Source organism: Physcomitrium patens, chromosome 21 (genome assembly GCF_059467195.1).
Source record: "Physcomitrium patens ecotype Gransden chromosome 21, ASM5946719v1, whole genome shotgun sequence".
Classification (NCBI taxonomy): Eukaryota; Viridiplantae; Streptophyta; class Bryopsida; order Funariales; family Funariaceae; genus Physcomitrium; species Physcomitrium patens.
This window is the reverse complement of record NC_143430.1, coordinates 12,254,061-12,321,406: the sequence shown is the minus strand read 5'-3', so window position 1 is coordinate 12,321,406 and position 67,346 is coordinate 12,254,061. Positions and strand designations below refer to the sequence as shown.

General features: G+C 31.3%; 2 protein-coding genes across 4 annotated transcripts; one reads left to right on the top strand and one right to left on the bottom strand.

The window, feature by feature from the left end:
- Nucleotides 1-30,090: 30,090 nt before the first annotated feature.
- On the bottom strand, nt 30,091-32,418 carry LOC112274175 (putative secreted lipase phiG). The gene is made up of 2 exons (XM_090245814.1): nt 32,047-32,418; nt 30,091-31,915 (listed from the first exon to the last, which is right to left on the bottom strand). Exon 2 carries the CDS (start codon nt 31,504-31,506, stop codon nt 30,346-30,348), a length of 1,161 nt encoding a protein of 386 aa, XP_090101940.1. The 5' UTR covers nt 31,507-31,915; nt 32,047-32,418; the 3' UTR covers nt 30,091-30,345.
- Nucleotides 32,419-36,135: 3,717 nt separating this feature from the next.
- Nucleotides 36,136-44,159, top strand: LOC112273941 (protein ENHANCED DISEASE RESISTANCE 2). 3 transcript variants are annotated; one of them, XM_024503019.3, is made up of 22 exons: nt 36,136-36,493; nt 37,258-37,332; nt 37,663-37,716; nt 37,959-38,024; nt 38,202-38,275; nt 38,513-38,619; nt 38,796-38,894; nt 39,095-39,141; nt 39,296-39,384; nt 39,568-39,657; nt 39,928-39,992; nt 40,300-40,365; nt 40,554-40,721; nt 40,981-41,189; nt 41,429-41,504; nt 41,825-41,964; nt 42,067-42,168; nt 42,351-42,398; nt 42,848-42,991; nt 43,188-43,283; nt 43,482-43,583; nt 43,822-44,159. In XM_024503019.3, the coding sequence occupies exons 1-22, from the start codon at nt 36,365-36,367 to the stop codon at nt 43,915-43,917; spliced, it is 2,142 nt and encodes a 713-aa protein (XP_024358787.1). In that variant the 5' UTR covers nt 36,136-36,364; the 3' UTR covers nt 43,918-44,159. The 3 variants fall into 3 exon arrangements, 2 of the variants coding, with proteins under 2 accessions (XP_024358787.1, XP_090101932.1); XR_002967255.3 differs by having other exon boundaries at nt 36,178-36,493; nt 42,848-42,963; XM_090245806.1 differs by having other exon boundaries at nt 36,178-36,493; nt 43,482-43,528.
- Nucleotides 44,160-67,346: the final 23,187 nt, after the last annotated feature.

Here is a 67,346-nt window from a genome sequence, read left to right as displayed (position 1 = left end):
CATTTATTTTTTGTAGATGTAGACTTGCTTATGCTTTTGGTAGAGTTTGTTTGAGCATTCTAAGACTTTTTTAAAGAACATGATTTGTGTTCCTATGCATTTCAAATTTGGATGCATTGATTGAAACTTGCTAGACAATAGATAAGAAGATGACAAAAATTAAGTTCAATACTTCTTGTGCCACTAAAACTTGATCGCTCATGATGACTATCCACAATGCTTGTGCTTCAACCTTGCAAAAAATTTGTAGTTGCCACTATTAAGATTGTTATGTAGCATTTTAAATACTCAATTTCATTCTCTAAATTTTTGTTTATTTGACAAGGTAAGAACTTAAAGGTATTTAATAAGTAGATTATGCATAATAAGAATAAATTTTTATAGATATAAACTATAATTGTAATTAACATCATATAAAATTAATAATTTATGGATGTTCTTTTACTTAGGTTGAACCCTCCAATTAATACATAAGAGACTTTCGTCTTCTATTATAATTTCTATTACATCTTCTAACAAAAAATGATCTCTTGTATAGCAAGCCATTTTGACTTTTGTTAGTCTTAGAAGCTCAATTGGTTACTATTTTTGTCTTCTTATACAACAATTGAGTAAATATATATATATATATATATATATATATATATAACTTAATAAAAAATATAATATCAAAATACTTAAAAAAAAAGTTGATAAAAGATAGAGAGGTAATAAAATATTTAGTATTGATGCTATTTTTTTTATAAAAAGTACTTCTACTTACTTTGTAGAGCAAAAAATAAAATGAAAAATATATATATTAAATAATAATAATATTACATAAATATGTAAGTAAAAATAAAGAAATTATTTTAACAAATATTAATTAAAAAAAACCTTACAATGATACTTTAAAAAGACCAATTGTGAATTAGGATTAAAACCAAGTTTGAAGATACCTAGTTGTTGTTATATTATAAGAAAATTATTAAATAAATGAAAAAAATAAAGATTATATTATAAAAGATCTTAATTAAAAATTTGTACTAACAAATTATTTTTTTAAAAAAATGGATGAAAGGTAGGAAGATAATAAAAATCTAATATAAATATGGTTTTTTTTTACAAAAAATTATCTACTTACTTATAGAACCATAAACAAGATGAAACAAGGTAAATTTTACTATAAATAATATCATAGACATCATTAGATGAAATTAAATATTATATTTTAACAAAAATCACCCAAAAAAATCTTTAAATTGATATCCACAAAAGATTAGTTATGAACCATAATTGAAAGTGAATCTCAAGGCAAAAATCATGTACCTACTACAATTGAAGAATTGTTTTGTTAAGTAGGATTGAAGAGCAAACTTGATAGTATTTCTTTGAGCATTTAGTAAAAAAACTTAAGTAGATAATGACTTTGTGAAAGCATTATAAAGTTGGAATTATTTTAGATAACTCTAGGTTTTGTGAAATATAAAATAAATTTTAACTTAAAAAAATTATAATTTTTATAATAAATATTTAAATAATCATTTTTAAATTTGTAAAAATAATGTTCTTGGATGTGTATTATAAACTTGAACTTAATTAGATGGCTACATCATAGGTAATGAAATTCGAGTGGTTAGGATCTTAGAATATGGATTTTGAAATTTAGTGAGACTTTCTATGATTTTAAGCAGTGTACAAGTTAGATTAAAATTATATTTTTGAATTAATAGTTGACTTTGTTTTTAATATCTAAGAAAAACTTAAAAGAAATTAAATAGGAAAAAAATAAACTATTGATGATAGAAGATTGACAATAAGATTGAAGAAGGAGGATAATCAATACTTAAGCAAATTAATAGTTTTTATTTATTTATTTTTAATATATAAGTTAAATTTTCTTCAAATTTTATATTCTTATTTTTTTATTAGTAGATTTAGTAGTAGAATATTTTTAAATTGAGATATATAGTTAAATTAATAATTATTGAGGTTTTTCATTTGCTATAGAATTTAGTGAACATTGGTTATGATTTAATTAGAATTTATCAAAATTTATTTAAAATTTGATTAGATTTATTTGGAATTTATTTAATATTTTTTAAAATATTCTTTGAAAATTATTTTAGAATTATTTAAGATTATTTATAATTTCTTCAAGATTTCTTTAGCATTGTCTCATTAGTTCTTTAAGATTTTTTTATAATTCTGTTGCAATTTCTTTTAGATTTTTTTATGATTTGATTTAATTTAGATTTTTTTTAGATTTTTAAGTTTTGATTGGAGTTAATTAAGGAATTTTTTGAATATAATAGATTCTTATTTAGTTGTAAGATATAAATTTAGCTTTAATAGCCAAGTGATAGAGACATTGTCAAACAAGACAACGTGTAAAATAAAACCAATACTTACAACAATCGTAAATTTTTTTGTTGATTGAAAAGCAAGATTAGTGAGAAGAATTGATGGAGTTTCTTTGAGCATTTTATTTAAGTAATTTGAATGGATGATAATTTTGTTAGTATTGTACAAAATCAAGGTTGATTTGAGTAATTTTATTTTTTTTTGAATTAAGAAGAATTTATATTTAATAGAAATTATGAGTATTATAGCAAATCAATGAGTGAAAAAATGTAGATTTTATATTTTTAGATTTTTGTAAATTTGAGTTTAAAAAAAGAATAAGATTAAGACTTTTTAAAATTCAAGTGGATTAAAATCTCAGAAATTAGATTTTTGAGGGTGAAAGAGGATTTTTATGTTTTTGAGCAATTTACCCATTGAATAGAGATGATTTTTTTTGACCTAATAATTGAATTTATTCTTAGTATTTTAAAAAATTAAGAATAAGTAAATGGTGCAAAAGTGAGTTATTGATGCTGGAAAATTGACATCAAGGTTAGAAAAAGAAGACAACAAATAAACACGTGAATTAGTTTCTTTTACTCTCAATTGGAATATAAGACTTATTAACAATATTGGAGGCAAAAGTGACATCCATCCAAATATTATTACTACTATTTTTGGAATTACATAGAAAATACTTGTTTTTTTATATATAAATATTTTTCTATAACAAATGAGGTATTTTACCTATTACATCAACTATGATTAAGTTGATATAATTTGCACTACCTAACATAGTATGAGCTTACAAAAAGCAAAAAATTGTGCTAAATGGGCCTTAGTTTAGTGTTACTTGTATACTCCTTGTAAACTTAGTTTCTCATGAAAAACAATTTGAAAAGATGATAAATAGTTATCTAATTGTAGAGCTATGCTACAACCAATAATGTAAATTCTATTAAATAGTATATTAATTGAAAACAGTGTTACAACTTGTATTATTATAACGAAATACATTTTAAGAACTTGATGCATTCTACACAAGGATTGGAGGCAAGTAAATTATTACAAGTATCTACGCTTTATACAAGTATTCAATTTGGCAAAAACATGACTATCATTTCGAAACCACCAAGGAGAATTGGCAATTTGAATCGTTTTAATTGATATTCAATAACAAGATACTTATCTTCAGAGTTAGGTTGTTATGCATTATTCAACAATAGGATTAATTTTTTTTAAAATGTACTAGAAAGAACATACTTTAGCTAATTGTCTCAACAATCAATCCTACTTAAATTGTAAAAACATACATACATTATAAAACTTCTATCCATTAATATTATAAATTATTTGAGATATAATTATATATAGTATTTATAGTAATAAACATAAAGAGATTAATTTAATTTTAAAAGACATATTTTATAAAAATTAAAATACAGAAAATTAGGAATTAAATATTTAAAATTAACAGCACAATAATTATGATATATAATATAAAAATCATAAATTATGTATGTATGTAAATATATATATATAAAATTTCAATAATTAATTTTAGCTTTTTATAAAAAATAAACTACATGCTAAAATATTTAATCATAATTTTAATTTTAATTATTTAAGATAAAAAATAAACACCTTTTTCTATGTTTATGTAATTAAAAATATGTTTCCTAAAATCAAAATTATATAAATCTTTTAAATTATGCTTTATCATTGAAAAAATAAACTTTTACTTTTTAATATTTTTTGTTTCAAATATAAATTTTATAACATAAATATCACATCTATACTAATATATATATATATATATATATATATATATACACACACACACACACACACACATATACTAGAATAAATAGTTATTATTTTGAGAAGTTAAAATATATTTTTTAAAAAATAAAAAATAAAAATATAAATTATACTTATCTTATTTGGTTATTTTAAAATTAAAATAAAATTTATAAGAATATATGTAATTTGATCTGTTTCCAAAAATTCATGTAAATTTGTAAGTTTTTTAAGTGACAAGAATTTAAATATAAATAGATAATTAAATATAATTTTTTGGAATGTACAATGATTTGTTTCAATGTTTTATTTTACTTTATTATTTTACTTTATTATTTTATTACTTTATTATATATATATATATATATATATATATATATTATGGTTTATTTTTGTAATAAAATGAATAGGTAGAATAAATAATTATTCATTATATTGCCTAATACATCTCTTAAAAATTTAAAGCTATCTATGTTTATTAAAAATTAATGTAGTTAGAGTTAAAGTTTACAACCGATGGTTTTCATATACTTGTAAAAAGAAAAAAAAAAAAAAAAAAAAAAAGTGGCCTTGTGTGACCTTCTACATAAGTGTTTTATAATGTTTTTGCACTTAAATAGTTCATTATCAAGCATGAGTAAAATATAAAAATATTACCTAATATTCTGAAAATCTTGTGCTTTGAAATAATGCACATACAAAGACAATACTGAAGACCTTAAAAGACCTTGAGGCAATACTTAAAGATATGAGAGATTTAAAGGTGAACTGATTCAAATATAAAATTTTGTTATGATTTTTTTATAATTACTGAAATTCTAATATTTAATATTTTAATAAATGTATTTTTTTAAAGAAAATTCTAAGGAAATGATTGAAATGGTATATTTAATTTATTTTTATTTTTATTAGACACAAACACGATCCATTCCTTACACTTAAATACATGATGAACAGAAGGTTCCATAATTTATTTTATAAATTTATTTTAATACTAAATTTAAAATATTTATTATAATGTAGATGCAATCTATTGTGTATGCAGAAAAAATAATAAGGTAGATCATATTATATATTACTTATTGACTTTTCTACATTTCAAATAAAACCATGTTAAATTTTAGTAAAACCATTTTTATTATTAAAATTATGTAAAAATAAGATTTAAATTTTAAAAAAATTGGATATTATTAGATACAAATATGATTTATTTCTTACACTTTAATACTCATAAAACTATAATCTTAGATAGATTTTATAGATGAAAATCAAATATATTCTTTAGCTTAATTTTAGGATTCTTAGATAGATATATATTTTTTATTATTATCATATTTTAATCACCACACAATATATTATAATCTATTTTAGTAATGTCCAAATTTATTTATATTTATTTTTTAAATATTTAATTATAATTTATTTTAACAAGAAGTAGTGGTAATTTCTTTTTTCTATGCATATGAATTATTTTATAAGGTTTGATAAAAAATTAAAAAACATCAATGAGTTATTAATAATTTTTTTAATTACAACCAACAAGAAATTAGATCGATTCATTTTTATTTATAAAAAATGCATACTTCTTATTATCTAACTTGTTATTAGACACCAAAGACATAATTCAAGATAAAAATCTAATAAGACAATACACTCTTGTATCATTAAAAGAAAGAAAGTCAAATAATAAGAGATAAATATTAAAAAGCCTCTATTTATATACTTACTACCAAGAAGGTCTTGTAAAAGCTTCTTAAGCACTATGATCTTTATAATTAAAGCATTAAGTTGTAAGTTGTTTCCAACATAACTTCTTGAAAGAAAAAAAATAGTAGAAAAATTTTAATAGCCAGATAAGATAACAATAAGAGCCTAAATATCTAATCTGCATCTATCAAACTTCTTCAATTATTTATAAAGAAGATATTGTTTATCTAATATATTATAACTTATTATTTTTAATCTCTATTTATTTCTATTTATTTATATAATATAGACATTCATTTTATAATACAAACATCCATATTTGCTCTAATAATTCTCTAAATAATATAAGTAGATAGAAGCAGATTAATGTACAAAAATATGATAATACATTAAAAAAAAGCTTCTTAGAAGTTTTATACATGTAGCATTGCTTTCATGCATGTCCATAGGTGATTGATAGATTGAAAACTTGGCCAAGAAGTTTGTCATGTATCACATATGTTGGCCACTTGTGATATAAATTAGACATGTGGTGCACTTATATGAAGCTTGTCTTATAAGTTAGATATGTGATACACATATATAAAGCTTAACTTGCAAGTTAGACACGTGTCATATAAGATGCAAATGTATTGAAGGTCCTATAGAATGTTGTCTTGTAGCTCTTAATAAGATAGTATATTTAGAGCTTCTAGTCTAATTTCAAGTATTTTTAATTTTTTCTTAAATATGCATATTAATTATTATTATTTTTTTCATCTTACTTTAAAAATTATTTCACTTATTTATTTATATTTATTGGATTTATTTTGTTGATATAAGTTTAATATATATATATATATATATATATATATATATATATATTACAAAATAATCATATCTTATCACCACTTTTAATAATATATTATTCTTTCTTAAATATAATAATATTATTATTACAATCAAAATTAATTTTTAATTTATTATGGTGGCATCTATATTTATTGAAGAAAGAGAAGTTAGAAGCCACAATACTTAGCATTAGCAAAGTTGCATACAAAAAAAATTTTAGAATAAGATTACTCTCACTTCCAACACTCTTTACTTATAGCTAGAGTTTACATCGATTGTAAATGAGCTTCATCATTTTCATCATTCTTTCTTACATCCAATTAAACCTTAGATTCTTTTTATCCTAGTCGCTACCTAAAAATCCTAGTTGTCGCCATAATAAAATCTTCTAATCCTTTGTTATCTTTTGACTATTGGCAACTTACTATGGATTAACTCTATGTGGTGGCAACTATGTAAGATCTTAGTGATCTTCAATACTCCTTTTTTACTAATTGTCAAAAGGCTTGCAAGCTTAATGCCTCTATCAACTCATGGTGTCTATCATTTACCAATGATTTTGTAAGCATATTAGCAAGCATGTCTTTTGTAGCATAATACTTCATTCCAATTACTCTATCTTCAATTTTATGTCATATGAAATGATGTTGAATATCAATGTGTTTGGTTCTTGAATGGTGCTTTGTATTTTTAGCAAATGTAAGATATCCTTGATTATCACATATTATTGGAGTTACTTCTAATTGTACTAGTCCAATATCTTTTAAGAGTTGTCATATCTAACATGCTTCTATTACACAATGACATGCTGCAATGTATTCAACCTCTATGGTTGATCTTACAATGGTAGGTTCTCTCTTGCAATTCCATGAAATAACTCCAACTCTAATAAAGAACACATATCTCATTGTGGAACTTCTATCATTTACATCTCCAGCCCAATTTCCATCACAATATCCTTGTAAATCAATGTTATTACCACTAAAGCACAATTTGAAGTTCTTTATATCTTTCAAGTATCTTAATATAATTTTTATTATTGTCCAATGCAAAGGTCTTATCTTAGATATGTTTTGGCTCATAAGACTCACACTAAATATAAGATCCACTCTTGTGGCCACCATTGTATACATAAGTGAATTTACTACTATCTTATATAGAATACTTTACATCTCACCTTCAATTTATGCATATTCTTCATTTGTGAGCTTCATTAACTTTAAGCTCGCCTCTAAAGGTGTTCCAATGGCCTTTCACTCCTCCATGTTAAATCATTTCAACATTTCTCCAATATACTTGGTTTGGCACATTGTAATGGTTTTATTGCTATGATCTAATATAAATTCTACTTCCAAGTAATAGTAGAGTTCTCTCAAATCACTCATCTCATATTCCTTTTCTAATATGGCCTTCATCCAATCCATCTTTTCAATATTGTTAGTCAAGATGATCAAATCATCAACATAGAAGATTATAATTAGTAAGAATTCTTTAAATTGTATCATATATAGTAAATGATCAATCTCATTCGTTACAAATCTTTTATTGACAAAAAATATGTCAATACATTGGTACCATGTTCTTGGTAATTGTTTCAATCCATACAAGAATTTTTTCAACTTGCATATAAGGTATTATTTGCCTTGTTGTACAAATTCTTGATGTTGGTCCATATAGATGTCTTCTTACAATTCTCCATTCAAAAAGGCCATTTTTATATTTATTTGTTGCATTTCCAAGTCCATTGCTATCTTAATTGCTATAATGGTCCTAATCGTAGTGAATTTGGTAATGTGTGCATAAGTCTCATTGAAGTCAATTCCAATAACTTATAAATACTCTTTGGCAATTAATCTTGCCTTGTGCCTCACCACTATATCTATTGCATCTTTTTTAGTCCTAAACACCCACTTGCAATTAATACTAGATCGATTTTGTAGAAGAGGTGTGAATTTTCATATACCATTCTTCATAAGAAATTGATATTCTTCTTTTATAACCTTTTCTCACTTCATTACATCTTAAAACTTTATAACATTACATAAAGACAATGGATTAGCAAGGAGAGCAACATTTTCATATTCTTCAATTACTTAAAAAAAGATGTAATTCTTCCATTATTTGCCACGAAGTCTTCTTTCTCTCAAGGGATATCTTCTTTCATTTGAAGAAGATTCAACTTCTTGTACTCTAACCTTCTTTTCTCTTAAAACTTTTTTATTTTTATTTAAAAGTTGATACTCTTCATTATCATCATCATCATTATAATCTTTGACATCTTCATTGCTAGTCTTTGGAATTTGCAAGGCATTTTTTTTCATCTTTTTTGCCTCTTTATCTTCATTCACACTTTTATCATCTTCATTTTCTTCATCTTCTTCTTTTGTTGCCGAAATTGGAGATGTATCCACAAACACATCATTACTTCTACTTAGACACATCTCCAAGTACTCACAAGCACTCTTATGCTCTAAAAATTCAACATCATGACTTTTGATGATCTTTTTGGTATCCAAACATATTAGCCTATATACCTTAGTACCTTCACAATATCCTAAGAAAATACACTTTGTACCTTTTGCATCAAGTTTGGACCTCATACAATCTGGTGTCTTTGCATATGCAATGCATCCAAAGGTTCTTATATGTAAAATGCAAGGTTGTTTCTCACTCCAAGCTTCTAATAGTGTCATTCATCCAAGAGTACTTGTTGGACACCTATTCTTTGTATATACTACATTCACCTTAGTTTTCATCCAAAATTCATAACCAAGATTTTGAGCATGAAGCATACTTCTTGCCATCTCCATAATGGTTTGATTTGTCTTTTCAGCAACATCATTTTTGTTGTAGAATATATGGAATTGTTATTTGTCTAATAATTCCTTCATTCTTCAAATAAACATCAAATTGCTTAGACATGTACTCACCTCTATTTTTTGTATATAGCACCTTGATCTTGCACTCACTTTATTTTTCAGCAAGTGCTTTAAGTCCTTAAACTTCCAAAAGCACTCACTCTTAGCTTTAAGAATATAAATCTAAATTTTTCTTGAAAAAACATCAATAAAAATGAAGAAATATCTTGCTCTTCTAATACTTATGTTCTTCATAGGTCTATATACATCAAAATAGACAATCTCTAATAACTTTATAGTATATATTACTATACCATCTAGAAATGAGGTCCTTTATTGTTTGATTTGTATGCATCTTTCACATGCAAGTTGTATTGCATTTTGGCTTGTTTTGCAAAGATCTAAGCTACTTACTATATCTTTAAGTTTTGTCACGGTTTTCATGTTCAAATGGCCAAGGCAATGATGCCATATATTCAACTTATCTTGGTTTGATGTAAACTCAGCAAATACAGCTACCTCCACTCCATTGACCTTTTTACACTTGAGGAAGTACAAATTCCTCTCTCTAGAGCCTTTGGCAACCATGTTTCCATACAATATTTTTACAAAATATCCATTCTTGTCAAATTGAACCATAAAATCTTCTATTATAAGTTTACTCATCAAAAGTAGGTTTTGTTTTATCTAAGGCACATGGAGGACATTTTTGAATCTCATCCTATTTGTTTGTCCATTCACAACAACCTCCACCATAATAGAATTCATTTAAATGGCTTCACATGTATTGTTATCCGCTGTCGTATTACATGCTTTTCTGCTCGAGAACGCGCCGGGCGTCTGGCTGTAGAAGGTAGTATGGAGATTCGCCGATAGTCAAGCAGTCTATCAGTTTTTGACTGCTGGAATATAAACGACTGCAACAATGTACCGTAAATCTATACGGATGCTCTTCGACTGCTTGTCGAAGTCTTTCTTTTGCCCCAGCCGGTAGGTCTCTAGACGTTACAGAGAACCCCGAACAACCCAAACTGTTAATCTTCAATACCCTTTTGTACTTACGATCTTGTATCCAATGACTGTCCTGTTAGATTAACCCAATAAATTTCATTCACTCTGCATACTCAATCCTATAGACACCCTTTTAATCCTTCAATCACAGGCGTAACTCGATTTTACAAAACAGTCAAGAGTATTCAAACCCACTTCATTTAAAAATCTCGATTCACCATTATAACACTGACTTCAGCAGCGATTGCCTCAGTCTTCTCAAACTCTACGAAGAAGAAAAATCCAAATTCTATGTCTTTCCTTCCCCGACCCAAAGCATGAAGCTCCTCTCTCTAATTCCCTTGATCTTCAAAAACCTCCAATGAAAACCAAACTAGTAACCTTGCAAAAGCTTGAAAACTAGCTCCCCCCGATTCCCCGAAAAAAAACCCCCCCCCCGTTCAAAACTATATCCCTCCTAACCTTATCCTCTGAATTTCTTCAATCTTCCATCTTAGATCCGGAATTGGCTCCCGCTATCAGAGCTTAGATCCGAAATTGGCTCACGTCATCAAGGCCTTCTCATCCGTTTTTACCTTTAAGAGATTCATTTACCGTAAACAAAGTTCCCTGAAACGGCACAAAGAACAAGACAGCCCAAAACAGAATCGAACCCCGTAATCGGGACCACATTGAGTCGCCCGACCAATTCAGGTCCTATATTGGGAAAGATGCCCGTAGTAACCTGGATGTTCCCGTAATTGGGTCAAATTGGTCCTCGCGTCAGATTGGCTAAGACCCGTAGTAAGACCTGGATTTCCCGTAATTAGACTGCATTGGGTTGACCGGCCAATTCAGGTCTCATATTGGATAAGAGGACCCGGATTGGATTATCGAAATTGGATCCAATTGGCTCCTCGAACCCGTCGTATGAATTGGTCTTTCTCATCCTGCTGACTCCCGTTATTGGAATCGAACGGAGCATTTCAGTATGTCCCGGTTGACTGTAACGGAGTGACTGAACCTGACCACTCAGTATTTGTACTGGAGTTGGTCGATGCTCTCAATATTCGAGGTAACTGAATATTAATAAAATTCCCCTTTCTTTTTATTTTCACTGTATACTCATGTTACAACACGACATCCACCCCCTCTGAACCTGTGCATCCTCCGGTATGCACCAATTTACCCAATTGCGGTTTGATTCAGAATATATCCCCTATGTCTTTGTCCAGTTCGTCTTCGTCACCTTCATTATCCAAATCACTTTCATCTTCTTGCTGCGGAATCTTTGTACCTTCATTAAGGTCTTCTATATTCATCTCTGCGTGTTTTCGTTTAAATATTTTTACTCGCTTCCCTGCAATTGGTATTTTCAATTTTGTACCATCTAACTCCCGTAATGAGTAAGTCGCATTATCATGAACAGTTGTTACAACATATGGTCCAAACCAACGTTTTGAAAATTTCCGCAAAGTACTATGTTGATTATCCAGACTATTGTCATAAACAAGTACCCAGTCACCTTCCTCGATTGCTTTTGGTCTCAATCGATGTTGCTTATCGAATCGCGCCTTATTTTGTAACCTTGCTCTTTTTAACCTTTCCAATGCTATCTGGATATCTTCCGTTCTTTGCTCCAATTGTCGAATCCTAATAGCCAGAAGTTCTTCTCTTGTCAATCCATCTTCCCATGGTAGCATACTCCAAGTAAGTACCTTTTCTTCAATCGGCATAATTGGTTTTTGACCTGTCATAAGTTCTACTGGCATATATCCTGTCACCGAACTATGTATTGTTCGATCAGCCCATAATGCAAATGACAAAAGCCGTGGCCACTCTTTAACTTTCCCATTACAAGCTTTAACCAATGCTTTCACAATCGGCGGGTGACCGCGTTCGCTTTTCACATTCCCTTCCGGATTATAAGCAGTAGTCAGTGATAGTTTAACTCCACATTTTTCAAAGAACTTACGAGCTTCTTGTGCATTTAATTCTCCATGATCTGCAGTGATTTTTCCTACGCACCCGTAATGGCAAATGACATCTTCAAGCAAAAACCTACAAATCCCCTCTGTAGATTTTGTCCTCAATGCTCTTCCTTCTACTTGATTTGATAAATCTTCACGAGCTAAAACCAAATATCTCATCTGCCATAACCCAACCGGCATAATAACCAAATCAACAACCCATTTAAAATGAATAGCCAGAGGATACGTAGGATGAAGACCATCTCGATGTCGGATATTAGAATACGATTGACAGATTTCACATGACTCTACAAATGAGAGCACATCTCGATACATATTTTTCTACCAATATCGTTCCTTGAGTTTAGCAAAAGTAGCCCAGATTCCTCTATGCCCTGCCCATAAACTATCATGAAACTCCTTTAATAATTTTAGTTTTTCTTCCCTTTTGCCTATCACTCCTTGTGGCATCCCAATTCCTTTCTTCGGTCTCTTCCATAAGAATCCATCTCAAAGTAAAAATCCATATGCTTTTTTTCTTATTTGTTTGAATTTTTCTATAGACCAATTCCCCTGTTTAGACAAGGTATTCAAATAATGACCAATATCCAATAATTCTCCTTCATAAGATTCTTCAAGAAATAGCTTGTCTTCTCTGTTGAGATTTGATATTGAATAGAATTTCAATCCGACATCATCAATGTCTTCAACCATTTCGTCCTCCCTCTCGTATCTTGCTCGAGATAGCATGTCTGCTACTAAATTGTCCTTTCCAGTGATATGCTTAAATTCTGGATTTAGTGACTTAATATAAGCAATCCATCTCAACATTGCAATATCTGGCTTTGAACAGTTAATAATCATTCGAAGCAATGGCAAGCAATCTGTTTCAATTACTACTACTGCCCCAATCAAATAGTCCTTTTCAGCTTTCATAGCCGAAACGACTCCCCAAAGTTCTCTTTTGACTTGCGAATATGCACGCTGACGAATACTTAAAACTTTAGTACCAAATCGAACTGCAAATCTACTCTCATTCGAATCATCTTGACCCACAGCCCATCCAACGGCAATTGGACTAGCGTCTACAGTAAGGATCACTGGTCTATTGCACTTATAATCAACCTTCCTCAATATTGGAGGTGACATCAATAATTTCTTCAATCTTTGCATTGCCTAAATATGCCTTTCTTTCCATCCAAATTGGTAACCCTTGTGTAACAGTTCATATAATGGATCCGCTATGTGAGCAAAATGAGGGATCCAGATTCGATAAAATACACATGCACCCAAAAACCTGCGAACCTCTGTTAAAGAACCACAATCCTCTTTCATCCTTCCAATTGCATCAATTTTAGTCGGATCTGGTTTTCTTCCGTAAGATCCGCATAAATGTCCAACAATTACAACCTCTCGCACTCAAAATACGGACTTCATATCCGATAATGTAAGATGAACTTCTCCAAGCCGAGTTAAAATCTTTTCACAATCTTGTATATGATCAACAACATATCTGCGACACCCCCTCGTATCTAAAGTTTCATCCTTGTCTCCTTCTCTGCACCCTTTTATAGGAACATCATCCAGAAAAGGCATAGTCTTTTCCAGAATAAAATCTCTCAATACCTTATTCATCCCATTCATCATATGCGCAACTGAGTTGGTCGCGCCTTGAGGAAGAGTGCACATTCTAACCAATCCAAGCAGTGTCCTCATCATTGTCATATCTCTACTTCCTTCGGCAAGTTGAAATTGATCATAACCTGAATACAAATCACCCATTGAATAGATCGCCCTTCCAGCAAATGCCTCAGCAAATTCATCCACAATAGGTCCAATTCCTGCATTCCTGACAGTTACAGCATATCTTGAATAAACCGTAGTGACCCATTCTTCTAAGGTACCGTTGTCGTGTTGTAACACGAGTATACAGTGAAAATAAAAAGAAAGGGGAATTTTATTAATATTCAGTTACCTCGAATATTGAGAGCATCGACCAACTCCAGTACAAATACTGAGTGGTCAGGTTCAGTCACTCCGTTACAGTCAACCGGGACATACTGAAATGCTCCGTTCGATTCCAATAACGGGAGTCAGCAGGATGAGAAAGACCAATTCACACGACGGGTTTGAGGAGCCAATTGGATCCAATTTCGATAATCCAATCCGGGTCCTCTTATCCAATATGAGACCTGAATTGGCCGGTCAACCCAATGCAGTCTAATTACGGGAAATCCAGGTCTTACTACGGATCTTAGCCAATCTGACGCAAGGACCAATTTGACCCAATTACGGGAACATCCAGGTTACTACGGGCATCTTTTCCAATATAGGACCTGAATTGGTCGGGCGACTCAATGTGGTCTCGATTACGGGGTTCGATTCTGTTTCGGGCTGTCTTGTTCTTTGTGCCGTTTCAGGGAACTTTGTTTACGGTAAATGAATCTCTTAAAGGTAAAAACGGATGAGAAGGCCTTGATGACATGAGCCAATTTCGGATCTAAGCTCTGACAGCGGGAGCCAATTCCGGATCTAAGATGGAAGATTGAAGAAATTCAGAGGATAAGGTTAGGAGGGATATAGTTTTGAACGGGGGGGGATTTTTTTTCGGGGAATCGGGGGGAGCTAGTTTTCAAGCTTTTGCAAGGTTACTAGTTTGGTTTTCATTGGAGGTTTTTGAAGATCAAGGGAATTAGAGAGAGGAGCTTCATGCTTTGGGTCGGGGAAGGAAAGACATAGAATTTGGATTTTTCTTCTTCGTAGAGTTTGGGAAGACTGAGGCAATCGCTGCTGAAGTCAGTGTTGTAATGGTGAATCGGGATTTTTAAATGAAGTGGGTTTGAATACTCTTGACTGTTTTGTAAAATCGAGTTACGCCTGTGATTGAAGGATTAAAAGGGTGTCTATAGGATTGAGTATGCGGAGTGAATGAAATTTATTGGGTTAATCTAACAGGACAGTCATTGGATACAAGATCGTAAGTACAAAAGGGTATTGAAGATTAACAGTTTGGGTTGTTCGGGGTTCTCTGTAACGTCTAGAGATCTACCGGCTGGGGCAAAAGAAAGACTTCGACAAGCAGTCGAAGAGCATCCGTATAGATTTACGGTACATTGTTGCAGTCGTTTATATTCTAGCAGTCAAAAACTGATAGACTGCTTGACTATCGGTGAATCTCCATACTACCTTCTACAACCAAACGCCCGACGCGTTCTCGAGCAGGAAAGCACGTAATACAACACTGTAAACCATCGACTAGAATACGGCGCAAATGAAGGTTCTAATATTTTCATCTTTATCTTTTCTTTCAATAGTTCGACCAAATTAGGTAAATGTTCCCTCGGTATTGGAATCGGTCTTAGATTCCAAGGTACATGCGGTACAGCGAAGATAACCATAGGTGTTATAATATTTGGATCCACACACCCAATTTCATGAGATTCGAAGGCAAATTATCTACCTTGTTTAGCCAACATCTTTTTGAAGCAAGTAATTTCCTCCGACAATAAAGAACCATCAGAACCAATCTTCAATTCTTCAAAAGTCTTTTCAGTAAACTGATGTCCAATACTCATTGGATCTCTTAAACTTGCTTCTTTTGATGCTTCTCCCATTTATTCTTTAGAATCCTCTGGTAATGGTCCGGCAACAGGCTTTACCTTCTTATCTGCCGTTTTATATCTCGTCTCTACTGTGACTTCTGGTGCTTGAAAAGATTCAAGCATGGTATAAACCTCTCTCGAATGAATCTCAACAATCTTATCATTATCCCCTAACTCAATAGATGTAATCAATTCCAATGAATCTTCCAGCCCATTTTCTTCATAAACACCCAAAATCCTCTCATCCTCTTGCAATGCACTTATCTTGCGTAATTGTCCTTCAATATTATATAATCTTTTTCTTTCTTTTCTTTTAAAATCATCAACTTTCTTATACATAATATTTCCATTCTCCAATATACCAATAAAACTCGCATCAAAGGCACCTTCATCTCGCGAGAGTACCTCCTCTTTTGTACCTCCATAATCTCGCTTTACAGTGGTACCTCCCCAAAATCCTTAAATCCTTCAACAATCTTTGGCAATGGTTTCTCCCTCAACCTATCTTGATTCCGTTCATGGTTAGGAGGTACTGTTAGAAATTGTACAGCTTTCCTCCCATCTTTGCTCCGTACCCTTGCATAAGCAGAACCATCGTCAAGTACCTTTGTTTCCATCCGTGTTGCCGTAATATAAGGTTGTCCTAAAATCAACGGATAAGTCGTTGTATCTTGAACGAAGAAATGTTGCTCCGTCGCAACATCCCCAATCCGAATTTTGACATCTGGACAAGCTCCATATAATTCGCCTCGTGTGTTATTAGCTGCTCGTATTGCCCATCCATGTTCCATATCAATTGGCCATTTTTGCTTCTTATAAAGATCTTTAGACATGAGATTTATTTCAGAACCATGGTCCACCAAAGCAACTATTGGTTCTTCTATATCTCCTACCTTCACCAATACCTCAGTAGTTGCCCTTGCCCAATGCTTTCGAGTATAATGGCTCAAAGTTTCCATTTCCTTGTCACTAGAATCTTCGAAACGTACTCGCTGATTATACCCATTCTTTTCATTTGTTGGTTGCTTGTAACCAATATCAACCTCTTCTTCATCTCTACATATTCCTGCATCAATAGCATGACTCATTCCAGTTTTGTCCATTAATTGCCTCTTTCACTTAATGCTGTCAATGATAACATCATGAAACTCCTTCTTTGCAATTTCCAAGACTTCTTTCAATGTGAATTCTACCTTAGCGTTTAATATACGTTCTTCCAACACCCCTTTCAAATTTGTTGCCGCTTCAATGTCAGAAAGTAGCTTATAGGCAATTGATTTGCCCTTATCTTTTGTCTCCGTTGTTTTTTCTCCCAATGATGATGAGGTATCCTTTACAGGCAATTCTTGTGAAGCTGCCTCCCGAGCCTTGTCTCCTCGAGTTTGCCTCTTAAAAGAATTTCCTTCTCTAGTATCATCAAAATTTCCTCGTCTTTTTTCTTCCATCAAAGCTTCATGTTGGCTCTTAGCAATATATGCATGAATTGAAAGAGACTCAACACGATCCTCCCAACCTATTCTTCCTCGTATTGTAGCTGCAGTTCTCAATAATGCTTCTCGAGGTAATTTCCCTTCTTGCATTGTAGAAACAGCAGAAGCCCAAAATTCACTAGTTTCCGTACTTCCACTAATTTCATCATCTACTCTAGCACCATAACTTGCACTTTCTCGTACTACTGTTTCATGCTCTTTTAAGTAATCTTGAACCAATGCTCTCATTCCTCCCTTGCCAAAATTGGTTTGAAGAAGATCCTCCCTATCTTTCAATGCTATCTTCCCATCTTTCCAGCAAATAATTCCCTGCCGTATCATATTATTAAATTCATTGCAATCTTTTCTAGTGTGTGAAGCATCATCACACCAAATGCATCTTTGTACATATCCTTGTTTTGAAACATTCTTCAAATTATTTATAGAAGTATTCTCTTCAAGTCTTGCCAATTTGATTTAAAGATCTCGCATTCCTCGTATAATTTCTTCCATACCCATATATGCTTTCTTTGACAAGGATGTCGAAGGTTGAACTGTAGGCATTGTCGATGGTGTTGTACGTACTGGAGCTTTGGGTGCTTGTACTATTTTTGGAATATTGCTTCTATGCTTTCTCCTTTCTTTTTCTGTAAGCAACCCCATCGCATCTTCAACGTTCTTCGACTTCGTCATCAATCCTTCATCTTCTTCTTTGTCTTCAAGAAGGGGTTCTAATTTCTCTTGCAATTCTCCATCAGCAGCTTAAAAAAATAGATCAACTTTGTTCGGCTCCAATGTCAATTTTTCTACCTTCGATAATTGAGAGTACTGCCTCTCAAATTCCCTTAGTAGCTCTGTTGCTTGCAAATTCTTATTGGGCCGTTCAATCCATCCCAGAAACAGCTTCTTAGTAACGCGATCAGCATCTTCCAAGAAATATTTGTCTTTCAATGCATGTGAAAAATCCTCCCATGAATTCTTACAATGATCCATAATCGATGTAATGTGGTCCCTTATCTCCGGTATCGTGGCAAGTCCAAATAGTGCAACCATTTTCTTCTCAGAAACCTGATTTAATTCCATTTCACGAACATAACATCTTAAATACCTTGAAATATTCCTTCCATCAAATTGATCAATTTTATTGACCACTGCTTGCAATGCTTTGGTTGCCAAAGCTTCCTTTCGATCATTGCTTTGCTGTTGCTGCATTGACAATGAGAAGGCTTGAAACAAACTAGCAATAGACGTATCCATGTGCATACCTTGTCCTTTAGAAGACTCTCTACCAGAAACTTCTCCCAAAAATCCTTCAAAATTTTTATTTTCGTTTTCTATAAAAATAAAGATAAAATCAACCAAAATCTAATACCTTCCACTTCAAGCTTTCACGTCGGGTTCACCACTTATGTCGTATTACGTGCTTTCCTGCTCGAGAACGCGCCGGGCGTTTGGCTGTAGAAGGTAGTATGGAGATTCGCCGATAGTCAAGCAGTCTATCAGTTTTTGACTGCTGGAATATAAACGACTGCAACAATGTACCGTAAATCTATACGGATGCTCTTCGACTGCTTGTCGAAGTCTTTCTTTTGCCCCAGCCGGTAGATCTCTAGACGTTACAGAGAACCCCGAACAACCCAAACTGTTAATCTTCAATACCCTTTTGTACTTACGATCTTGTATCCAATGACTGTCCTGTTAGATTAACCCAATAAATTTCATTCACTCCGCATACTCAATCCTATAGACACCCTTTTAATCCTTCAATCACAGGCGTAACTCGATTTTACAAAACAGTCAAGAGTATTCAAACCCACTTCATTTAAAAATCTCGATTCACCATTATAACACTGACTTCAGCAGCGATTGCCTCAGTCTTCCCAAACTCTACGAAGAAGAAAAATCCAAATTCTATGTCTTTCCTTCCCCGACCCAAAGCATGAAGCTCCTCTCTCTAATTCCCTTGATCTTCAAAAACCTCCAATGAAAACCAAACTAGTAACCTTGCAAAAGCTTGAAAACTAGCTCCCCCCGATTCCCCGAAAAAAAATCCCCCCCCGTTCAAAACTATATCCCTCCTAACCTTATCCTCTGAATTTCTTCAATCTTCCATCTTAGATCCGGAATTGGCTCCCGCTGTCAGAGCTTAGATTCGAAATTGGCTCACGTCATCAAGGCCTTCTCCTCCGTTTTTACCTTTAAGAGATTCATTTACCGTAAACAACGTTCCCTGAAACGGCACAAAGAACAAGACAGCCCAAAACAGAATCGAACCCCGTAATCGAGACCACATTGAGTCGCCCGACCAATTCAGGTCCTATATTGGAAAAGATGCCCGTAGTAACCTGGATGTTCCCGTAATTGGGTCAAATTGGTCCTTGCGTCAGATTGGCTAAGATCCGTAGTAAGACCTGGATTTCCCGTAATTAGACTGCATTGGGTTGACCGGCCAATTCAGGTCTCATATTGGATAAGAGGACCCGGATTGGATTATCGAAATTGGATCCAATTGGCTCCTCGAACCCGTCGTGTGAATTGGTCTTTCTCATCCTGCTGACTCCCGTTATTGGAATCGAACGGAGCATTTCAGTATGCCCCGGTTGACTGTAACGGAGTGACTGAACCTGACCACTCAGTATTTGTACTGGAGTTGGTCGATGCTCTCAATATTCGAGGTAACTGAATATTAATAAAATTCCCCTTTCTTTTTATTTTCACTGTATACTCGTGTTACAACACGACACCGCCAAAATCATATTTAATGTTGAAATAGCCTCACAAGTATCAAATGAACACTTATATGGTGTCATATGCTTGGAACAACCTAAATCCACAATCCATCTTAACATGGAAGCCATAGCGGTCTCGTTTGTTGTAGTGAATGCATAATCTTATCTTCCAAACTCATCTTATATACTATTTACATTCTCTTTTTTCCATCTTTTTTCTTTTATAGCAATTTCAAGCAAAATATCCTACTTCATCACAAATGAAGCAAGTTTTGACATAACCTCATTGGTTTGAATAGTTGCCCTTGCCTTATCATAAATAGAATGTGAAATCTATACTTAGAGATTTTTTTTCTTTTTTCTTGGTTACTTCATGGCTAAGTCTTATTATTACCTAGTCGATTGTGAGTTCCTTCATTTTGATGGATTTTAAAGCTAGAATAAGATAATTGTAGAATTTTGACTAGCTCATAAATAGAGTCATGACAACATCTACTTCTTCTAAAGACTAGTGTCATGGACATATGCATGTAAGCCAGTAATTACATATATAAATAGGTAGAAGTAAGTAAAAATAGATAAAAATAAATTAATTCAATAATATTTGCTATAAAAGCTTCCTATAAGCTACATAGATGCTGCTTTGATTTTATAGGTGTCTTTAATTGATTTTTTGGATTAGTAACGTGGTCAACAAGTTGGCCATGTACCACACATATTGTTAGCTTAAAGATCAAGCTAATCATGTGGTCCACACATAGAAAAACTTGTCTTGTAAGTTAAGACATATATCTTATAAAGTCAACATATATTGAAGGTCCTATAGAACATCACCATGTAGCATTTGGTTGGATAGTATATGTAGAGACAAGAGTGAAGCCATCTTCACTCTTGTCAACTTCTTTCTTGCTTCTAGTCTAGTTTCAAAAGTTTCAATTTTTTTTATCTTTTGGAAATAGCCATTCCAGTTTTTTTTTTTTTTAATATATATATATTGAGTTATTTCTATTTTGTCATCTTTCTTTGAGAGAAGTCTCACTTGTTTATTTATTTTTATCAAGTTCATGTCCTTGACAGATTGATAAGAGTATACTTATAATATCAGAGCTTTGTCTAATCTTGATTAAGAGTGGATTACCCATTTCTCTTGATAAGACATAAGCATATTAGAAGTTGAGGATTATCTTCTTCTAAACTGATATTGTCCTTAGTATTTTCTTTTTTCTCATGTCCTGTCTTCTATTTGTCTTGAGTGATGTCATACTCTAATTGCTTATAGTATATAAAAATTAATCAAAACATATAATATATTTGTAAGTCTTGATGTAGATAAGAGTGGTTAATAAAAAAAATTAAAGAGAATTGATATAAGGAAATTTATTTGGAGATTTATCTATTTTGATTATAGTATTTATATTATGTAAGATTTAGATATTTAGTATAAAGCTTAAGACAAGGTTGGGACCTAAAGAAGAAAATCTTAAATAATAGGAGGCTTATTGGGAGGGATGAAAGCAAGGCATGGTTAGATGAAGGCAAAGAATGAGAAACTTCATTCCTATTGGTCGAAGGCCACGTCCAATGGGCTTCAAGGAGGTTGCCCGAGGCCTTATTAGGAATTAGAGTTTCTCTTTCAAGATCATTCGAGCTTTGGAGGCTATGATCAGTAAGTTCAGGATTTTGGATATAATTTAGATGAAAAGTTTGTATGATTTCAAGTTTTTTATGAAGGAGATATAGGTGTTCAAAGTTAAGGTGTCGAATTTGGACCTATTGTCACTCTTTGAAGTATAACATATGCGTACGGAGAGCAATAAAAGATCGGTGATAAGATTTGGAGAAGAAACATTTTTGGCTACACTTTATAAATATTGTTTGATATATTCTAAGTCTAAATAAAGAAGTTATGGGGCATTGAAGACAACACATGTAATTCAAAGGCAATAAGTGAGTCATATTATTGATAGTAATGGTTGGAGTCATATCTTGAGTTCTTCGACAAATTTTTGGCTCAAAATTTTCTTAAGTGTGAGTTATTAAGTTAAGAAGATATAGATCAAAATTTCATGGTATTTTAGTACTTATTTTGTGAGATATAAAGAAATTAGAATGTAAGTGTAAATAAGCTAGGATTTAAAGCTACTATTAGGGTTTTGGCGATATCTCAAGATCCGTAATGAATTTAGAGTTGAATTTTTTTGTGGTAGTTTTTGAAAGCATATCAGTACTTCATGTCAAATTTAGGATTTTTTGGACGGTCGGATCGTGAGATATGAGCTGTTGAAGTTTAAAAAACATCTTTCATAAGGATATATAAGGTTTTAAGATACTTTATCATATATTTGGATGTTTTCTTGGTACTTGGGCTAATGCTTTGATGTAATTATCCAAATAGAAAAAGTATTATATGTATAAATTTTGTTTTTTATATCTTAGAATTGATTGAGTATTTAGTGGCACCTAGAAGCACAATGCTTTCTTGAATCAAACTCTCTTTACCCCGACAGTGGTGGAGGCTTTTCATCAATGATATCCATGAAAATTTTGCCATAACAAGACAGACCTGCCAGATGAGACATTACGATTGTCATAACCTTCAAGACAAAGCAATCAAGATGAAGATCTTCAAAAACAACATGTTCTTCTTTGAGTAGATGGCGAGATACAATGCATTTGGTATCATGATCTTGGAAGGGACTCCCAATCTTTGGTGATTTTATTAGAGGTAGGAACAATTCCTAATGGTGTTCCACATATTTTATTCGAAGGAAGTTATGAAGGCCTCAACAATGATCAAATAACTAGGTGGTCTTCCCACCCTAGTATGAGACATTATTGATGGTTGAAAAGTCCTATCATTCATCTTTGAAGAGAACAAAGATCATAGTATGTAGTGAATACAATTTGTCGCATCATAGATTTCCTCAACATATGATAACCGCTCCTCATGTTACTCATCCTTAGAAGGGCGGGAGGGGAGTAATGTCAAAGATATACGCATGTAAGCTAGTAATTACATATATAAATAAGTAGAAGTAAATAAAAGTAGATAAAAGTAAGTAAAAGTAGATAAAAGTAAGTTAATTCAATAATATTTGCTATAAAAGCTTCATATAAGCTATATAGATGCTACTTTGACTTTATAGATGTCTTTAATTGAATTTTTGGATTAGAAACGTGGTAAAAAAGTTGGCCATTTGCCACACATGTTTTTAGCTTGAAGACTTAGCTAACTATGTGGCCTACACATAGAAAAACTTGCCTTATAAGTCAAGGCATGTGTCCTATAAAATCAACATATATTGAAGGTTCTATAGAACATCACCATGTAGCCTTTGGTTAGATAGTATATATAGAGACAAGAGTGAAGCCCTCTTCACTCTTGTCAACTTCTTTCTTGCTTCTAGTCTAGTTTCAAAATTCTCAAGTTTTTTTGTCTTTTGGCTATAGCCATTCCAGTTTTTTTTTAAATATATATATATTGAGTTATTTCTATTTTATTATCTTTCTTTGAGAGAAGTCTCACTTGTTTATTTGTTTTTATCAAGTTTTTATCTTTGACATCTTGTTAACAATTGTAAGTTGATTTGCAAGTGCCTTCACCTTGTTCATATGTGCCATGAGGTCTTCATCTTATTCCATCTTACATGTGAAGAATTTCTTCTTTATGTAAATGATGTTTAATAAGTTCTTGCTTTCTTAGATATTGTAAAGGGTCTTCTATACTTTTGTTGGTCCTTTACAAGAGATAATGTGGAAGATGTTGGCATCATCCTTATTGCATACAATCAATCCAAAGGCCTTCTTTTCATGACATTTATAGTTCTTGTCGTCCTTTGTATTAGCATGCATACTTGGAGGCTCTCATCTACAATATCCCATAGGTCTAAAGAAGCCAACAAAAGCTTCAATTTGACCTTCCAATGGTAGAAATTCTCACCTCTAAGCTTTTCAATAGCTCTCAAGCCTTCAACCTTATATAAAGCCATGTTTCAAGAAGAAATGTATTAAAAAAGATCAAGAGAAATAGTCCTAAAGCTTTCAAAATCATCAAGAAAGAGTTGGTGCTTTAAAATCTCAAAATACCCTCTTTGTAAATAAACTATCGTTTTTACTCTTAAAACACTCTCAACTTCACTTCTTGGACCTTTCACAAGTTCAATGATGAATATAAACGTCTTAATCTAGATTTGTCACTCTTCTATCACTTTTATGCTCACAAATCACTTCTAGGCACCTTAAGAGGTCATTTAAGTATCTTAAGCTCTTTTAATACATGAAACTATAAAGTTAGTCCACGAATGATCTTAATCAATAAGAAATCACAACACTAGTATTCTATAACATCACCATGAGGTACAAATCAAATCCTGAATCCAAAATGCACTTAACAATAAATAAGAGCAAATAAAGATCTAGATCTAGATATGAATCTAAAAATTAGGAGTATCAAAATCCTAACATCAACAACAATAATATGATCTATCCAATACAACAACAAAGACTTCATAAAACTTCAAAGAAACTTATAAAAGAATATGAGTGAATCAATAATCTATTGAAAAAAGAGAGATTAAAAGCCACAATACTTAGTATTAGCAAGGTTGTATACAAAATGAAGTGTAGAGTAAGATGATTGTCACTTCCAACATTCTTTACTTATAGCTAGAATTTACATCAATTATAGATGAACTTAATTATTTTCATCCTTCTTTCTTACATCTAACTAATTCCTAGATTCTTCTTATCCTAATTGCCACTTAAAAACCCTAGTCGCCGCCATAGTAACATCTTTTGATCCTTTGTTATCTTTTGACTTTTAGCAACTTACTATGGTTTAACTCTATGTGGTAGCAACTATGCAAGATCTTACTTATCTTCAACAATATTATTATATAAAGCTTCAGTAATTTATATAATAAATTAAATATTTATCAGTTATTAAATTTATAAATAGTAATAATATATTTATATAATAAATTATAATTATAAAAAAACACAAAATGGTATTTGAAATAATAAAATATAATATATTATAAATATATATATATATATATAATATTAAAAAATATTCTAAATATTCTAATAATAATTATTAATCTATTAGATATCTTTTTATAATATATATATAAAAATTTATTTTATCAATCTTTTTAAGATTTAAAAAGTAAAAAATAATTTATTATCTATTTTTAATATATAAAGAATGTCTTCTAAAATTTTATTATAAATTTTGGATCTTTAATTAGATATAATATTACTTAAAAGTTTATAGTATATATATATATATATATATATATATATATATATATTTATATATATATATAATTTAAATTTCATATTTATTTACATATTAATTTTTATTTTATATAAAATACATGTGATTTTGTATTAAAGTATATCATAATAAAAATAGACTCACAAGAATATAAAGTTGATAAATTTTCAATAAAAGGTACCAACAAACAATTAATTTTTAAAAATTATAAATGATGGTTGAAAAATTTTATATAATTGATGACCTCAAGGATTTTCTTTATAAAACTTATATATTAAGATTAATAAAATTCTCTTACAAAAAGTTTACATTTGATGCTACAAGTTATATTTAAATTATAAGCTTATAAAGTTAAATTTTTCCAAAATTTTGGATTTTGGAGAATTTAGATTGTATATAATCTTTTAAATCATATTAACATTCTAAAACAAAACTGTCTTAAAAATATGTCATATTAAAATAATCATAAATATTACTTTGATTCTCAGCAAGAAGAAGGTTTATTTAAATAACCAAAAAGAATTTATCAAGAGATATAAAATAATTAAAATTCATTGATTAAATAATTCAAAAATACGATTGCTTAAGTTTTAGAAAAACAACATAATATTAATCATGTATGACATGTTTTCTATTTAGTAAAATATATTAATTTCTAGACATTACATCTAAAAAAATATTATTTTTTAAAAATAATATGTAATATTCAATATAAATATTGATTAAAAAATATTTCAATGATTTTTCAAAAATTCAAATGCTTATTAATATAAAGTACTAAAACTTCCTATGATTAGCATAAATTACAATAAGATTAGATGTATCTTTAAATATGAATTAAATCCTTAAAATAAATCTACAATATCAAAGATTTTTTCATTCTAAGATTTATTATTAATGGTTGTTATTACATATGTTTTTAAATAAAATAATGGTTTAATAGAATCTATTATCTATATGAAATTTCAAATAATTTTGTATAGAATAAAAAATCTTATGTGTTTGTCTCTTAAGTAAATGGATTAAAAAATTCATTATTATCTTAACATCATATGAAAGACAAAGATTATATAATTTTTGTAAATATTTGTTTTACAAATCATTGATTTTTTTAATCTATATTTTTAAGATTAAGTGGGAACTTACAAAATATTTCTTATAAGTATCTAAAAATAATTAGAAAATTTTTAACAGCATTAAAAAATCATATATAATTTCAAAAGTTGTTATTTTTTATTTTTTTATATTTTTTTGAGAATCCATCTTTATACATTTAAGTGCTATTAAACTTAAATACAACCATGATATATTATATAAACTATTTTCTATAAAAATTTATAAAATTATATATATATATATAATCATATGTACAAAATTTTCAAAAATTAATATTAGATAAGAATACATCTATAATATCTTTAATGTAGCATAAATATATATATATATATATATAAAGAGAGAGAGAGAGAGAGAGAGAGAGAGATGTTAGAGCCACATTCTTATTTTCTTGATACCACATCCCTTGCCATCTCATAATTAGTTCAATCTATCCTAGTCCCTCATCTCAAACTGCCTCATTTCCAGCACCTATCTTCCATTCCCACTTCCTATCATTGTAAATGGCACCAATAACCTTAGATATAGATGCTTTATAATATGATTTTTTTGTGACTAAAACATTGTTGATGTCGCATTGCAATCTTATAATTGTAATTAAAAGTTAATACCTAGGTTGATTTCTTGAATAAGAAGCATGCATTGTTTTAAATGTTGATTTCATTTCTATAAAATGGGAATGGAAATGGGGAAGAAGAGCTATGAACAAGGACAAAGGATTTGAGACAAGGGATAAGGAATAAGGACATGGGTTTGAGACGAGGGATAAGATACAAAAATGGGAAGATTTAGAATCAGAGATGGGAGATGGAAATGAGGGACTTGGAATAGAATGAATTATTCATGAGATGGTAGAGGTGGTTTGGCATTAACAAAATAAGGGTATGGCTTTTACAACTCCCTATGTAAATAAATAAATATATATATATATATATATATATATATATAATCTTCATAATTTTTTATTTATTTTTTTTTAGCTCTTTATTTTAAGATAAACATAAATATTAGACATTAAATTTTTAAAAAATAAAACACAATTTTCTTTAAAATATTAAGTTAAAAAGAAACTAAAATTGTACTATGTCAATCTATAATCTTTTTTTTCTTTACTTTACTATTTTTCTTTTGATTAAATATTTGTAAAAAATAATAGTAATGACAATAGTACAATATAGATAATGAAGTAAAAACATATGATTTTTTAAAAAAATTCATAATTTTAACTACTTAAATCTTTTTTTTAATATCTTAAATTTTAAATAAGATATTTAGAAGAAGGTAAAATAAAAATAAAAATAAACTACTAAATTTTATAAATTAAGCATAATACATAAGAATTTAAAAATTAAAAACTAAAATAAACTACTAAATTTTATAAATTAAGCATTATACATAAGACTTTAAAAATTAAAAAATTATAATTTCTTCACATCCTGCATTGGTAAGATAAAGATATCTAATTTTTTTTCTTTTTATTTATATTGTAGAAACAGATTTTACTAAAAGCTTTTCAAAAGAATTTTAAATAATCTGGAATATTTTAAAAATTAAAAACTCTTAATTAGAAATGTTTAGAAGTAAGTTTAAAATTATGATTCATTATAAAATATTATACAATAAAAATATAAAGTTAATTTTAATATTCTAGAATTGATATATATATATATATATATATATTTAAATATATAAAATATAAATGGATATATATACAAAATAAGTAAATTAAAGAAGGTTTTGATTAAATTTACTTTAAATTTGGAAGATAGATAACTTTATAATTGAAGTTTAATGCACAATTGTATTTAGTTTATCAATTTAAAAAACTTGCACATAATACCATTAATTGTTTCTATTAGTATTAATATTAGTCTTTTAATAGATATAATTTTATTTATATAATATTAAAAAATAATTAAATACAAATACTTAAAAATATAAAATATAAATACTTAAAAATATCCCTTTTATCTATATAGTTTATTGCCAATTAATCTTAATATTGGATGTTGTTGTAAAAACAACTTAGACTATATTATGATTGATTCTTTTTAAATCTTATATTTTTATTATAATATTTGATAATTTAATTAATTTTTAAAAATATATATATAATATATATCAAAATAACCTATAAAATACTAGAAGCAATATAAAAGAAAATAATAAAAAATATACATATATAACTTAAAAAATATCTATACCTTCCAAATTACTATAATGAATTTGAAGAGAAATTTATGGTTAATTTTTATCAAAACATATCACATTTTAAAATTACACATTTTGATTTGGTGAAGAAAAAATGTAATTAAATCAACACCAACTTGTCAAAATTTATTTTATGAATATATAGTTATAAATAAAATATAAAATATATAAAATATATTTTAAATTCTTTTATATTTATAATAGTATTTGTCAATTATAAAAAGCTTAGGGAGTCTTAAATTAATACTATTCTATACAAGATATATTAGAAAATTTAATAATATTATTATTCTTGATCTAATATATACTAACTAAGAAGAAGATAATGTAGAAGCTTTCAAACAACTACAAAGCTTGCAAACCATTTAAGTTATGAAATATTTCTAAGGTAAGTTCTTTAAACTAAGATTTTTTTTTTCCAAATATTCTTTTTGGGAAATGGTATATCAATAATACACTTAGAGAATCAATTTGCAACTTAAAAATATTTTTTCGTATTTTATAACAAAAATTATGAATGTAACTTATTTTTACTTATTTAATTTAATTCTATTCATTTAAGTAAAATAATTATGTTTACATAGAACTTATTAACCTGAATAATAAATTCTATGTTATTAATTAAATTGTGCAATATTATTATTTATTGAAATAATGATCTTTTAATACTATAAAAACTGAGTAAAATCATACAATGGTAAAAAAAATTGTTTGAAACAAATCAATTCATTTGTTTAATTAATTGTTTATTATTAATATTATTACATTGTAACATAATTTTTATCATAATTATCTTTATTATATTATACATATTTACAAAGCAATATATTATACATGGTACATAATACGTAGGATTTTAAATAAGCTCTTTTATTTTTAAATTAAAATTGTCTTGGGAATTATACATTGATTTATAATTTTAAAAAATCAACTTATCACATGCTCTTAAGAACACAAAACTGCACTCTAATCATTTAATATATATATATATATATATATATATATTTTAAATTATTGTGCATGAGTAATATTGCACCAGATATTAATTTATAAATTTATCATCAAATACTAATAGCTCTGAATCAAATGAAATGTGACATAAAAATTAATAACATCATTTTCTCTATTCTTCAAATTGTGGCCTCTTTCATGTTGATATGTATCACATGACATGTCACATCCCAAACTTGATGTATCAAAATTGTTAAATCTAAATAATGAATCAAATATATATTGTCATCGTTCGAGCTATATAAGCTCTCAAGGTCAAATGCCCTCAACCACATACAAAGTACCAACAAATTTCCGCAATATGCAAGAACTAACTTCTTTTCTCTCACAAGCAACATAATGTACAGATAACAATACAGTTTCCAACTAGAGTATATTAATAACTTAATTTCACAGCGAAACATAGATAAAGGGGTGCAACTAGTAGAATGTCCTTTTGGGTTCAGTCTCACAAAACCCTAAAAGCCGGTCTTTCATGTCCACATGAAGTCTGATACTGAATCCAATCGTGGATTGCTTTGGCGACCTCCAAGTTGTTTTCCTCCAGCATCATCAGATGCCCGTTCCCCTTCAGCCCAATGTTTTCCAGCCGCAGCAACTCAGCATTCACGCCAGCTTGTTGCAAGAATTTCACCGAGCAGTGGTCATACAAAGCGTGATAAGATGCCTCACTCACGGTTATCACCACAGGGATTTGCTTCAGATTGGGCAGAGTGCGAGCCGGTTCCGCCTGCAACACACAGTCCTCGCGATCCGTCTCGTTCGATGGAATCCTTAGCTTAGAGATTTCATGTGGGGATGAAACGGGAGGGTTGTAGGTCATGGCGATGTCTGTCAAACCCCACGCTCGACTCGGACCATGCCCGAACAGTGAGGAGTCTTCGAACGGCGGGCCGGCAGGCTCGATGGCCACGATTGCTTTCACCAATGAAGGGCGCGCATCGGCAACGGACCATCCGTAGAGCCCGCCCTGGGAGTGTGCGACTAATACTGCAGCTCCGATCACGTCCAGTAATGCGATGAGCGCGTCGCGTGTCCGAAGCTGTGCCTCGGTGTCGTTAAAGAGGAACTGCAGGGTGGAATCGAAGAAGCTGTCGAAGACTGCATCGCCTTTCGTGCCATTCCCTGGCCATTGCGTGTGCTTGCTTGCTTGAGGCCACAAATTGTAATGTGCAACTCCCGTGAAGAACTGCGCGATTGAGTTTGTGGAAAACGTGGTCATGTCGAAGTCACCAGGTAACCAAGCAGAGCGACCTCGTGTTGGCTGGTCGATGATGTACACAACGTAGCCATGGCGTAGGAAATACGAAGCCCAGCCCGGTCGTCCGTCTGGTGTGTTGAGCCAAGTGTTTGCCCCGCTCATGGCTTTGCCATGAATGAGCACCAGCGGATATGGCTGCCTGGGTGTGCGGTCTGTCGACAACCTCTCCACATACATTTGGTTCTTCCTCAAGCTCCCGCCCGACGGTCCTTCTACATACTCCCCACCAACGTAGAAAAAGTCTCGGTGTACTGCTAGTTTATAGAGGCGATCATCTTCAGCACTAGGGTTACCAAGCACGATTCGAGATAAAAAGAAAACACTACACATGACGTAACGCGTCAACATGATACCAAAACTACCACTATAAGGGACGAACCAGCTCAATTACCAAAACGAGGCACTAGTCACCGACTACAAAAGCTGCTTTTCGAATGTCCTGATCTCGGAGGAAGCAAGTTGTGCAGGTGATACGAAACCTCGATGACTTTGGACGAGCTCCAGCGCCAAGAGGCCCGTGAAAAGTAAAGAAAATCATGCAGAATTTCTGACGAACGGCCTTTAAACTGACGCATTATCCTGTCTTGCCAATGACTACACATTATATTCTCATTGTCGTACCGGAACAGTACTTTCCATCTAAGTGCCGATCAATCGCAGGACTAACATAGCCGGGGAGGTTTTCGTGATGGCAACTGTTCGAAGCTAATTACTCGCATTGAAGTATGACTTCTTTCGAATTTCCACTTGCTTCATTCTGCCAGTGAGCAACCATCTATTTCATGAAGCCTTGTTTCGAAAGACAAAGATATTTTATCTGGAGACGAAACGGCAGGTTTTTGAGTGACTGGGATATCTATCAAGCCCCAAGGTCGAGCTGGCACTGACCTGAACACAGCCTCTTCAAACGCTGGCCCAGTAGGCTCGACGGCCACAATTGCTTTCACGAATGCATGGCGCGCGTCGGCAACCGGCTACCCATAGAGTTCGCCCCGAGAGTGAGTTACCAGGATAGCAGCTTCGATCGCGTCCAGCAGTGCTACATGCGCGTCGCGTGTCCGAATTTGTGCTTCTGTGTCATTGGAGAGGAACTGCAGAGTGGAGGATTAGGAAGCGTCGTAAATTGGATCGCCTTTTGTGCTATTCCCCGCACACTGAGTGTCCTTGTTGGCCCGCGGCAACAAATTGTAACGAGCAGCCGCAGTGAGGCGATCATCTTCAGCACCACAACCATGACCCACAATTCGAGTTAGAAAGGAAAGTAGACACACAATGCGGCGCATCAACACGATGTCGAAAGCGTCGTTAACAAACAACTTCGAAATCCGTTGCGCCGAATTTTGATGGCGCTATTGCACATCGTGTCCACTCCTCTGTTTGCCCTGCATCCAAAAAATTCAGTTGCAACAACCCTTCAAACAAGTGATGTACAATATTTGTATTATATTAATAAAAATGGACATAGGAATGTGCAATTTGTATGTGTAGAAGTTTGGAATACCAAGCAATGTTGCATTTAATAACGTGAATGAAAAATTATTGATTATTAAAAATAGTGGCGGTAAGAAAATCAAAAAATCTTTTGTGGGTGCAATAAATCTAGAGCGACCTTATATCTTACAGGAATAGATAAAGAGATTATTTGACTTGTTGGAGAAAATAAAAGTAAATACTTTTACAAACCCAAGTGATACTAGATTTAGTATTTTAGATATTAAAAATTAATGACCAAGTTACAACAATAATGATTAAGATTTATCATGACCAAGATAAATGGCACCTCAGACAACAACTTCTTAAAACAAAATTGTGACTCAAGTTTATATCTACACAGATTTTATTTTATTTTATTTTATTTTAAATGATCATATATTTCTCTGTATTATTTGGTTTTTATTTAGGATTTGAATAGTAATTAATTTTCAATTATAATAGAGTAAGCTTATAGATCTCAATACTCCCTAAAATTATTAATATGCATTACATGAATATATTGAACTTATAAAGTAGCCTCTACTAAAAACAAAAATAACAAGATTCTTAAATAACAATGAAGTCTAAAATTAATAATTAGATTTAACAAGAATTAGTTTTTGTTTACATCCACCAAAAGTTATAAAATTGTGTTTTTTTCTAAATGTAAATGTACTTAGATATGTAAGAATTATTTGTTATTACTATTTTTTCACTTTTTATTTCTTGTTGGGACCAGGTTTATCATTATGATAAAATTTACAACGTTAGAATTCTTTAGTTCTTCTTGATTCCAATACAACTAAAACAATAAAAACACCGCCTTATAATATTTTGCATTTGAAAATTTTAGCAAAATTCAAAATTCAAAATTCAAAAAACACTAAAACTAAAACTATGTGAATTTTTTATTATAATTAATCTATCCATAAATTGTAAATATTTTTTTATTGATTAAGGTCCAATAATAAAAAAGAATAACAACATATTTACTTAATTTTTTGGTTAAAATATAAAAAGAAAATATTTTTAGAGTTTCAAAATTGTTTTTATATTATATATATATTCACATATAAACATTTTTCCAATATTTATTTTTAAAAAATATTACAAATGTGTTATAAGAATATTATTATAAATTGATATACGAAATATAATATTATAAACATAGATTGTTAGGTGTTTTTACAAAAAAATTCAAATTATTTAAGAAATTATTAAAGTCTCCTTATGTAAAACTTTTCAAACAATTGTTGTGAAGAATATTTTTTATGGATTTACTGTCACAGGAGCTTAGTTAAAAAGTTCTGTAAGTTTTTTGTTTTTGTTTTTTTCAACAACTTCTTTAATACATTTTGTTACCCTGTCTAAAATAAGACTTGCTAAAAAAGTTCCAAATACTATTCTTTGAACAGCATAAGTAGCTATTCATTAGATTCTCAAACAACAAGGTGGTATCCTTATAGATTATACTTGGTTATATAAAAATTTCTCTTTAATTAGTTTTTATTTTTTGAGTTTACTTATTTATATTAATATATCAAGTAGCATATCTTATAAAATAATAAGATTAACAGACATCATTATTCTAATAATTTTAAATTGAAATTTATAAAAACATCATTTTAAAAAAAAAGTATTGGAGTTCTTAGACAGTTGTAAACTTTTTAAGTTGAACTTAATGATATATTAACTTGTATTTTCTTTCTTTTATATATATGATAAGGTTTTATTCTATTTTAAAATAGAAATTTAATAAAATTAATAAAATTTAAAAATTTAAAAGTAAACAAAATTATTTAATTATATATTTTGGTACTGAGAGAATAATTATTACTAAATTAGAGGTTTCAAAATATAATTGAGATTTGTAGTGATTTTTTAATTGTATATAGTATAAACCAATGAGAAAATATTAAAAATAAGAAAAAAAATGATTTACTTTTAAGTCTCTTTGTATATTTAGTTTGGTTGAATATTCTCATTCAAGTTTTAAATTATTTATATTTTGTGTTTTTAAATAGTTTTGATATTAGATTCTTTATTTTACAAATTATTTGTTACATCCTTTAAATGTTTTTAATCATTTAATTATTCCATTTTAAATATTTCAAAAAATGTATTGATCTCAATAATATATCTTCTTAATTTTGTTGATACTTGGAATTAAACTTCATCAAAGTTTCTCTTGCAATTTTTTTATTATCTCAACCGTTAAATGGTTAAATAATTATCCTTGAGTTGTTAATAATTTTAGGTGTTATTGTAGGACCCTTTGAAATTAAATGCTTGATATTTAAAAATAATTAAATAAATCATAATTATACATATCTATTGGATCTTCTTACAAAATTATTTATCTTAATATAATAATATTTCAATTAATTCATACATTAAAATTACTGATCCTATTTAAATTACTCTTTTTTTAACATATACTAAAATTTGTTGTGAAATTTGAAACTCAATACTAATTTATTGAAACAAAAATCCATGACATTATTTTTTTTCTTAAAAAAAAATCAAACACACACACACACACACACACATATATATATATATATATATATATATATATATAATCAAAATGGGTTTTTCCATGTTTATATTTAATTTTGAGTTCATGTTTCAACTAAATTATCTATAAACACATCCAAAAGGTAAAAAAGAAAAAGAAAAAGAAAAGTGTAAGATCAAGCTAAGTATTATAGTTCCACATTAAACCACAACCAATACTTGTTTGTTGATTTGAGATACATGCATCTTAAACATATATTTTACTTACTTGAAATGTCATATTCAATAACTCTTTCCTAAAAAATAATTCAAGAACCAATTATTAAGTTCAGGCTTTTGTTTTATCATTTCAAAAATAATGAATCAGAAGTGAAATTCAACTGTTTCAAAAGGTATTTTTAGAATCCATAAAAATCACTTCAAAGTATGAAAACGAAGCTTATTGGGTGTATGGAAGTGTGGTGCACAGGGTAATAAGGTGAATTATTGTTAGTACGTAGAGAGATGTTTTATTCAACTTTAGTGGTATTTTGGTGACATTGGGAAGGCTGAGATGAGATTTATTAACCCCTTTGCTGCAACCCCTGACTGTGTCTAATATTGGAAGAGAGAATATCAAGGAGCTCAGCCATTGGCAGATAATGAAGGGCTTGGAAGGCTTGGTGTGTACAGCGTGGCATTGGGCCAGGGCCAGACGTATCGATAAAGGATCTGACTAGCTGACCTCAATCTCGTATGCAGAATTGCTTTTTGACAGGTAAGCCACGACAGATTCCACCCACATCACGGGCAGATATGGACGCCGTTCCGGCTTAAGAATCGGGCCTCTTCTCTAAAACCACGCTGTTCGAACCTGCTGTTGGAATTCAAATCGTACCAGGACAACCAAGCAGGAAATGGCGCGTATAACCAATCGTGTCCTCTGACACTCAGTGTGAACGCAAGTCATCAGCATGGAGGAGGGAGTGCGAGGATGTGACTGTGCGTAAAATGGCGATGCGTCGACGTCTCGCCGCCCTTGTTTGGATCTTGTGGTGATTCTGTGCGCGGAGGCATCCGTGTCGCTTTTGTGCATTGTTTACAGATCAGGGAAATCTGATCGATTGACCAGCATTTGGAGGAGTGTTGGTGCAGAGGGAGATCCGGTTGCAGACAGTGAATGTGAAGTGATTGGCAGCAAAACGCAGATGAATGTGAATAAGCCAATTGAGGAGTCATGGCGACTACGATCGAAGGGTATTTATATAGTTTTGGCCCGAGTCGGCAAGGAGGAGTCTACAGCATTCTCACTTTCTGCGTCTTGTCGGGTCGCCATTTTTCGCAATCTCGGCACAAAGGAGATCTGGTTTGTTCCCCTCGCTGTCGCTTTCTCTGGTTTGATCGGATCAATTGTTTTTGCACGGTTTTCAGAGTTGCTAGGCGTAATTTTGTCGGTGAGGTAGATCCCGCAGGACTGCAGTGACAAATAAAACACAGCTGGTTCGACAATTGCGCGAGATCAGCTCAGTGGGCTATTGCCAATCTATTAAGCTCAGCAATTGCGTAATTCATGGAGCCGTTCAACTCTACTAGATCGAGCTGTAGATTTGTTAATCTCGAAATTTAGATTCAATCATAGCATGATCTTCTTGCATGATTTGAGCTCCTTTTAATTATTACCATGATTGTACAATCTAATCGGTTGATTTTCAAATGGTTTAATCCTTTCAATTGCGAACGTTTTTGACATTATTGTTGCATACAATGGCCCTTTCGCAGCTTGGCTCTTATGAATGACATATTTGAATTTAAGAGATTCCCTCCAACGAATAAGTTGATTAGAATTAATACCTTCGAACCTGGTATCTGCGTCTTCTACCTCGTACTTATCAATGTGCAGAATCCTCAATTACGAAGCATACTGTCTGAAGCCGCTGTGCATAGAGAAGAATGTGATTGTTAAGGATTTTTTTAATTCAGCCGACTTTGATACGAATTGCAATATATCTAATCTTAAAAAAATCTATCTAGACATATAGTTAAACTTTTCTGATTTATGTATGAGACTTTATTTTTCATGTAATATTTAATTGCCTTGATTCAAGTGCTGGTAGTGGTTCCTGCAACCAGGTTTCACTGCGATCTGGAATCCTTGACGCGGACCACCGTGTCGAGGACACAGGCAGACAGGTTGTGAACGGCAAGGTATAGTTTCATCATTTTTTAGATCCAATTCGCTGGATTTGAAATGCTGCCTCGTATTAGATCTTACAATGATTAAATAAGGTTCTTCTCCAGGAGTTTAGGTTCAGTTGTGTGTAACTAACCTGAACAGCGCATGATAGCATCTCTTTATCGTAATGAGGTTTGCACTACGCTTTCATTGGTAATATAATCATTACTGTGACCTACAAAATATAGCCAAATTCAAATATAATTACTCGAGTGTTAGATTAATGACATGTGTTTGTTCGGATATATGCATGTAAAAGTATTTTCATCTTGAAGTATTGTAATTATTTGTTGTTATGACAGATTCTGTACACTCTACGTCTGTATAATGTAACCGACGCTAAGAAGGAGGTTCTGGTAAGTCTGAAAAGAGATAGCTTATTATTTTTGCGTATTGATGTTTCAGAGTGCTAGATTAGATGACTTTTCTGTAGTTTTCTTTTTGACAGTGAAAGGAACCCGTTAAGTATTTTAGGGATAATCATAGAGAAATGTATATAGGTCATGGAGGCCTGTTGTATAGTGTCAATATAATCTTTTCCAACCATTGTTGAGCATGTTCATGTGTCTTGCTGATTAGTGACTTATATGGTCACCAGGTTGGTGCTGTGAATAGCGAGGAGATAGCAGAGTGGCTAAAGGCTTTCACTTCCTCTCTTGGGCGGGTTTGTTGGACCTTCACCAACTAGTAATCAGATATTATTATCGTGATGATGTTGTCTTCTTTTAGTTTTCAAAATTTCAATTTGTTGCTATCTTTTACTTGCTCCTCTATTTGAAAATGCTGGTATTGTTGTTTTCATCATGGGATGATTCATTCGAAATGAGTTGGACATGTTCAGCCATTTGAAACCGTCTCAGCTGAGCCATGGACTCCCACTATCAGCCTCCCATTCGCTTATTTTGGCGAGCAATTGTAAGAGTCAACCCTTACTTCAGTATTTTATTTGGTTAACTTTTATATTGTTACTTAGCATGTTTGGATCTCTGATCATGTCACTCTCTAGATCTTTCGAAGACCAAGTCATCGGCTTGCTCTTCCTGTAGGCAATCGCAAAAATCACTAATTCTGGCAAGTTGATTTTTCTTGAGCTAAGCACATTTTGGTTAGAGAAACTCATTTATGTGATATGATATAATGGCGTGCTTGAAGTGCTGGCGACACAAGTCCAACAGCTTCACCAAGGCTGCGACCTGACTCATCGGCATTGCATCGGCAAAGAGAGAAATCTTACACTAGCTTGACTACCATAGGCCATGGTCAGCACATTCCTTCATGATGAAGCTAAGTGGTTGTTATATTTGATAAGTTTGAGCTGCGTACGTTTTTGATCTCAGGGTAGAGCAACGAGTGAGAATTTTCATCGAGCAATTTACCTTATACAGTTTATGGCTAGAGACGTATCATTGCATAGCTCTCGTGTTGGTGTGTGCAGAATCGCCTACACTGGAGAAAAGCCCCAGTTCCGTTGGATTTGCCGAGTCAACAGGTGGTGGCCAGGCATCAAAATGGAAGCTAGTGCGCTCTGAAAATGGTATACCCTGTTTCATTCAGTTCAGTCCATGTTTAACATTTACTAGAGTGCAAGTATGGCACTGATCAGATTGATTTTAGGACTGATCAACTATCATCATAGAATTGATCATTTTAGTTAAGCACAGATATCAGATACCTGAACGACATTCGGGTATGAGTGAAGTCTAAAGCAACGGATGGTTTGGATATTCTATGCAGGATTGAGGTTCTTCCAAGAGAAAGCGGAATTTCCTTTAGTATACAAGGTATTGTTGCCTTTTGGCGGGGAACGGTATTTCTGCCTTTATTAGTATTGCAGCGCTTTTATTATCTTACTTCGTGTGATTTTGCTTTCCAGTAAAACCCATGCGGAGGATTATGATAAATTTGTGACGAAAGTTTTGCTATGATTACCTGCAGCTACCAGTGATGAAAGCAGTTGGAGTGGTGAAGGCTCCTGCCGATCAAATATTTAATCTTATCATGGACTATGGGCCAGAACGTCAACAGTAAGTTTTGACAATACATTTCAAGAGAACGCCATACTTGCATTTTTTTGTTCTTTTTCTTTTTACAACGTCAAATCTTATTGGTGTAGGTCCACGAGTTGCTCTGATTATGCTATTTTAAATGGATATGAAAGAATGTGGAGGTCGAGGGTTTTTAACTCGCTGACATGGTGTGCATTTCAGATGGGATCACACTCTTGAATCTGCATCTGTAATTGAAACTATTGATGGTCATTCAGATGTCGTGTATATTAGACTTCGGCAAGATTGGGGGTAAGTAAACTTCCTCTTTTTTAATGCTCGTGAGTACTCACCCTTGTATTTCATATTAACCAATAATATTTTTAGAGCGATTTTTTTTTTTTTTTTTTTTTTTTTTTTTTTTTTTTTTGTTTTTTTTTCCTTGAAAAACAATGACTTCTGTTATTATAGTAATCTGAATTTGATTTCCTTATTTGAACAAATAGTCTGATCAAGTCTTTCTGCGCTTGTGGTTTGAACATGCTATGGATATTCTTCTAAAGATTTACCTGTGCATGCTAGATTTTCACGACAAAGAGATCTTTGCTTATCTCGTTATTGGAAACGAGAAGAGAATGGCGCATATTGTGAGTGGTCAATCTTATATATTTCCTGGAATGCTTTATAGTCTAACTGTGGTGTTAGCTAACATGTGTTGTTTGCATCAACTAAACTATAGTTAGACTGATAGCACATCGGCATTTTTAAGCACAGTCTAAATGTTTTTTGAATTTTCTTCTACGAACTGTGCTTGTTGAAGTTGCTAGATTCTTTCCACGATATCAAGAATCGTTTTGTATAGTAAGTATATCTAGTCTTTTGGACCGAAAATCAGGATGTGTACTGCTGTATTAATATTATTGTGCTGCGCTCTAATTTTATAGTTGGTGTCAGCCATCTTTTATAGGTCAGTACTTAAACATCCTTTGCAAGCTGGCTTTGTCCGAGCTTATATTCACAGTGAGTCCCGTTAAAACCCATTCTTTGGGCGTTTCAAATACTCAGCATTTTGACTGTTTATTCGAGCATCTGGAATCTGGTGGTTGATTGTTAGCAAAATAAACACATTATGTAGCTTGAGATTATTAAGCTGCCTTGTGTCAAGGTATTGCTAATCAGAAATTTCTGTGGGATGCCGACGGTTCTAGGTGGTGGTTACATTGTGTCACCATTAAAGGTTACTGGCGGGGGAAAGCCTCGTACATTGGTGGAGTCTGTTTTGGAAATGGATACAGCAGGTTGGTCATCGTTGTTGGGCGCTGGATTTTCTGGCTATCCTACTCACCTTAGGGATTCCCTTCTGCGAGTTGTTGCTGGTATATCTCATAAGCTGAAACAATTACTGTTGATCTGTATCTTATGAACTTTTCTGATCAGTAGAATTACAAGTATTGTTTCTGAATTCGTAATACTTAGTTTAAGTTGCTGCATTTAAGAGCAGTTTTGTGCAAACGAAACTTGAACATCTATACTCACCACAAAGCTTCTATTTTATATACGTCGGTGGTCTGCCTTCACAGAACTCATGCGTATTTATTTGCGTTCCAATGTTCATCTGCTTATATACTTTGGCAGGCATACGGGAACATGTTGCTGCTCAAAGATTCAATTCCTGTGTCACAATCATCAAACGACACATCATAGAAGAGTACACAGAAGGTTCTTTGCAAGAATCCAATCATGATCTTGCAGAACCTGTTAAGAACGCCCCTTTTCTCAGCACAAGTGATGACATTGAAGAATTTTTTGATGCCACTATGGACCAAATTTCTGAAACCTTCGAGGTCAGGCTTAGGATACCTGTGACTCTAGAGTTGATTGGATTAATTATGTGTTTGGTATCGTTTTATGTCCCTTTTTTCATGAATGTTTTGGTTCGAGACAATGTTTTATAAACTGTTATTTAATCTGAATTCATATCTTAGCTTTTCAATCTTAGATTTATTTTGGATGTGTTTTTTGGGCGATTAGAGAGAATTAGATAAATGAATCTTTTCTAAGCTCTTGCTTTGTGGCTCAACAGAGTGATCAGAATGTGTCTGAGCCAGTCTTGCCTACTGGTGAACATCTCAAGCCGCTCAGAGTCAAGGTTCGATCAGGTAAACTATTTTTCTATCTTATGTCAATTTAATAATACTTTGAAAAATGTGGTTTGTAACGGATGCTTCCTGTAACGAAAGCTGGGTTTTAACAGTAGAGAGCGTATCTCTTGAGCAAAAGTCCTGAGTTCAAAGAAGAGAGTCGATCTCAATATGGTTCGTTCACGTGCTCCTCATTATGATATAAGCTGAAGAGGGTGGCACAGGTGAATTACAAGTTAGTAAATACTGTCTATGACATGTGATGCGCACTTACTTATATCAGATTCTTGAAGGTGAAAAGTACATTGCTGTTTGTTGAACTAATTACGTGATTGCAGACCATGGAGCATTTGATTTGTCAAAATTCAGAGGCAGTGTAGACAGAGGCCCTCTGAAAGGTGGTAAACATTCTTTTGCGGAGCCTGATAGCAGTGCCTTTCTTCTCAAGGGCATCGATTCCCTTTCAACTGGGAAAAGAGTGAGTTCTCTTTTTTTTACTGTGCAATTTCAAGGTTGCGGTTTTAGAACGTTAGGTTGCACGTTGGTTTCTTGAGTTCATTTTGTCATTTTTGATTAGCAGGTTCCTGCAGGCCAGCCATTCTGCAAATTAGTCGGGATGGATTGGTTCAAGTCAAAAGACAGAATGGATCATATAGCAGGGAGGCCTCGATCCCTGGTTCAGGTGCGTCTGGTTTGTTTGAGATAGTCGATGAGTTGGTCAGGCTTTGAATTATTTAGTAAGGAGATCTCACCATGCTGATTTAATCAGGCAGCCTGAAGGGCGTTGTGATAATTGTAATGTGTGAATTTAATTTAATAATATAAGCTAATGGTAATACTGACTGGATCAATTTTATCATGCAGAGAGCGTGCCCAAATGAAGGGCTCTTTTTCTTTGTCATCAATCTGCAGGTACAGCATACTTTTCCCAAGTTTGTCACTGTGTTTCTTGACACTGGAACGAAATACGTTTGTGAGTTTTGAAATGACTTGTAAATTTATTTCAAATCATGTTCGTTAGTTATTACTCAAAACTTAATTTTTTCGTCAGAACTCTAATATTGCCATGGAATCTGTGGAGTTGGAATCAAATCCTTCGTGACATTGTACTCATGAATATTATTTATGTGTATACCTTTTGGCTGTCGTGCTGTTGTGGCTTTTATGAAGTTTCAAATTTCGTGATTTTAAAAAATCTTCAAGCTCGCCGGGCGATCGCCATGGGACAGTGATGGATTTATGTTCAATTTTTTGTACGTGATTAATTTATGTGTTAGGCTAGTTCAGATTACGTGGGGATCTGGATGTACTTACTGTACATTTTCCGATTTTCTTTTTGAGCCTGTTCATTTTGTGTACAGGTTCCCTACGCTTTACATTACAGCTTGGTTTTCTATTTTGTAACTGAAGAAGAGATTACAGAGGGTTCTCTTCTTCACAGATTCATATTTGGAGACGACACCTTTCGAAACAGCAGGTTATCTCTTATACCTGCTATTCCTGAGGTATGTGTAATACTATGTTGTCGTTGCATCTGCTACGCTGGGAGATATACGAAATTGAGTTTATGTAACACGTATACAGTATAATTCTTTTGGTGCTTTTTGCAGTACTTAAATTACTCGTACATTACGAAAATAAATCTCGAGATTATTGGGTTTTACCATTTGTGAAAAACGGCTTTACTTTTGTGATTGTCAGGGTTCTTGGATTGTAAGACAAGCCGTTGGCACAAAATCTGTCCCCTTGGGTCAAATTGTAGAAGCAAAGTATCATGTTGGATTTAACTACATGGAGGTATACTGTTGACAGATTCAACCTTTTCACAAGTATTGCAAAGTATAATAGCTCAGTGAAGCATATCTACGTCTTTTAATGTGTGATTTTTGTATCTATGTTTTCTATGCAGTTACTAGACTTACTCTCTTCTTCGGTGTGCCGTTTTAAACAATTGATTGGAGTATGTCGATTAATAGAATCTGGTGGTATCTGCAGATAGACCTAAATCTTGGATCTTCAGGTGTGGTACGGGGAGTCATGGGGTTAGTCTTCGGCTATATATCTGCCCTAGTAGTAGACATGGCTTTCTTTATCAGGGTACGTGAGTCCCTGCCACAGTCATAACTTTCAGAAACGTACAATTCTCTGATTTATCTTGGGTCTCATTTCGATATTATGATTGTAAGAAATAGTGGATTTTCTGCCGTTATTCTGTTACCAGCTGAGGAGCAAGCGTAATCTTGCAATCAACTGTACAAGATAAAGCTCTGTTTCCAGCTTCACTTTGATGCACAACACCGCAGACTAAGTTAGATATCTTCTGATGCTCTTTCAGGGAGAGACTGCAGATGAGCTACCAGAGCGGCTCATCGGTGTTGGACGCTGCTCTCACATTCAACTGGATAAAGCCGTAGATCTTCCTGCAAACTAGGAGCCTGTACGATCGAGTTAGAAATTATACGTGGACTATGGATCCCAGTTCTCAAGTTAACCAACAATTACTAAATACATCAACCATAGATCTAGCAATTACACCGTTTAAAGCAATTGTTCTCGTCGCAATCACAATCGTGAACAAGGATTCATTTTAAGGCTTACAACATCCTTCGCAGGTTACATCAGGTGGAATTGCATAATAAATTTTTGTTGCTGTGGATGCGTAAATTATTTGAATCATTGCACAGTAGGGGTATTCATGGACTCGGTTGTACGCCTTTCTAATTACAAGCACTTGTGTGTTTCTGTAGCATTGCATTTATATTTAAATCATTTTGGAATTGCACAATTATCTTGGTTACACAATGTGCCGAATTCTACAGAATTCATTCTTTTACTACTGTAAGTCATACTCGTAGACCAATGATTTCTTTTGTTTTTTGTAGGTTATGTTTAAAATCCAACAATTTGTGTATGCATTGATATGAAGATGAATTATACTTGAGATGCATACAGTTGGATATACTGATATATATAAATAACAGTTGGATTATAGCGAATTCATTAAAAAATTTACAGACAAATAAAGAGAATACATGAAAGGAGCCTAATGATATATTTATTGTACTTATTTTTATTGAATACAGATATCCTCTGGCTTGATTTATTTATTGATTTATTTTATTAAACTACAGAAGTAAATTATTAAAATTCCATACAGTAAGACTTTAGAAAAAAAGCCTTCAAAAATAATGTTGTACATATAGAATATAATATTTTTATTATACTAAATATTTTTGTAAATAAAAAGAGCATTTTTCCTAATGTTTGTTATTGTTATAATTTATATGTCTTAATTTAATGTATTTAAATATATATATTTTTATATTTTATTTCTTTCAATGTAAAATCTAATTATGTGTGTATACATATATATATATATAAGTGTTTATATATATTTTCTAGGTTACTTCTATACATATTAAAAAAATCATTAAAAAATATGTTAATAATGACACAATATCTAAAACAAATTAATGCAAAAGTAAATACAATAAATATTCAATTGATGCAATAATTATATTATGTCTTAGGGTATATTCATCATGTTCCTATCTTTTGTCTTAGGATGGTATTCTTAATGTATTCATTCAACCTCATATGCATTGTGCAATAAAATCTTCATTTTTATAGGTTAAGATGCTCAACTTTTGTTTGGTCAACTTTAACATGTTTGTAATGATAATCCAAATAGTTTCTTCAAGCCAGCTAGATCAACTTGCTTCAAGATTAAGCTGTGTTGTTTCTATATCAACTTATTCTTATTTTAGTCATTGTTTGTATTGTATATTTTTAGTTGTCATTATTTCCTTGCATTCAACTACTTCAATGATTTCTTGTTGTAACATAATACTAGTGGCCACAAGCTCTTTGTATTGTCCTTTGAGTTATCATTTTTGGACTCCATTATTGTTATTTGCTATTACATCATGACTAACATTGCCTTGTATTTGACAATTGTATGATGCATTCTTTCATGATATCGTGATGTATCATGGCTAATAGATGAAAGAGTGAAGAAAATATTATATTATAGAAGATCTTATTTCAAAATATTGTAGCAAATTATCTTATAAATATAGATAATAGTCAAAAGGTAATAAAACTAAAAGTATAAATATTACTTTTTTACAAAATAGGCTTCTATTTACTTTTTAGGACTATAAATAAAGAAAAATAAGGTAGGATAGAAAAATGAAGAATATAGGCTAATATATAAGGAAACTAGGAGTTTATTTTAACAAAAATTACCTCAAAAAAATAAGAATTGATATCCAGAAAGAATTGGTTGTCAACTAAGGTTGAATTAGACTCCAAGGTACAAAACCATGCAATTATGGCGACTTTAGGATTCTTTTGTAAATGAAAGAGTGGAATTGGAGAAAAGACTTTATAGGATTTTTTTAAACATTAGATTTGAGCAATTTGAGTCTGTAATGACTTTGTAAGAGCTTAGCAAAATAAGGATTGTTTTGGTGAATCTAGTTTTGTGAAATAAAAGAAAGAGTTTATATTTTGGAGAAATCTATAAGTTTGATAGTAGATCTACAAGTGATAATTTGTAGATTTATATTTAAAGCTGTTCTTATTGTATGTTATAAATTTGAGCATGATCGAACAATTAGATTAAAGGTTATTGAAGTTCAAGTGAATTGGAGTCTTAGAAATGAGGTTTTGAGAATTAGTGAAGGTTTCTAAGATTTTTAGTAATTTGCTAGTTGGATTGAAATAAAATTTATGTATGAAATTAGCAGTCTTAATTTTCAACATATATGTGAATTTTGAGAGGTATTTAATAGTCGAATTAAGAGATTTTAGCTTAAAAGATTAGCATTAAGATTGAAGAAGAAGGCTGGCCAATATCCAAGAAGATTTTAGAGTTTTTCTTCTATTTGGTAAGTTCAATCTTCTTAAAAATATTTGTACTTATTGTTAGCTTAGTTTTTAAGAGGTATGTAAAATTTGAGTTGAAATTATTAATTTGATTATTAGTTATGGATGTTTCAATCTGCCATACGATTTATTAAGAATTTATTTAACATTTAGGATTGATTTAGGATCTAAAGTTTGATTAGGATTTTTCTAGAGTTTATCTAAGATTTGTTTAAGGTTTGATTAGAATTTGTTTAAGATTTGATTAAGTTTTGTTTAGAATTTGATTGAAATTTTTCTAAGATTTAACTAAGATTTGTCTCAGATTTAATTAGTATTTATCTAAGATTTATCTAACATTTAATTATGATTTATCTAAGATTTTTTTAGAAATTGATTGAGATTTGATTAGAATTTATCTAGGATTTGATTAAGGTTTTTCTAGGATTTAATTAGGATTTGCCTAGGATTTGACTAAGTTTTGTTTAAGATTTGATTAATATTTTTTAAGGATTTGATTAGAAATTTTTTAGGATTTTATTAAGATTTTATTAAGATTTGTTAAAGATTTTTTTAAGATTTGATTAAAATTCAATTAAAATTTACTTAAGTTTTTTTTAATATTTTAAAAATAATTTATTTAAAAATATAATTGAATTTAATAAATATTTGATTATGTTTATTAAGCTTAAATTATAATTTATATATAATTCTATTAGAATTATTAGGACTTATTGTTGCATTTTTTTTTTTTTTTTTTTTTTTTTTTTTTTTTATAGCCAAGTGCTCAGCACATTCTCAAATAAGATTTCACATAATACAACAACGCTTTGAGTATATGATATTGGTGTTTGTCTAAATTCATTACATGATAGCCACTTGAATTTCCATTGTTTCTTGCAACATATTTTGATATACTTGTATTTCAAAAATCACCACTATTTAATTGGCCCTGTTACAAAGTTATTGCTTCAAATCTTTATTTTCTACGATTAGCCATGTGCTTATTTTGCTTTATCTTTTGCAATATTTAACAAAATTTTGATCATGTCTGCAATAGCTTAAAGATGATATTGGATCGTATTTTTGTATAGATATTCAATAACTATTAGTTATGGCTCTAGTAGTTTTGGAGTAAGTTGTGAGGCAACTAGTATGACTTCATCTACTTGAACTTTCTTTTTTTGGAGTTGGATCATGGTTTTTGTGCTATATTTGAGTCTTTGTAAGTCATTTCTAACTTAAAAGAGTGTCAACAATCTTGGATGGACCTTCTTGTTGCAAACTATGTTCAAATATCTTCAAATATATGACATCAAGAACCAACCAATGGATGTGTTTCCTTCCCAAAGTGTTCTAACGTGATTAAGTTCAATTCGGAAATGTTTGTTAACAAACATACCTCAATTGATCTTTTTTCATTGACACAACATAAGATAGTCCTTTTAATACTCTCAATAGATACAATAACAATTATTATAAAAAAATATTATTGTCATAAGCCCCTTGATTTGAATAATCATAGATTCTTACAATACTTCTACCAACTATTAGTTTTTGTATGCATGATTAACCATTTCGATCTTTTGCCCAAAAACTTTAATATCTAGATAGTTGTGTTGGCAAGATAAACTACTCTAAGGTACTACTTCTTTGAAATTCCATCCATAGAAATGTGAAAAATAGGCTAGAGTATATTGCACCTCCATATCTTCCACTATATAGGTTAAAAGTTGTTGTCAAGGTGCAAAGTTTGTATGAATTGTGTACACGACTTGGATTGGCAATTATTCTTCAGATCATTGTAAAAATTTAATAAGTTAACACCATCCACTTATCCTATGTCAAAGTTCACATGCCAAGTATTTATGGCTTTGTGAATATTGAACTTCAGTTTTGTTATTGTCTTTGCAACTTTTAAATAAACATGAATCAATACAAAATATATACACAAATTGACAATTATCATAAGGAATTTGATAGTGAAAAAGATAATGCAAAGAAATTGAATTGGGATAGTGAGGTATAAGATGAGTAGAATTTGAAGTAAGAAAAAAAAAAAAAAAAAAAAAAAAAAACAAAACAAATAGTCATTGGTTTGGAGCACTGTCTCTTATTCCAACTTTGATTTTTGAGATCATAATGAGTCTTTATAGATGCACTCAAATCACTCATCATCGGCAATAATCATGGTAGCAGGATGTCAATAGGGATCTTCAAGTAGATTTTAATATATCCAAATTGTGTTGTAAATGGGGACATTGAAATTTTAATAGTAATGATTGTTGATTGTGGTAGCAAAATTAATTTGATATAGATAGAATGAAAAGTGACTTGCAAAAAATTTGGTGTTGTTTGGATTGACAGGTTGCTTTCAATGTTGGATTTTGTTTGGATTCATGTATTTTTTTATTTATTTAAAGAAACATTCTATTCAAATATTTTTTAGAAGGACAATGGATTAGCAGAAATATTTGAATCTTTTAAGTAGTAATGTTTCAACTTAACCGCATTTGCAATCATAGTTTGTGGATTATAATATTTGTTATTTATTAGAAAAACCATATTATTGAGTAAAAATAACTATATTTAGTAAGGCCCTTGCCATATTGAGTTGAACTTGCTAGTACAGATTTTGGAATCTCCACAATACTACAAAATTTTATCTTTTTTTGGAATGTGTGCCTTAATTGGTTGAATTGATAATATGCCACTATTTTGGTTTGATAGTTCATTACATTGGATTGTGTTTTATCTCTTAATTATTTTATATGATCGATATTTGCCAATTGGGCTGCTAAAATCTTGTGTGGTATATAATCTTTGGGTATTAATGTCTTAAGTATTGAGGTGATATATTCTATCAAAAATAGAGATTATGTGCCATATACTAATTCAAATGAAGTATGCTTAATTTTATCTTTACATGCCATATAATATACCCACAAAGTAATGGATAAATAAATGTTTTAATCAATTTGATTATCTACAATAAATTTTTGTAACATTATTAATAAGATTTTATAGGTTGATTTCATGAATCTATTGCCTTCTGGATAATAAATGATAGACGTTTGATGTTTGATGATGTATTTGTGTATTTACTTCTCAATAACTTGATTAATAAAATATATGCCTTGATGTAATATAATTTTGAGAAGACAACCAAAATAGATGATAATTTATTCATAAATGAATGTAGCTATTACAATTGCCAAATTCGTCCAAGTAGCTATTTCTTCAATCTATTTTGTCATATAATTTGTTGTTACTAAGATATATTTATAGCCTCAATATGTTATTAGCTTAATTGGATAAATAAAGTCTAATCTCTATCACATAAACAAATCAATTGGTAGGAATGGATTGATTAGGACTTTATCTTGATGTGTAAAGTTGCTGGTTGATATTTGGCATATATGAAAAGTTTTGATATATTTTTGAATATCATTGTATATCATTGGCCACCAATATCCTACTAAAAAGATTTTTTAGACTATTGTGTTCGACCCTTGATGGCCATCTACGAATCCTTTGTATAATTTTTCAATAATCTCTTATTGTTATTTGTGCAAGATGCATAAGCACATAAAATTATCTATACTTAATTTATAATTGCTGGTTAATATAAATATACAAAAAGGCTTGTTTGATGAAATTTGTATGCTGAGTTTTTAGAGGCCTGTTTTGTATTTTGTCCATCATTAAATAGTTGATATATATATATTTTTCCAATCAAATTTGAGGTAATTTTTTTGTCGTTTGTATGTAGGTATTATTGAAAAAAATTTCAATTCTTTTGGATTCTTTGTTGGTTGTATCCTTGAATAGATAATCTGCAATGATATATTATTTTTCTAATACATGGTTACCTTAAAATCATATTTGAAGAAGATCATAATTCAATATGTGATTTGTCTAATAACAAGTAGTTAGTTAATAAGATATAATAGACTATAGTAATCAATGATAAAGTAAAACTTATTTTTTAACAAATAATATCAAAATTTCTTAACCGCATATATTATTGTGAACGCTTTTTATTTGCTAGTTGAATAATTTTGCTCTACTATATTTAATAGCTGATTGGCATAATTAATTGATTGATTGCCTTTGTTTGATGGATTTTGAACTAACAGTACTCCAACAACAATATTCAAGGCATTTGTATGTACGTGAAATATTATTGATCAATTTGGTACTAATAATATTAGTACATTTGCATATTCTTATTTTATTATATCAAATGTTTATTGAATTGCCTATATCTAATTTTTTTGTAGTTATAATCTACTCAATTTAATGCGCTAATTGGAGCAATAATGTGTGCAAATTATTTAATACAAATTTGATTGAATTGAGGTATTTCAAAAAATCATTAAATTCTTTTTTGGTCCTTTGGCAATGTCATTTCTAGGATGGCTTGAATTTTCTTGGCATCAAGTAATTTTTCTTGTTTGTACATAATATATCCAAGTATCATTCTTGCAAAGAAAAAGGACATACATTTATCAGCATTTAAGATGACACCATTGTTTTGATAAGCCTGAAATATATTTTACAAATATTCTATGTAATTGATGGCAATTCCATATACTATCCCATCATCGATAAATATTCAAAAGAATGTTTCAAAAATAAAAAAATATTAATTCTATTATACACTAAAAGGTTATTGGTGCATTTTTTTGCTCCTAAAGGCATTCTTTTGAATTGAAATAGTTCCCATTCTATTAAAAATATTATTTTACTCTTATCCTCTATTGCCATCGTAACTTGATAATATCTTAAATAATAATCCAAAATAAGTATATTTCATAACCTACCACTTTGTCTATGATTTCTTCTATGTATAGCAATGGATAATGATCTTTTTAAATTCTACATTAAGCTTGCAAAAATCAATGGATATTAGTAGCTTTTTATTTTTCTTAGATAAAATGACAATTGATGATAATCATAGCACCACATTGATAGAAAATATAAATTTAGTCTTTAACAATTTATTTAGTTTTGTACAGATGGTATTGGCATAATTCAAATTAATATAATAATGTCACTACTGCACAAGTGTTATATTGGATAGAAGATAAATTGTATATTCTACGATTTGTATTAGTATATCTTTAAGGTCTTCATGTGACTATGCAAATATGTCTTTAAATTCTTGGAATAGGCTAATTACTACTTATTTCAACTCATTTGGAAAATTGATGTTAATCTTAATATTTTTTGGATCATAATTGGCTTCCAGATTGATAAATTATATACATTCTGTTATATTATGTGATCACCTTATTAATGATTGCTGTTGTAATACAATCCATGCTGGTATATCATTTTCTTTAACTTGGCCTAATATTTTTTGCAAAAAATGTAAAGAGATGTCAAATTGTTCTTTATTTTGTATGGTTAATGCTGCAAGTTGAATTTTTACAAGAAAAACAACGTTTTTGTCAACTTGAAGTAGAAATATTTCTTAATCTAAAGAAAATTCCTATGACCTTGATGTGCTAGCAATTTAGCATATTTTTATAATTTGAGCTCTTGAAATATAATTTTCCACTAATACAATTACTTATTAATGTCTTTTAGTCAATGTGAAGCAATTTTGACTCTAATTATGATTAGCACTGATTTTACAAAGTCAAGGTTGTCCTAATATTATTGAAAAATAACTATCAGTTGGTATATCAATGATAGCAAAAGTAGCAGGTATTAATATACCTTATATCAATATAAAAATATCTTCTAAAATTCCTAATGGTATTATAGGAGTATTCTTAGCCATTTATAATATGAATGAGGTTATTTTTGGTAGAGGTAGTAGTAAGTATTTCTATAAGTGATCTCTTATAACAATAATATCTAATCTTCCATAGCATTAATACTTGATCTACTATTGACTAAGACATTTATTAACTTGTATTGATTTCATTTAATGCATATAACTATAGCATTTGGATCCAAGGTGTTGTATTATATGAAAATTTGCTTGAAAATGCGTTGGACACTTCATTGTAGAGGGTAAAAGAAATTTGCAATAATAAGTCCTAATAATAATAGAATCATATATAAATTATAATTAAAGCTTAAGAAATATAATCAAATACTAATCAAGTCCAATTGAATTTTTATATAAAATATTAAAAAAATACAAAGAAATCCTAAAGAAATTATAAAGAAATAATAAAGAAATCTTAAAAGAACCTAAAAAAAAATCTTTAAAATATTTCTAAAGAAATCTAAAAGAAATCCACAAAAATATTTTTAAAGTCCTTAAAAAACTGTAAAAAAAGCCTAAAGAAATCCAAAAGAAATCCTAAATCCTAAATCAATCCTAATTAAAGTCTAAATCTTAAATAAAGTCCTAATCAATTCTTAAATCAAATACTAATTAATTCCTAAACAAACCCCAACTAAAACCTAACCAATTCAAACCAATTGTAAGGTAGTTTTAGAACCTCAATATCTATCAATTAAACCATTGATCTTCTTTAAAATTTTACATACCTTTCAATCTTTTAGTTAATAACAAGCAAAAAAAATTTGAATAGAATTGAACTCATAAAATAAAAGAAAAATATTATAATCCATTCGGATATCGGATGGCCTCCATCTTTGAACTTATTGTTGATCTTTCAACAATAATAACTCTTAATTAAACCATTAACTTACTCTCAAATTTTGCACAACTATTAGAAGTTAAGTCAACTATTAGCTATAATAAAAAAATTATCCCAATCCAACTAGAAAATTGTTGCAAATCTTAGATAACCTTATTAGAACTAAAAATCCAATTTCTAAGATCTTAACTCACTTGAACTTTAATAACTTCTAATCCAAATATCTAATTAAGCTCAAATTTACAAAATATATTTAGTACAATTATATTCACAATTCTACAAAATTTCACTTGTAGATTTTTCATAAACTTATAAAATTATCGAAATTATAAACCCTATTTTATTTCACAAAACTTTTATAAAGCCTTTCTTAATTATCTTAAATTCTTATTGAATCAAGATAGTTAAATATTAATTAGAAATCAATTTTGTTTATATTTTTATCATATAAACATGTTACAACATGACAACATTTGCAACATTTATCTTGATGATATTTGAATATTTGATAACTAATCACCATAGATTTTATAAATATATTTGTAATTCAAGATTGAACTCTACTAATTTTTTTAGAGTGACCATATTTTTGGTTAAATTAAAGTCATCATTAAACTTTGATGGTATTGCTTTAATTTTGTTCTATATAGACATTTGTATGTCGTGTAATTTTTTTTTGATGTTATATTAGAAATGGCTTTTGTTGCTTAATGTATGGTTCTTTTATTATCAATTTCTTTTGTAAATATGTTATTACTACCAAAATAGTAGATATCAAGATGTTATTTATTTCAATTGTTATTATATTCTTTCTTCAATCCAATTCTTTTGCTTGTGATCATTGAGTTTTAGATATTGAGCAATTTCTTTGGTAGTAGTCAAAAAATCCATAATTCTAATAAACTTCCTTACATGTTGTTTAATATGGTTGAATTGCATTGTCATATATTTTTGTTAGTTGTAAGACAACAACATTTCAATCAATGAGCCAATTGTTGGAATTTTGTGGATCCCATTAATAAGATTTTGAATGTCGATGATTGCATATGTTACACAATAGTAATTGTGGTCCAATATGGTAGATTAAGATATTGCAATTTGTACCACTACTTGATCCTTAGAAATTTTTTATGGTTGCATTAATAGTTTTTCATAATATAGAGACTTGCATATAGATTTATCTTCAAGACTTATTGATCTTTGAAATTGTATGCCAATCTATTCTTATTCTTTATATTATTGTAGCAAAGAGATGTTTGATTTTTATATTATCCATAATTTGATTCATCCTTACAATATTTTTGAATTATAACATGTATTGGATCTAGATCATTGTTTAAACAAATTATAAGATACAAAACATCATGTTGTAATTTGTCAAACAATATGGTAGTGTCTGATATTGCTAGTGTATTTACTATCAAGATTAATGTAGGTAAAATATTGGCCGGACTTATGTTTGTTAATGGTTGTAGTTTAAGAATTAGTATTCTTATTATGAGTATATTTGATGAATATAATTTGTTTGTGAGCTATTAGATTTTTGCATCTTTAAATTTCTATTATGCTTTCATTGCCATTATTTTTTTTCATCCATTCCAAGAGTTCCTTGGTCCTCTTTTCTTCTTTTGAGCTTTTTTTAGATGTTTTTTTTTATAATTAAAGGATTTTTTTTTTTTTTTTTTTTTTTTTTTTTTTTTTTTTTCTTTTCTTTTCTTATCTAACACATCATTCTTGAGAGCCATGCCTCTACATAATATCAACTCTTTAAATTGTTGTCAAGAACATGAATCTCAAAAAAAGAAAATCCTCAATATACTCTTGTGTCATTGAAAAAAACTAAAAAGTCACTCAGAAGGTAATGTAATATTAATTAGAATGGCTATTGCCAAAAACAAGAAGACTAGAAAGTCTTGAAACAAGACTAAAGACTAGAATGGCATTGACAAGAGTGAAGAAGGCTTTATTCTTGCCTCCATATATATTCTTAACTAGGAGCTATGTGGCAATGTCATACAGGACGTCTAAAACATGTTGACTTTGCTAGTTATATGTCTTAACTTGCAAGGCAAGTTATCTATGTATATGCCACATGGTTAGCTTGTTCTATAAGCTACTATACAAAGTTAAGTTGTTCCACAAGCTACCAACATGTAGTTAATTTATTAGCCAAGCTTTCACATCTAAAGTCAAAACCATGTTTATGAAGCTTCTAGGAAGCTTCACTAAAGGACTTTATAAAATTAATCTATATTTATTTACTTCTACTTAATCATATAAGTAATTATTAAGATAAATGTATACATCCATGATATTATCTCTCCTTCCAAAGACGAGTTCTATGACGAGCAGTCTTTATATGTTGATGAAGTCTAAGATGCAGTGAATTGTATTTGCTACATAAACCAATCTTTGTTCTCTTCGAAGATGGTTGATAGGCCCTCTTAGCCATCGATAGTATTTCATAGTAGCGCATGAAGACTACCCTCTTATTTGGTCATTGTTGAGGCCTTCGTAACTTCTTTCAAATAAAACATTTAGAATATCGTCAGGAGTTTTTCCTACTTCTAATAAAATCACCAAACAGTGGAAGACTCTTCCAAAATTATCATACCAAACAGGTTGTATCTTACCATCTATTCAAGAAAGGACATGTCGTTCTTGAGGATCTTCATCTCGATTTCATTGTCTTGTAGATTGTGACAATTGCAATGTTTCATCTGATAAGTCCGCAAATGAAAGCTCTTGAGTTGAATCTGTTGGTTGTTGGTTCTCGATCTTTTTAGCATCACAAATCTACACAAGCTATAAAGAAAGATAGAAAGTAGAATGTTATCTTCTTTTGATCTTGTTTCTTTTATAGCAAAGATTTGTTATTAATCATCTTGATTTTGATAGATTTTAATGATAAAAGCTTCAACTTTCTTTGCTACATTTGCAAGATTTTTTGATGGCTCCCATGTACATTCACTAATATCATATCCATGCTAATGAACAAGATATTTCAACATATTTCAACATTGCCTTGAGTCTAAGACTTCTTCTACCTCAAACTCTTGATTATTATCTACTATTATAGGAGCAGGTAGCATTTATCTTCTTTCCAAAAAATTGACTACCTTATACGGCTCAAGAAGAGATACATGAAATACAAGGTGGATCATCATAGACTCTAATAGATGTAATCAAGAAGCAACAGAATTAATTTACCCACAAATAGAAAAAAGTCCCAGCCTACGATAGTCCAACTTATCACAAAGATGAGTAGTCTTGATATTGCGACGAAGTAATTATACCTTGTCACCTATATTGAATTATGATTGCTCTTTGCAATAGGCATTGATGTTGGTTTTTTGCTATCCTTGAGATTCTTTTAATTGTATCTTCATTGTTGTATGTAGCTCTAACAAATGATTTGTTAAATCTTTCGCTAGAAGATTATCAATTTTTGAAAAGTCAACAGTATCAAGTCATGGATGATAACCATAATTAAAAAAATACATATATATATATATATATATATATATATATATATATATATATATTTATTGAGCAAAAGAATGTACTGAATTATTATATGTAAAATTTGCCAATGGTAAAAGAGTTGTTCAATCATGTTAATGATAATTGATAATACACCTTATATACTATTCCAAAATTTGATTTACTTGTTCTATTTGTCCATCAGTTTGAGGATGGAAAGGTGAAGAAAGCTTTGTATCCACATTTAAAATCTTGAATAAGATTTTCTAGAATCTTGATACAAATTAAGTCCCTCTATTTGATATAATATCCTTTGGCAATCCATGATAGTGATAGATATTGTCAATAAAAAAATTAGCTGTTTATTTACATAAAATAGATTTTGTACATGGTACTAAATCTGCCATTTTGATGAAAGAATTTACAATTACAAATATGGAATTATATGAACATGAGATTGGAAGATTTGTGATGAAATCCATAGAAACAAAAGACCATGGTTGTTATAGAATAGATAATGGTTGAAGCAGTCCACAAGATCGATGGCGAGGAGTTTTGGATCTTGAACAAGTATCGCATGATTGTACAAAGTCTTTGACTGCCTTTTATATTTGAAGCCACGAAAAATCTCTTGATATTAGCTCTAAAGTCTTATTATATTGAAAATGTCCGACTATTAGAAAATCATGACGAGCTTGAAGGACATGGAATTGTGCCTCGCCTTCTAGAATATGTAGGCGAACTTCAAAATATATTAAATTGTTCTCAAACTCAAACTTTGAAGTGTCATAGGACTTAGAGGAAGTATTATTGATATCATGAACAAAAAGATTAAAGAATATACTTAATTAAATTTACTTGATAAAAGTTGAATCAATAGCTGATGTTGATTTTATTGCTTAAAGATGAAAATGCTTGGGCTTCAAGAGGGTCATTCTTTATTAATCAAAAGATTCATCTCTTTCTTTTGGTGCAAGATAAGAACATTTAGAAAGGATGACTGATAGACCTTAGTGTTTTCTGGATTGATAACTAATCTTGAAATTGAATTTGGATAAAGACATGCTCCAATGAGCTTGACAACAATTCAAAAGACATATTGACATAAAATACTCAAGGTTTTTATGATATGTATAAACAATAACTAGATTTGAAGCGCCTTCTAAATAATAAAGTCATTCTTGAAATGAATCCACAATTACAAGAAGTTCTTTGTTATGGATCTCATAATTAATCTTATTTATTGAAATTTTTTTGAAATAGAAAGCTACTAAGTAGAGTTTGTCATTTGTTCTTATTTGTGACAATACGTCATTTATATCAAAGTCTAATGTGTCTATTTCTACAAAAAATACCTTAGAGAAGTCAACGCAATGCAAGATTGATGCAAAAGTAAATTCTTTCTTTAAAGCATCAAATGATGCTTTTGCTTCTTTATTCCACTCAAGTTTGTTTTTACAAGTCAAATATGTTATTAGAGCTGTAATTTAAGAAAAGTTCTTGATGAAGATTCGATAGTAATTAGCAAAGCCTAAAAGACATTGCACATTTCATACTGTTCTTAGAATCTTCCGATTTATGATAGTTTGGACCTTCTTGAGATCCATCATAAGGCCTTTGTTGAAAATGATGTACTCTAAAAAGTCAACTTGAGTAGTATGGAATACACACTTTTTCAACTTGGGATATAATCTTAAATATCTAAGTTTTTGTAACATGTAACAAATATGAAGTTCATATTCTTCTGTGTTCTTAGAATAGATTAAAATGTCATCTAAATAGTAAATAACAAAATCATCTAAAATCTCACAAAAAATATCATTCATAAGATGTTGAAAAGCGATCAGTGCATTCAGGAGTCCAAAAGACATGATAATATATTCAAAATATCCATACCTAGTTCAAAAAACAATCTTCTATTCATCTCCTTCTTTAATACGAACTAAGTTGTATGCTCTTCAAAGATTTGTTTCGGTATAGATCTTTGCTTGATTGAGTTGATCAAGTAGTCTTGAAATCAAAGGCAAAAGATACCTATTCTTGATGGTGATCTTATTGAGTCCTCGATAATCCATACACAATTATAGAGATCATCTTTTTTTTTCACAAATAAGATAAGAGCCCCGGTTGGGAATTTAAAATGGCATATGAAGTTCTTTGCCAAGTTTTCATCAATGTACTTCTTTAATGTAGCTAATTCATTTTGTAATAAGCTATAGACTGGTTCGAATAGTGGTTGAGCTCTTTCTTATAAATCAATTGAACAATCATAAGGTCAATGCTCTAAAAAAATATCTACATTCTTCTTTTCAAATAAGTCTTAGAATTCTTCATATTAGCTAAGAATACTACTTGATATTTTTTTACCATTATAAATGGACATAGCATATATAACAAATGATGATCTTTCTTTTGCAGCATGCATGAAAGCTCTCGGAGCTACCAGTAAAGGTTTGGAAGTACTAGACTTTTGGACTTCTACTTTGCTAACTTGATCTTGGATTATACTACTAAAAAAAATAAGGTTACGAGAAATCCAATCTATTTGAAGATTATATTTTTCTAGCCATGATAATCCTAAAACAACCAAATTGGAGGGAAATCTTCTAACAATAAATACTGCTATGTTGTTATGATCTTTAATTATTACATCTAAAGGAACAATCTCATGAATAATATTTTTAGAAGACAACAAATAACCATCTATGACTTCTACATGTATGGATTTAGTTTTCTTGACTAAAGATATTTTTTGATTTTTGACAAAATCTTCATCTATAAAATAAGCTAAGGCTCCTAAATCTAGTAAGGCAAAGACTTTGTGATTTTTAGTTTCTAAATACACATCTATTATAAAATAAAGTGACGGGTCTCAAAAGCAAATAGAACCTTTATTAGGTATTGCACATGATTCCAGCCACACAATCCCTATTGTACTTGGAAAAACTCGTTTTTCAAGACATTGTCTTCTTTGGAAATTATGCTCCTCATTTTATAATTACATTGCTTCTTTGGATAATATTGACCAGTGTACTTAGCTTCTCCACAATATAAATATAAATCCTCTTGGCGACGTTGAGTCTTTTCCTGCTTTGTAAGAGTTTTAAAACGTATCATATCAATTGATATTGATTCCAGCCTTGATAAATACGTTTCGAAAAACTTAGAAGCTACCACCATTACTTGATTTGTTCCTCTCCAACCAAGTCTTTGTTCTTCATGTCTTTCAAATAATTGATTGTCATATGTAATGGCTTCAGCAATGAATTTTTTCAAGGATTCTGCTTTTGGTATTGTTAATAACAAATCTTTGACATTATCCTTTAATCCATATCAAAATTGATTGATGAGTGCTTTGTTATTCCAATCCACATCACAAGCAAGGTTTTAGAATTCAACAATATATGTGGTGGCTCATCATGATCCCTATCGTAAAGATAAGAATTTGGTTTTTATTATCCATTCTCGATCACTTTCTTTGAATGTGGCTGTAAACACTTCTAGGAATGAATTCAAATCACAAAAGAGTCACAAATTTTTTTCTATTAAAGATGTAAACTAACAAACAACACTTTGTTAGAAAACAAGATTTTTTTGTTTAATAGATGGGTAGTCCGCAACCTTCAAAATACAACAATAGAAGTGAGATAATCCACTCACTTCAAAAATAAGACATAAATAGTATGTTAGTACTCTTATCAAACTTTCAGGGACATGAATCTCAAAAAAGAGAATCTTCGATACACTCTTGTGTCATTGAAGAGAACTAAAAAGTCACTCAAAAGATAATGTAATATTAACTAGAATGGCTATTGCTAAAAACAAGAAGATTAGAAAGTCTTGAAACAAGACTAAGGACTAAAATGACATTGACAAGGCCAGTTATCTATGTATGCGCCACATGGTTAGCTTGTTTCATAAGCTACTATGCAAAGTTAACTTGTTCCACAAGCTACCAACACGTGATTAACTTGTTGGCCAAGTTTCCACATCTAAAGTCAAAACTATGTCTATGAAGCTTCTAGGAAGCTTTATTAAAAGATTATATGAAATTAATCTATATTTATCTACTTCTACTTAATCATATAAGTAATTATTGAGTTAAATGTATATTTCCATGACAATTATTCAACAATGACCTTCTATTTTATTGACTATATTAAAAAGTCTTAAATAATCATTCCTAACATAGTTGCCAAAATGTTATGACTTGGAGTCAAATGGTCCAAATAGATTCACTTCATCAACTTCATTGTGAATGTAAACTTAATTATATATGTTTTTGTGAAATGTGGTTAAAAGAGCTTTGTTTGTCTTAATCACAAAACAAACCTTCATTATGATGAACACCTTTTTTTGAAAGATTTAAGGAGATTCAATTTATAAGTCTTGCCACTACAGTAAATTCAATTGGGACAACTTACAAGGTAACACCATTATCAAACTCAATTGTGACATAATCATTTACTTACAAATGTATAATATACTACTTTCTATGTGAGAATACTATTGAATAGTTTCTTGTCAAGACATAGTTACAATGTGGCAACCAATTATCAAGTGAGATAGTCAAATATTAGAGAAGATTTATTCTTTGTAGTAATCTTAGTTATATTATTTAAATCTCTTATTATTGTATGTTCTACCTTATCATTGTTCAATTTGGTAGCTTTAATCTTTGTCATCCTAAGTTACAATTGTATCGCGATTATTTGGACATTAGATGTTTGTTGCTTATAATAAGCTTTATCACTTGAAAAATAAAATTATTTACTTAAAAAGTTCAATGCAAGAATTTCTAAGCTTGTCGTGCTTATTTTAGATAACTTCTTTGTCATTCTATCTACCATACATATAAATTTTAATATTACTAATGTACATTGTATTACTGTCAAGGACAAGAACTCGATGAAAGCTAAAGAGTAAGTGAGACTTTTCTCAAAAAAGAAATAGGACAAAATAGAAATATGTATATTAAGAAAGAAACTGGAATGGCTATTGCCAAAATACAAGAAAACTAGAGACCCTTGAAACTAGACTAGAAGCAAGAAAGGAGTTGACAAGAGTGAAGAGGGCTTCACTCTTGCCTCTATATATACTATCTAACTAGAAGCCACGTGGCGATGTTCTATAAGACCTCCAATATATGTTGACTTTCTAAGCCACATGCCTTTGCTTGCAAGGCAAGTTTTCTATGGATGGACCACGTAGTTAGCTTGTTCTTTAAGCTTCCAACATGTGTGGCACATGACTAACTTGTTGACCAAGTTTCTAACCTAAAAGTCAACTATAGACTCCTATAAAGTCAAAGCAACGTCTATGAAGCTTCTAAGAAGCTTCTCTAGAAGATATTACACAATTAACCTACTTTTATCTACTTTTATATACTTTTATCTATTCATATAGGTAATTATATGTATGTCCGTGACATTACCCCCCCTTCTAGGGACAAGTTCCACGAGGAGCGGTGATTATATATTGAGAAAATCTAATATGTGGCGAATTGTATTTGCTACATACTCTGATCTTTGTTCTCTTCGAAGATAGTTGATGGGTCCTCTTAGCCATCGATAGTGTCCCATTCCAGGGCGAGAAGACCACCCTGTTATTTGATCACTGTTGAGGCCTTCATAACTTCCTTCAAATAATACATTTGAAACACCATCAGGAGTCGTTCCTATCTCCAATAATATCACCAAACATCGAGAATCTCTTCCAAGGTCGTGATACCAAACGCGTTGTATCTCACCATCTATTCGAGGAAGAACATGTCGTTCTTGAGGGTCTTCATCTCGGTTGCGTCGTCTTGAAGGTTGTGACAATCGCAATGTCTCATCCGGTAAGTCAGCAAACGAAGGTTCTTGAGTTGAATCCGCTGGTTGTTGGCTCTCCATCTAATTAGCGTCACAAAATGCAAAGAAGTTACAAACAAGGATAGGAAATTGAATGTTATCTTGCCTCAATCTTGTCTCTTTTATAAGAGAGGTTTTCATCTTGGTTTTGATGGATGTCGTTGATGAAAAACTTTGACTTTAGCTGATGCATTTGCTAGATTCCTGGATGGCTCCCATGTGCGCTCACTAATATCATATCCGCACCAATGAACAAGATATTCCAGCTTATTTTGGCGCCGCCTTGAGTCTAATATCTCTTCCACCTCAAATTCTTCATTATTATCTACTTCTATAGGAGGCGGTGGCATTTGTCTTCTTCCTTGTATATCCACTATCTTATATGGTTCAAGAAGAGACACGTGGAATACAGGATGGATCTTCATTGACTCCGGTAGATGTAACCGATATGCAACTGGGTTGATCTGTTCAGAAACAAAAAAAGGGGCCAAGCCTACGATAGTCCAATTTGTCACAAGGTCGAGTGGTCTTGATATTGCGACGAAGTAGCCATACCTTATCACCCACGTTGAGTTGTGGTTGCTCTTTACGATATACATCTGTATTTATCTTTTGTCGTTCTTGAGCTTTCTTCAACTGCGCCTTCATTATTGCATGTAACTCTGACAACCGATTTGCCATATCTTCTGCTACAGGATTATCAACTTTTGAAAAATCAAAAGTATCAAGTCGTGGATGATAGCCATAATTGGCAAAGAAAGGTGTTTGTTGCGTGGAGGAATGTACCGTATTATTATAAGCAAACTGTGCCAATGGCAGAAGGTTTGTCCAATCATCTTGTTGGTAGTTGATGGTACACCTTAAATACTGTTCCAAGACTTGGTTTACGCGCTCTGTTTGTCCATCAGTTTGAGGATGGAAAGCTGAAGATAGCTTTATGTCCACTTTTAAAATCTTGAAAAGAGTCCTCCAGAATCTCGACACAAATTGAGTTCCCCTATCCGATATGATATCTTTAGGTAATCCATGATAGCGATAGATATTATCAATGAAAAGCTTAGCTGTTTCTTCACCTGTGATAGATTTTGTACATAGCATAAAATGTGCCATCTTGGTGAAACGATCTACTATCACAAATATAGAATCATAAGATCTTGAGTTTGGAAGATCTGTGATGAAATCCATAGAAACAGAAGACCATGGTTGTTCTGGTATAGGTAATGGCTGAAGAAGTCCATAAGGTCGATGTCGAGGAATTTTTGATCTTGAACAAATATCACATGATTGTACAAAGTCTTTGACTGACTTCGACATTTGTGGCCACCAAAAATCTCTTGATATGAGTTCCAGAGTCTTATTATATGCAAAGTGCCCTGCTGCTGGAAAGTCATGACGTGCTTGAAGAACACGCAAACGTGCTTTTCCTTCTGGAACATATAGGCGTCCTTCAAAATATAATAGATTATTCTTGAACTCGAACTTAGAAGAATCATGAGACTTGGAAGAATTATTCTCGATATCATGAACAAGAGGGTCTGAGGACATACTGGACTGGATTTGCTTGAGAAAAGTTGAATCAACAGTCAATGTTGATTTCACTGCTCGGAGATGAAATTGCTCCGATTTCAAGAGGACCGTTCTTTGTTGCTCAAAAGCTGCATCTCCTTCTTTTGGTGCAAAATAAGAACGTCTAGACAGGGCATCGGACAAACCTTGTTGTTTTCCTGGCCGATAAGTGATAATGAAGTCGAATCTTGACAAAGACATACTCCAACGAGCTTGACGACGATTCAACACGCGTGCTGACATGAAATACTCGAGGTTCTTGTGATCTGTATACACAGTGACTGGACTAGAAGCACCTTCTAGATAATGACGCCATTCTTGAAAGGAATCCACGATTGTAAGAAGTTCTTTATCGTGGATCTCATAATTGATCTCGGCTGCTGAGAATTTTTTTGAATGAAAAGCTATCGGATGAAGTTTGTCATCTGTTCCCATTTGTGATAAAACTGCACCCAAGGCAAAATCCGATGCGTCTGTTTCCATAAAAAATACCTTAGAAAAGTCAACACGATATAAGACTGGTGCAGAGACAAACGATGTCTTCAAGGCTTCAAATACTGCTTCCGCTTCTTGATTCCATTGGAATTTATCTTTACTAGTCAAGCGTGTAAGTGGAGCTGCAACTCGTGAGAAGTCTTTGATGAAGATCCGATAGTAATTGGCAAATCCCAAGAAACATTGGACATCTCTTACAGTCTTTGGAATCTTCCAATCCATGATTATTTGGACTTTCTTAGAATCCATCATAAGACCATCATTTGAAATGATGTATCCTAAAAAGTCAACTTGAGTAGTGTGAAATACACACTTTTCCATCTTGGCGTACAATCCTGCATCTCTAAGTTTTTGTAATACTTGACGAACATGTATTTCATGTTCTTCAACATTCTTAGAATAAATCAGGATATCGTCTAGGTAGCAGACGACAAAATTGTCTAAGAATTCACGAAATACATCATTCATGAGATGTTGAAAAGCAGCTGGTGCATTCGTGAGTCCAAAAGGCATGACATTATATTCAAAATGCCCGTACCTGGTTCGAAACGCAGTCTTCCATTCATCTCCTTCTTTGATCCGTACTAGATTATATGCTCCTCTTAGATCTATTTTTGTATAGATCTTAGCTTGATTTAACTGGTCAAGGAGTCCTGATATCAAAGGTAATGGATACCTGTTCTTGATTGTGATCTTGTTGAGTCCTCGATAGTCAACACACATTCGTAAAGATCCATCTTTTTTCTTTACGAATAAAATTGGAGCTCCTGCTGGAGATTTTGAATGGCGTATGAAATTCTTTGCTAAATTCTCGTCAATATATGTCTTGAGTTCAGCCAACTCATCTTGCGATAAACTATAAATTGGTCCAAATGGTGACAGAGTTCCTTGCTTGAGATCGATTGAACAATCGTATGGGCGATGCTCAGGAAGAATATCTGCATTCTTTTTCTCAAAAACGTCTTGATAATCCTGATATTGACTTGGAATGCCACTTGAAGTCTTTACGCTTTCAGAAATAGGTGCAGCATAAATAGCAAAAGTTGATCCTTCTTTTGCTGCGTGTATAAATGCTTTTGCACCTATAAGTGCGAGTTTTACTATACTAGACTCATGGTTTTTTACTTGATTAATAGAACTGTTACTAATGCTCTGAGGAAAATCAAGTTTACGAGAAATCCAATCTATTCGAGGATTATACTTTTCTAACCATGATAAGCCTAAAATTACTGGATTAGAGGGAGATTTAATTATATTAAAAATTACGCAACTACTATGACCATTTATTACTACATCTACAGGAAGTGTTTCGTGAGTTACATCTCCAGAAGACAACGGACGACCATCTATGACTTCTACGTGTACAGGTTTAGTTTTTTGTATTAATGATATTCTATGACATCTAGCAAATTCTTCATCTAAAAAACAAGATGAGGCTCCTGAATCTACCAAGGCAGAGGCTTTGTAATTATTAGGTCCTAAACGCACATCTATTATAAAACAAGGAGATGGTTCTGAGGAGAGGATAGGACCTTCATTAGAAGTTGTACAAGATTCCAGCCGCACGGTCTCTATTGTAGCTGGACGTACTCGTTTTCTGACATACTGTCTTCTTTGACAGCCGTACTCCTCATTTTGTAGTTACGTCGCTTCTTTGGACAATGTTGAGCAGTGTGCTTAGGTTCTCCACAATATAAGCACAATCCTTCTTGTCGACGACGAGACTTTTCTTGCTCAATAAGAGGTTTGAAACGTACCGCATCAATTTGCATATCCTCTACTTCTGAAGGTATGTGTTGAGGAGACGTCGGTGTTGCCATTGAATTGTAGTAACGTTAAGGCCCACTTGTGCGACTCTCGGATCGAAATTCAAAAAGTCGATTGTCGCACTTCACAGCAAAGTCAATTGCTTGACTCAATGTTTGAGGATCAGGTAAATTAAGCATCAATTTCTTTAGCTCATATTGTAATCCGTAGAGAAATTGACTCACAAGTGCGGCATCATCCCACTTGATATCAGTTGCAAGTTGTCGAAATTGCGAAGCATATAATGTTACTGATCGATTGCCTTGTCGCAAAATACGGATCTTGTTGGTTGCAACACGAATTGCATCATGTTCTCCAAACATGGATCGAAACTCCGCCAAAAAAGCCTCCAGATTATCCAATATTGGATCTCGTCGTTCAAGAAAAGATGAAAACCATGACAATGCTGAACCTGAAAGAAGTGTACCAATGAATCTAACTTGTGACCCTGGAGTTGGATAGCTCTGGGGTTGAAGTTCAATCACTAGTTGGACCTGATTGATGAATCCTCGAAACTTGGATCTGGTACCATCAAACTTCTCGGGCAAGGCAACTCTCGGTTCTCTAACACTCGAAGGGTGTTCCATTCTGGGAGAAGGGACATGGTTTGGTGCAGATGTTGAAGCAGCCCCAATCATCTCTATATCTTCACTTCCTACCATTCTTGTTGCTCCTTGTGGTGGTAAATTGAGTTGATACATCGCAAGCATTAACTCCCTCAATTGTTCTTGCATCTGTGCCATTGCACTCTTCATTTCAACAAGCTCTGCCATAGTAGCACTTAGAAAAGAGAAGATGTCTAATAACGCTCAAAACAAATAGAAGAGAGGAATTGATAACAAAGAAAATACTAAGAACAATATCAGTTTAAAAGAGGGTAATCCGCAACTTCTAATGCGCTTATGTCTTATCAAGAAAAAGGGGTAATCCACTCTTAATCAAGAAAAGACAAAGCTCTGATATTGTAAGTGTACTCTTGTCAATCTGTCAAGGACAAGAACTCGATGAAAGCTAAAGAGTAAGTGAGACTTTTCTCAAAAAAGAAATAGGACAAAATAGAAATATGTATATTAAGAAAGAAACTGGAATGGCTATTGCCAAAATACAAGAAAACTAGAGACCCTTGAAACTAGACTAGAAGCAAGAAAAGAGTTGACAAGAGT

What these genes read in the sequence shown, in the direction of transcription:
- LOC112273941 (XM_024503019.3), top strand. Translation starts at nt 36,365, where the DNA reads ATGGCGACTACGATCGAAGGGTATTTATATAGTTTTGGCCCGAGTCGG. An exon ending in CCTTCTGCGAGTTGTTGCTG is followed by an intron (nt 40,722 to 40,980) that starts GTATATCTCATA and finishes ATACTTTGGCAG; the next exon opens with GCATACGGGAACATGTTGCT. An exon ending in TCTTTGTCATCAATCTGCAG is followed by an intron (nt 42,399 to 42,847) that starts GTACAGCATACT and finishes TTTTGTGTACAG; the next exon opens with GTTCCCTACGCTTTACATTA.
- LOC112274175 (XM_090245814.1), bottom strand. Translation starts at nt 31,506, where the DNA reads ATGTTGACGCGTTACGTCATGTGTAGTGTTTTCTTTTTATCTCGAATC.